This window comes from Populus alba, chromosome 6, assembly GCF_005239225.2.
Source record: "Populus alba chromosome 6, ASM523922v2, whole genome shotgun sequence".
Classification (NCBI taxonomy): Eukaryota; Viridiplantae; Streptophyta; class Magnoliopsida; order Malpighiales; family Salicaceae; genus Populus; species Populus alba.
Window position 1 is genome coordinate 14,322,510 of NC_133289.1, and position 70,902 is coordinate 14,393,411.

Genomic DNA, 70,902 nt, shown 5'->3' on the forward strand with positions numbered 1-70,902 from the left:
TTAATTAAAAATTAAAACCCCTCTTTTGCATAATTTCTAACTTTCTATTTTGAAAATACACTGCAGAAATTGGATCCAAATTAGAAATATCTATTTTTATAATTTGTTCTTTTTTCTCAATCCTGTTTGTTGAATCATCATGGCTTGTTGCTCTAACATAATTTTCCTGTCTTGTTTCTTCTGATCCTCAATTTCAATTAGAGTATCACTAAATTGTTGTGAGAGATTCGTTACAGTTACCTCCCCAACTTTATCTTTTCCTTGTCTATGTTTAAGTCATTCCTTTGCAGCCTTCTGACCAATTGGTCTATCTTGATAAATTAATGGTTTACTATCTTCTCCTAAACTAACAGAATCAGGGGTAGATGGAGTTGATGAAGTCGGACTTGTATTGACATGACTTTTTTGTTTCTTGTTTGACCTTTGATGTTGACTTGCACGCTCAAATTGCCATTTGGGTTCTTTTCTTAAGATAACCCAACAATGTTCTAGTTGAAATCGTTTTCCAACGCAAGAAGCATATATTTGCCGAGCATCTTTAATCTGGTAAAAAAATAAATTAATTAAATAATGTTAAAATATGTGTTAAACAATTTAATATAGAAATGAATATTAAAATTACCCTTGATTCTTCGGTCATTCTACTTTGCTGACGATTTTCAATTTGAGTAACAAATCCAACAAATTTACTGACTTCTCTATTTATTTCTTGTCATCTACTTGAGATGCTTATTTGGGAACAATTATTCAAGTTTCCTCCATTCTCTACAAAGTAAGCATGTACGCGAGCCCAGAACTATTTTGTTTGTTGTTCAACTCCTGTAATTGGATCCTTGCTTGTATGTAGCCATGTAGAGATAAGTAAACAATCTTCCTCTGGTGAGAAATTTTTACTTCTTTGTGTTTATTTTGCCGAATGGACATTTAAATTCGAGTATGTTAAGTCATCAATTATTTTATTAGAATCACTTGGTTGAGAGAGAATAACTTTTGACTCACTCATAAGAAAGTTGGTAAAAGAGCTTGGAAAATTTGAATCCATCTACATTAAAAAAAAAAAAAAACTCAAGTTAAAACCTTATAAGAGAGTGTAAAAAAAGCTCACATTCAATGTCTAACAATTTTGTAGTTTCCATACATGTGAATTAATAATAAGCATTGCCTCCTACATGTTCTAACATAACAATTTGACCATTTTTTGGAACTAAAAGAGAATTGATATACTGGTTTAATTGCATTTTCAACAAGACAAAATATAATTGACCTCAAATTAAAACAGACAATCAAAAATAAATTTTAAATATGTCACTCTATCTTTTTATCAATATCAACTACCATTACTAATTCCTCTCAATTTTATCAAAGATAACAACATAAATAAAAATTGTCTTCCTTAACCCATATTAAAAACATAAAATAATAAAGAAATAAAAATCATCACAAATATTAAATTAACAACAAAAGGTCTAAAACATCAAGAGATATAAAAGAGAAAATAGAAAAAAGCTTTTAAACAAACATATCTTTTTAATAATTAACACAATCGATATTATTAATTAACTGGAGAATAATTGATTCTTGTTTTTCTAAATTTGAGAGAAGGGTGAGGCATAATATAAAATTTTAAAACTACAAGTTCTTTCCTCCTGCATTTAAAGAAAAAAAAAAGAGTTGCTGGCCAAAGGCTATAAAAATAGTCGTTGGCCACCAGTTATTTGTTTTGACCATTTCTACAGGGAAATGTAGAAATGGCTGGCCAGTGAACAAATAGCTAAAATAGCTATTTGTTTGGGTGCTGCATTGGAGTGAAGAAATAAAAAAGTAAAAGCTAAAAATACATTATTTAATATTTGGATTTTTATTTAGCTCATGCGTTGGAGATGCTCGAACAAGTCACCTTATCTTTTAGATGCCTAAATAATCATTGGATAGTAAATGAAAGTTTGTTTTTATGTTTTTAATAATATTTTTAAAAAATTAATATTTTTTTATTTTTTAATATTCTTTTAAGGTTTTTTAAAAATAAAAATTATTATTTTAATACATTTTTATTAAAAATATATTAAAATAATTTATTTTTCAAAATTACTTTAATATTAGTGGTATTAATATGAATATATATATATATATATATATATATATATATAATTGTTTTTGTTTTTTAAATAATTTTGTTTTCAAAATTTTAAAGAAGGCCGTTACCGAACAACACCCCCCCCCCAATTTATGCGGGAGATACACGTTTGAAGTTTGAAACACCCATCTCTGTTCTGGCGCGTACGGCAGAGTCCACAGCCCCCACATAATTCCGGTGATGATGGCCATGATAATTCCTCTCGCCCTTCCTAACAAAATCGGATTCTCGTTACCTTTTCTCTATAAACCAATCACAACAAGAGGAGGAGGAGGAGGAGGAGGGAGGAAGCATTTGTTCTGCTTTTACTTGTCGCTCTGTATCATCACTTACCAGCTTCACTTGGGACGACGTCGTTCAAGCCTCTCAACCTGACTATGCCCCAAATGATTCTTCAGATCTCTCTGGCTTCTTCGAAAAGATCAAATACTGCAATCGCGGCTCCTCCGTATAGAGCGAGCTCTCTTTTCCTTTGTGTTTTGGTCAATCAACAATATTTTTTACTGTATAATTTTTAATATTTGCAGGAGATAAAATCTGAATTTATTCCATTGGTGATGGAGGATCAAATAGTTGGTTGCATACATAACGGGTAAGGCTATCTCTCCCTCCCTCCCTCTTTTTTGGTTTTTTTGCATTTTAAGAAAATGGGAAATTCAAATTGATGAATTAATTTTGATTTATGACAGTTTTTTTGATAATTATTTGAGGAGGTTTAAGGACGTGTTTGTTTTTGTGCCAAGTGATTCTCGTTTTGGCACCAATGTGACTTTAAATAAAACACTAAGCACGCCAGAGGAAAGAACCAGAGTTGTTGGAAATGTAATCAAATGCTTGGCAGAAGAAGAAAAGGAGCTGATTCCAGGAATACGAAATGAGGTATAAAGATCATCAACCCCGTGGAGCTTCTTTTTTTTTTTCTTGCTGTATTGGCTGTTTACTCGTTGATTTTCAATCAGTTGTACCCTGTCGCACCTTCGTTCGGATCGCCCCCCTATTTTTCCGTTGAACGTGCTGCTGCTACTTATTTTGGAATTAAGGTTTGTGCTTCTTATTTCTTTGCTTCATTTTTTTTCTTTTTGTTAGAATTAATTAATTTTTTTCTCTCTTTTCAACTCTATGAGAATAGGCATATGGAGTTCATATGAATGGTTTTGTGAAAAGAGATGGGGAGAAATTCTTATGGATAGGAAAGAGAAGTCCAATGAAACAAACTTTTCCTGGGATGCTTGATCATCTTGTTGCTGGTGGGCTGGTTTGTAACTGTCTATGATATTCATCAGTTACTTTTGTAATCCACATTCTTACTTGTATACCATTCAATGAAATTGGTATCTGGTTTGCATTGTCAGATTAAGACGAAGGGAAGATTCCGTTATTTATTTATTTATTTTTAACATTTGAATGCTCTGAATACTATGACGACCAAGTGGTAGGTGAACTCTGAACTGAACTTGGAGTGTGCAATGTCAATGTTAAATCCCGGATGATTACAATATTTGCAATCCATTTCCTTTAGTAGCGGCAACTAGCAAAAATAAGCATGCCATAGAATTGTCACTTCATTTCTGAGCCAACTCTTACATTATGGTAATGACAGCCTCATGGGATGTCTTGTGTTGCAAATCTTATAAAAGAATGTGAAGAGGAAGCAGGGATTCCTCTATCCCTTTCTAATCAGTAAGTTTTCTTCTTCTGATGAATTATGTTCAGCCTGCCTTGTATTGTCTGGGAAGCTGAATCTTGGTGCAGCAGGAACAGATCCTTTGATCAAGTTGTTTTGGTTGCAACCACTCTCGTTCTGATGATGGGTCTATGTTTCTTCTTTACAGAGCCATGTCAGTCGGTGCTGTTTCTTATGTGCATGTTGACGGGTATAGATACGAGAGGGGTGTTCTATTTTGTTATGATTTAGAACTCCCTGGTGGTTTTATTCCCAAGAATCAAGGTAAAACTGTGAAAGCTCAGGTTTTCAGCTGTAATTATATGTCAATTCTTCAAGCCTTTTAAATATGCCTAGAAATTTGAGGATTGTGTTTTTGACATTTCATGTTATCTTTACCATTATTGGCGTATCAAACTGTGACAGATGGGGAAGTGGAGAGTTTCAAGTTGATCCCAGTGGAAAATGTTGCAAATGTAATACGGAGGACCCAATTTTTCAAGCCTAATTGCTCTCTTGTTATCATGGATTTTCTGTTTCGACACGGGTATTTCTTCTCTATTGTTTCCCTTGTTTATTTTCACACTCATTTAGCGGTCACTCATTTAACTTTAAAAGATAAACTAATTTTTCTTTGCCACCTATATTATTATGACCCACCTCGTCATGGTGAGAAGATAATCACATTCATTAGTCATTTTCTGCCTGTAATTAGACAAACAATAGGGGCACCTACAAGCTTATCTCTGTCTTCCAGCTCTCATTAAGACCAGAACACCCATGACTTGCCACAAGAATCACACAAATTAATGTCTTGGAGCTTCACTCTTTATATCGCCTTTCCATCCCTTCACCTGAAACATTATTTCCTTCCCCACAATAAGAGCTTTATGCTCAAAGTTTGGGCTTCTATACAGCTTTGATATTTCCTGAAGAAGATAATGGCCTACTTAAGTCTATAGATGAGGTTCTGACTTCTGAAAGTTATAAGCAGTGTCAGAGCAAGGTATAGGTTTGTTACTGCCTCTGTGATGTAAGGCGGAGCATAAAATCTTCATAATTGTATTGTTCTGGTGTAAATTCTAGTTTCTACGTTGGATTTCCTTCAATTACTCCACTTCTGGAAACTTGTATTAGATCCTGTGAGAACTTGCTTAACATCAGTTTTTACTCAAATATCCTGGATCATTAGACCTTGTTACAGAAAGGTTGAGTAGAGTGAATTTCAGCTTGCGTTCTTTCTAGATCATTGGAACACAAGGAGCGATGAGGTAGATCATGGTGCATTCCCCTTAACCTCCACCATCACTGCTATATAATACTATCTTGATGGGTTTTCAGCCATATCATTCTTACATGCAGAGAAAATCAATTGCGGCGGAACTCGAGGACACTTCTTCTAAATCTTTCTTTTCATGATTTAGTTTTGTGGAATGGTTGTTGTAATATGCCTTTTAAACAAATAGCAAATAATGAAAACATCCACTGCGATTCTCATTCTAAAATTAATTGATATCTGTATTCATTGCAGTTATATTGGTCCTGAATGCTTGGGATACTTGGATCTATTACAAAGTTTGAGAAGTGGAGATACTTCCTAAATATGCTCTCGCTTTGTTGAATATCTAAACTTCAACAAAAAGAAGGGGAAAATATATATATAAGCTGTCCTGTGTGGTTGAATATCCTCTCTTTTGCAACAAGAAGTTTGTTTGCCGGAGACTTCTTTTATGGTGGTTGGAAGGTGCAGGCAGCTTGCTGTTTGGAGGTGAATCACGTCAATGGATCTGAAGTGCCCAAGCAAAGGTTAAGGAAAAAGAAAAGAAAAGAGAAAAAAAGGGAAAGCATGTAATATCTGGACCTCCACTTTTTCCTGCCTGCTGTGTTGAAAAAGTCCTTCGCCTTGACGGTAAATGCCAGTTTTTAGTCATTTCGAAAGATTTCACTGCTAAAAATAGATGCTGAATTTCATTAAAGATGCTGTAATTGTTCTTAATTACATTAAGACAGGCAAGAGCATGATGAGGTCCTTGGGATCACGGATGATAGTGCTGAGGACATTTGGTTTGCACCTGTCCAGGAGGCCAAATTTGAGTTTTGCTTCTCTCGTTTTATCATCAAAGAGGAATCCAAATTTATTGTAGACGCGGCGAGCATGGTGGGAACCTTTTGAATTCTATTTTTTTATTTAATTATACAATAATAATAAAATATTTTCAATAAATATTATAATAAAATTATATAGAAAACTTATTTTTTTTAATAAAAATTATCTTATTTGATTCATGTATTTTTATATAGAGTTAAAAATCTAATTTTATTTATTTATGCATTTATTTTTATTTTGATGAAAATATTTTTTTATTAAAAAAAATTGGTTTTTAAGTAATAACCTATTATGATCAAGAAAGCATGTTTTAAATATAAAATTTTTAAATTGATTATTTTTACTTTTACACATCTATATATATAAAAAAAACATGAAAATAATAAAATTTAAAAATTATGTAAAAATCCTATAATAAAAAATATCTCATTCTCATTTAATATCGATACTAATGAGCAAAATTATTTTTAAAATCTTATATGCTAATACATAAATTATTCATAAAGTGATGGACCATTTAATAATAAAAAAGCTATACTTTTCTTAACAACTAGAAAGACTTGTCTTGACATTAAGGGGCACATAAAAAAATATATATCCAAAACAAATAAAATCATGGTGAAACAAAAAGAAAAAAGTGCAAACAAAGAACTTACGATCAAGGGTGGGGCAAGTTTATGGAAAAGATGACGATAGAAAGCTAAGCATCAAGAACAAGAGTTTTATATGATGTGATGTACAAAATCCACTGAAAACATAAACATCGATCGTAGGAGTGTCGGGAAGTGATTCTAAGTTGTTTGAATCCTTTAGACATTTTTTTGAGCTTATTAATCACTTTCATTTTATAAATACATATCTTAGCTTGCATAAAATGCATAAACTTTCATAAAATGCATAAACTTTCACTCTTTTGAAAATATTTCAGGGAGATTGTAAGGAATGTTCCGGTTAGCGATTGTGTATGTTTATGCATTAAAAAACAAAATGCTTTTAAAAGCTATACTTTCTTTATTCAAAATGCAAATCAATCAATGTTTAGAATGTGTTGAGAATACATTTTAATCAAGGAGTTTATTGTAAAATCATCACAACTGCGAGTTAAATAAAATTCTAAGTTTTTTGAACAATGCTCAAATTGGATTCTTTCTAAGTGAAATGGTGTCATTTTAAAAAAATCAAAATAGTCCTTGAATTACGGCTTCCTTTCTATTGTAGCCCATGATTTATGAAAGTTATAATTAAATCTCTAATTGGCTTTATTTTTTTTGAAAATCCTTTCAATTTGGCCCTCAAGCATTTCTCATTAGACCCTTAAGTTTTACCATGCATTGCAATATGGTCCCTGACTCTTCAAATTATGTAATTTCAATCAAAATTCATTCCAAATATTAAAATTCTCTTCAATTGGATCCCTAATTAAATCAATTGCAACCTTCCAAGTTTCCTCCACTTTCATTTAGCTTATTAGCTTTCCAATTTGTGCAATCATGACCTAAGTTTCAATTTTTCATTTAGCTCCTCCACTTTCATTTAAGTCTTTGGGTTTCTCTTAATTGACTGAATTAAGCTTCCAAACCTTGCCACTTTTTTTTGGTCATTGGTCATCTAATATTTTCAATTATGACCGATTTCAACCTATTTATTCCATTTTTCTTCAATTAAAATTACATGCCCACATGACTTCCTAAGCAAAATACAAATTAAATTCTTGCCTGATTTCAACCTGAAATTAAATTTTATTTTTGAAATATTTTTTCTTTGAATATTTTTTTTTTTTAAATGATTTTGAAGACATTTTTTTTTTTCTAAAAATTCTTGAAAAATTCAAGGGGGGTAAAAATTGAGTTATTATAGTTGCCCCTACTTTACAATTCTTATGGAACAAAGTCTTATAAAAAAAAGGTTTTATGTTGCTTGTAAATAAAAGATAGTGTTTGTGAAAAAAATTTGAAAAGCTACAAAAGCAAAAAAAAAAAAAATAGAGTCTTGCTGGACTTAAAATATATTTGAGCCTTATTAGGCTTTAAAATTGCAACAAACCTTGCTAGGTTAAAATGTTTTAGAGTCTTACTAGACTCAATATGAGATTTTTATATTAAAATTTTTTTTTGTAAAACATTACACAATACTAACATTTTGGGTCAGATGAAATTCATGCTTTTTTTACTTATATGGAAATATAAGCCCTCCTCTTTTTCAATCTATCTTTCTTGTTTGTAGTAAGACTCGCTACTTTGAATTTAATCTCTTTTGATCGCTTGACCCACCGACTTACTCAAGTTTGCTTGTGTAAATCATGTCTCATTACAATCTGAACCTTATGTAACAACCATTGCCCTTTTAAGTTCACTATAAAAAATTTTGATTAGTTGACCATATCTTGAAAAGTGACAAACCATCTTTTAGCCATAATGTTTTTCCTATATGGATTGTGCCCCTAAGTGTAATATTCATTCATCTTTTCCCACCTTTTGTTTTTCTTAATGAAATAGTTATGCCTTTCACTCTTAACTTCTGAATTGGTCATCAACTTATTCTTTTAAACAAAATTGCTCCCAGTTGATCTGGATATGTTTATCTTTTTAACACTCATCAAAAAGCACATGTGCATCAATATCATCATAAGGTATTTCTTTTATCACTCATGGCTTGTGATGGAATTCTTCATGTCATCATTTAATTAGTGTCATTGCCAAGGTTTTTTTTTAATTAAATTACCCCTAGCTGATTTGACCACGTGTATTATTACCATCATGAATTACTCTAGTTAGTTTGACTGTATGTGTGAAATCCTAGAAAATTTATGATTTAATTATGCGGATGCATAACCTGCCATGTAAACGTAAGACTAAAAGTGATATATATTGGAGGGGATGACCTCCATAAAATGAATTTTATTTTAGAATTTATAAAGATAGAAAAACTGGTAACGTGTTTTGATGAATAAAATAATGAGAGAAATAACAAAATGAATATATTCCAAAATAATAAAAATGACCTTAAAGGTTTAAAAGGATAATTGATATTATTTTATGTGAAGATTGAACAAGAAAATTTGGATAGATGACAAAAAGTCATAAACTGACCAATTTTACATTAGAAAGCAGAGCTCTCAATTCAATCATCGGATTAGGTTGAAATTTTGCATGAAATCTATTAATATGTTTTCCTACATTGGTGAAAGATATCATCCCAATGAGAGTTTGGTAAAGACTAATGATTTAAGCAGAAACAGATGATTTACATGAAAAAAAAAAACAAATAATATATAAATACATAAATGAGGGACATAAATGTTATTAGGAAAAAATGGTGCCTTTAAAAACAGCAAAAGGCCACCATATTAAATAAATAAATAAATAACGGGGTAAGAGATAATAGAGAATTCGGTTACGGAGAGGTGTAGGATTTGGATGAACCAATAATGCTCCGGTGGCCATATCTCTGGAATTCACCGTTGGATCATGTTTATTTTTGGCTATATTGTTCTTCTCACACTCGTCTATTAATTGACCGGAGGTATTTGAAGGAACATAATCCATGGAACAGAAAACATCATCGGAAGTGTCCTGGAAAACAAAAGGAAATATACCTACAGGGCAGTTTTGGTCACCGGCCGATTTCTCTCTCTTTCACCGTTGGATCGTGCCTATTTTTTGATGTGTGGTGCGCCTAGATGTGGCCTTCATTCTGGACAGTGGAGATCGGAAACACACTCTCCGGCAAGGTTTGGTTGATGTTGAATAGTAGCTTGTCCATTTTCAGGTTAGTTTGGTTTTATTCAGATCTATTAAGATCCAACCGTTGGATTATTTTTATTTTGAGATATATTATACATAACACAATGATATATATTCTGACCGTTGGGTTCAAGGAAATAATCAAAGGTGGATGAGTTGTTTCTATTTGAATCTATTGTTAGTCTTAGTAAAACATTTAGGAAGCTTGATTTAATTACATGTTTTGATAAAATTAGAATTGTGTGGGTGTACGGTTTATGTAAGATGTAATGGTAAAATGTGTTCTTGTTATTAGTGTTGTTATAGATTAATTGTGTTGTAAAATGTGTTAGGGAAGTTTTGAAATTTGGATGAAGGGACATTGAGTTTGTTGATTTAATGGATATATGTTTTTAGGCGTTAAAAAGGATTAGGTCTAGTGGTAATTGAAATAAAACTTTATCCTCCATTTAATGTAAAGATTCAGCCTAGACATATAAATGAGAGGATGAGCTTAATTGTTTTAATTGCTATGGAATTTAAGTTGAATAAGGTTAGAATAGATATGAAATGAATTGGTAAAGGTTTATCTGGAATAATTAAAAAGGGAATCATCCCTCACCATGAATGAAGGCATTCGATTAAATGAAGAAAAAATAAGGAGATAAGACTTTGATTCATTTTCTATGAAAATTAGGTATGGATGCATATATTTGTATAAAGAAAATAAGGTAGAGTGTCAATTGGAAGAATTTGAAAAAGATCCAAATTTTCATCATAATATGGAATCCAATCAAAAATGGAAATCTTGAACTTGAGTTTATTCGACCTAATGTTATGGGGATTTTTATGGGATTGTGGTTTGTTGAATGCCAAATGAATTGTGTTATGTTTGAAATAATAGATTAATGTGACGAAAATTTTATTTTGTGGAATTTTAATGCTGTCCAAATGGATAATAAAATGGGAGGAAAATGTTAAATTAAGGCGTACATGGAATTATGATGAAGTAAAGTGGACTTATGAAAAAGAATTGAAAAACTTATCATGAAAATAAATAAATAAAAAATAAAGTCATTCGGCCAAGAGTTGGTTTGATAAGGAAAATGAATTAGTTTCAATGGTATGAATAAATGCAAAGATGTGATGTTACTAAGTCTGTACATGATGGATTGAGTAGACAAAAATAAAATAAAATAAAATAAGATTGTTAGGTCATGTTTAAAGATATTCAGTCTGGAAAAACAAGTCATGAAAAGAAAGGAAATAAATAAATAAATATGCGAATGCATGTGTCATGCGATTCTAAATTTAAATGAATTTTAGAATGGAATTTTCAATTATGGTGGAGCCACATTTGATATGTATCTTTAATGATACAGGAGAGATTGCAGAATCTGTTCAGTAGCATGGGACTTTTGTGCGAGTTCAAGCATTAGGTAGGTGTCTTACACGTCAAACTTTTGTTTTTAGAATACTTGTTAGAGTTAAATAAATGGTATTTTCTATAAATGTACTTGTGCTTGTGTAATTGTGAATGTTTATGTCGAGGAAAATATAGTGGGCTAGCTGGTTTGAATAGAGTTAGTAGCGCTATTGTACTGACTGTCGAGTTAGATGTATAATAACAAAAATGAAGTGTACCGACTTTAGGGTGATAAATTAATATATATTACCTGAAAATTTCCAATGTATCGCGAAAAAGGATGTGGGAAATCGAGGTTGTTATATGTATGTCCTCCAACAGACCCATATGTATTACCTTAATTCAAAGTGTGAAATATTAATAGTTTATCTACCTATGTTTATCTTCGTGTAATCATCATAGGATTCACACATAATGGACTCTAAGTTGATTAATGTAATATTAGGTTTTACAAAACACTAGTTTCTCTCTTACAATTTAGATTTTTTATAGGCCTAAATAAGGCTCGGATGTTGTTGTTCTCACCATTTTTTATTTTCCTTGTTGTTTATTGATTCATTTTCTAATTAGGTTTGCAAATTTTATTTAATTCAAGATTTATTAGCTAGGTCAGTTTCACTTCTTATTTTAACATTTATAAATACTATTTATGTAAGTCATTTTGACATTTATACTTTATCGAATAAGAATTCTCTCGTTAGAGTTTAACTTTAAATTTTAGGTTTTCAAAATTGTAGTTTCTCTTTTTCAATTGAGATCAATTTCATGTCCAAATTAAGCTTGAAAGTTGTTGTTTTACATTATTCTTTGTTTTTCTTATTTATGGATTCATTTGCTAATAAGCAGTGATAGAGAAAGCCAAGATAGTCACTTCTATAGAAAAATCCATGGTTGTCAAACTTGTGAGTTGACTTGTAAAATCATATGATTTTACGAGTCAACACATATATAATATGTGAAATTAGGTAAAAAAAACTCGAAAACTAGCAAAATCGGTCATACTCAGTAAATTCGGACCGAGTTTGAAAAAATTAAAAAAAAATTATTGGCTTTAAGATTGCATCTTCATTTGCAAAGTCTCTGACTGTAGCCCCCTCACCTTCTCCTCCAGCTGGCCTTGGGTGCGCTGCACCACAATTGGAACCTACACCTAGGGCAACCTCGCAACTTCGTGCTAAACAAACTATTTCTCATACACAATCACAACAGATTGAAGATCCTAGAAATGGGAATAGTAAGAGTTTGATGAGACACGTGAAAAGCTTCAGATGATTAGGGTGAGATTTTTACGGTTTGCACATAGACTTGGGCAGACTTCCTTGTAATGTTGTTGTCACACAGGTTTTATATAGATTGGGATTAGCTGAGCAGCTGTGAGGTAGAAATGGTGGTTGTGTTATTGGTTTTGATAGTGCCATGACAGAGCACCTTGAGACTGCTGGGCAAGAACCCTTTGATTTCTCTTTTACAACTATGGTTCTTGGAAAGACATGTGCGGGTAAAAGTGTCACTGTCAACTCTATATTTGAAAAAGTGAAGTTATAATGGTCAAATTTAAAATTATGATTTATGTAGTGATATATTATGGCTTGTTTGAATTATTTTTTTAATATTCATAAAAAAATATTAAAATGATTTTATTTTTTAAAATATATTTTTATATATTATATTAAAAATAAAAAAAGAATATTTTTAATATAAAAATATTTTTGTAAAAAACGTATTGTTAGCAACTACAAGAAAGCATCAGCCAATAGGAAAATACCAAGACCCGCTATTCCCAACTCCCTACAATATGAAACTTTTGATTTTCAAACTGGGACCTAATTCTGAAGTTTGAGCAGAGATGATGATATCTCTGCAAATTCTATCCCCTTTGCCTTCCTCCCACTTCATAAACCCTATTCCCCTTTCACTCCAATGCTCCAAAAACCCTAATTTCTACCCAAAATCTTTCTCCAAAACCCCTTATCCTGTAAAATCAACGCATACCCATTTCCTCTCTTTCCCCAAAAACTCCAACTTGAAACTTAAAACCTCACTAAGATTAAAACTTTCGGTTCAATTTCAGAGATTAATTTGTTATGGGGTTAAGGATTCTGATGAAGAGACTAAAGCAGTTGTGGATTCTGGTGGTGATGGCGGGGGAGGTGGAGGTGGAGGTGGAGGTGGGGATGATGGTGATGGTGATGGGGAGATGGAGAAAAAAGATGGGATTTTGCCAGAGTGGTTAAATTTCACTACTGATGATGCGAAGACTGTGTTTGCTGCTGTTGCTGTTTCCCTTGCATTTCGTTCTTTTGTAGCAGAGCCAAGATTCATTCCTTCTCTGTCCATGTATCCAACATTTGATGTTGGCGATCGTGTTTTTTCAGAGAAGGTAGCATGACTTCCTTTCCTTTTCTTTCTTTCCTTTTATGATGTTAATGAGGTTTTGTGGGAGTAAATTTAATGCTGAACTGAGGCACATTTCAGTCACGGAGATTGCAAGTTGATGCAAAGGTTTATTGTCTTGATGTCTCATTAGACGAAGTTTTTTTCTGAATAATGAGGGATTTTAACCATTGGGCGTTTAGCCTAGTGGTAATTAGCAAGTACGAGGGAACAACTTTAGATTCCAATTTATTGTGGAGTGCACTGAAATTTTTTGGGAGGCTATCAAAGTTTATACAAGATGTTGCATGAATGAGGAAAGTGTGTTAGTGTCAATCCTGGAAGGCTATGTAGGAACTTATTGCCTTTGTTTGTGCTACAATCAGAATGAGTTTTCTTCACGTTACATTTAGTGAATGGCACAACAATTTTTCTCCGGAAAGTGAGATTTTTCTACGTTCTAGATTTCCAGATTTAAAAAGGGTTGCCATACTGAGAATTAGTTCAGACATACCATAAAACCCAAAGAACTGACTGAATTGTATAACATTTGCCAATTATCAAATTTTATGAATGCCTAATGGTTGATCCTCTGATTTTGGAAAGAAAGGTCCGTGCTTCCTGGCCCTATGAGCCATGTTCGGGAATTTCATGTTTTTGCTTGAATCTCGATGTGAAAATGTTGAAATGACTAATTTTCTTATGAAATATCATGCATAAGATATGTTACGTGAAATTGTCAGGTTTCATACTATTTCAGAAAGCCATGTGTAAATGATATAGTGATCTTCAAAAGTCCACCAGTCCTCCAGGAAGTTGGATACACAGATGATGATGTCTTCATAAAACGAATTGTTGCAAAGGAAGGTGATACCGTGGAGGTCAGCTACCAAAGAAGGCACTTTTGCTAAGTAATCATATCATCAGTTCTGTGTTTTTATTATTCATAAGACACTTCACTCTCATTTTAGAATTTTATTTTTGAGATTTTGAGAGGGGGAAGGGTGCAAAATCAAATTTTGTTTATTTATGATGACAATGATGGGGATGATGTGCACCAAATAATGATGTTTTGCAGGATTATAGAACCTCATGTCTCAATACATTTGGATATAATGTGATTAACGTGCCTTCTAGTTCAAAAAACAGTGAGAGCATAGGGAAATGATGCTTGTCGAACATGTCTATCTTACAAAATGCCTGTCTTTCCGAGTGAACATGTCTATCTTACAAAATTTACATTTCAAATTTTCTCTTGGAATGTTTTGATTATTGCATTCAAACATGGCCCATGGTTTGATTGCAGGTTCATGAGGGGAAGCTTACAGTAAATGGAGTTGTGAGAAGTGAAAAGTTTATTCTTGAACCTCCTTCGTATGAGTTGACACCCATTGTAAGTATCAACGCTATCATCGGCATCTCATTTCTTAATTTTTGGATGTTCTTTTATCCCAACCAAGTTATAGGAGGAGGTTTGTGGTTGGTAGTTGGCCAACATGTATACAGTTTCACTAAGAACTCCTAACTGTCATCATAGTGAAATTACAGCTTAGAAGTTAAATTCTGAACTTCTTGCCTTGCAGCGTGTTTGCATGGAAATGTACCATTTTCCCCCTTGTTATAACCCATCACTTATTTCTTTGCTTTGTAACGCAGCATGTACCTGAGAACTCTGTTTTTGTGATGGGCGACAATCGCAATAACAGTTATGACTCACACGTATGGTAATGGCTCCTGAACTTACAACCGCTAGAGTATGCCTAGCTTTTTATATATTTTTTTCCCTTTTCAAATAACATTGTTGATGTCTGGAATTATGAATCTTTTAGGGGTCCCCTTCCTGCAAAGAATATAATTGGAAGATCAATCTTCCGCTATTGGCCTCCTTATAGGATTGGCCGCACAGTTCTTGAGACTGGCTGTGGTGTTGATAAGCAGGATAGCACTTCTTCATCTAAATAGTTTGGATATTCACAATCTTTGTATTCTGTCTTATTTTTTTTTAGCCTTTAATCTTGTCACCATTTTTTAACAAGATCTGTTAGAGCATTCTTCGCTTGATAGAGGCAGTTCTTACTGGGGAAAGTTTTTTTTGCCCCTTTCTAATGACCTTGATGTAATTGTAAGTCATACCTGTATTGATCTACAGAATTGAATTGTATTTTATGAAGCAAACACTCTCTCACACGCGCACATAAACCGACACACCACACTTGCGTGCGCATGCACACTCAAAAAATGGCAAATGATTTGATCTGATTCCAGCATGAGCAAGAATGCAAATAAGTTAAACTTGAGTTTATCAGAACATTCTTACCCATTTGGCTTTAAAAGTGGGTCCTATGGTGTATTTTTAATTCCGGGAAAAACCGTCTGGGCTCTTTGAGATTCCAGAAGGCAATGAGAAGTTGCATGTTGAATGCACTGTTTGAGTTGTTTCAATTTCAATTGCCATGTAGGATCATGCTTCAAGCCTAGAGTAGTGTTCCTTCATTCGGTAGTTATCATGGCGAGTCTCCCACTTTCTGTAAGTGAAGAGTACTGTTTCAGGAGTGCCTAATGATTCCTTGAACCAGCTAATCTACACATGAAGTGATTTTCTTAATTTGTAATTGTCTCTCCTCTGTACCTCACAGTCTCGCACACAGGATATCAAGGCCGACTGTATAGCTCAAGTCATCTTTAGACATAGCATAACAAGAAAACAAAAACGTCAAACACCAGAGCATGGACTTATTCTATATACAGTTGTATAGTTGACATGATTTCATGTGCCTAAAGCAACAAATTCTAGGGCTCGTATTGATTAGGCAGTGGATGGTATTCTTCTTCCATATGGGAAGATAAATCAACCACCTCGCCATTCAAAGGTACGTGCACGAATCCTCCTTAAATTTGATGGCTTTGTTGCTACGAGAATCAATTGCCAAAGAGCAAGCGACGCGCCTTCTATGCCTCGGCTTCACCAATTTTCCCACAACATTCCCTATTGACCTGACTTCAAAAACTAAGTCATTGGAGCTCCCCCGTTGTCTTCTGATGCTGCTAATCCCGCCCCTGCGCCATACAGCGGAACCTTTGTTCCTTCTAGATTCACGGACACGGTCCGGTGGCTCTTTCTTGGTTGGAAGTATCTTTTCAACTGCAAGCATAAACATGCAAGTGTTTACAGGCTTGCCCAATTTTTAAAAGGGAAAAAATGTACTTAATATCACTCATCAAAAGGGGCATCTTCAAGGTTGTCAATACCATTTTGTTTTTTATGCAATAATTGATATATCTTGTACCAGTTTAAATACCATTTTGTTTTTTATGCAATAATTGATATATCTTGTACCAGTTTAAAATAAAAAAAAACAAACAGGAAGAAATTCCATCTCGTTCAAAATCTCTTAAAATGATTTTGGTCGAAATAGAACAACCGAAATGTTCTGATTCCATTTCGGTCGTTCTATTCTAGCCAAATAGTTTTTTTTAATAAAAAAAATTTTTTTTTAATAAAAAAATTATTTTCTTTTCTAATTTAATCCTTCCAATACTTGATTTTTATAATTTATTATGGTTTGATTTGTTTTTGTTATTTCAGTCTCATGTACGTCACAGGTTTGACAGGTTAACCCAGTTAACTCGAGTTTTTTTTAAAAAAAAATTAATTGATTTTTTTTAAATTTTATTATTCAACATCTTTAACCATTTAGTTGATTATGAATTAAACTTTTTCATTTATTTTGGTTTGTTTTCTATGAAATTACCCTAGTCTCATGAATTGGGTTACAAGTTTCTCGAGTTAATCCAAGTACTTAGGCCATTTTATTGTCTTTTTTTTTAAAAAAATTTTTTTTTAATTTCATCATTCAAAAATAAATTTATTGGGAATTGAGATCTATAATTTGTTTTAAAGTACTTTATTTATGATTATCATGATTTAATAACCCGGGTCGTAGATTTAAAAGATTAACCCAGGTTGAACCTAGATCGATCTAATATATTATTCTCTTAATATTAAATTTTTTTAAATAAAAAATAATCTTAAATTTTTGTTAGTAAAATTATATTTTTATCGGTTATTTAAATTGATTTTGAATTCGTCAAGCCAATGAAATTATATTTTGACACTCATATTTTTATCTGTATTTAAAATTTCAAGTTAGTTTACCTTTAAATTTAAATTAAAATTATGTTGGTTGGGTTAATATTTTAAATTATATATATGAAAAGGCTCCGAAACTTTTTTTTTTAAAAAAAAAGAACGCTAACCGGCCAATTAGAACGGAATTGATAACCATATTGCTACAAAGTAGTTTCTACCTAATCGTTGCAAAAATCACTGTTGTGTAATCAACTCAACTTGCAGAGCCGATGCTGATGATCATAGCAAGAAAAACTTACCTCACCAGTTGCAACTGTCAGCTCTGAATACATAAGATTGACAGGAACGGAACTGACGTGAATGCCGAAAAAGGTAGCCGAGTTGTACACATTCATCTTCACTGAACAACTCACAGTCAACATCTTCGTTGGGACTCCTGTCATGTCCGAACCTTCACCAAAGTAAAAATTATGTACGGTCAAGCTCTGCAAATAAAGGAAAAATGGTCATCTTTAAGATGAAACAGGAAAAAAGATAATAACGAAACACAAGAAATTATATATTTACCAGGAGAAATCTAACATGTGCATACCTTAACAGTAATTTGGGGTTTGAAAGGCCTGCTGGCACCCCAAATGATGAAGCAAAAGACACAGAAAGCCGAAACAAAACCCGAAGCCCAAATCAAAACCTGACAGAGCCACCTCCTTGAAACCCCATTTCCATAAGGATCATAATCTCCTTCCTCTTCGATAACATCATCACACTTTGACTGAGGCCACCCCTTACTCTTGCTTCTCCCTTTCCATCCATAACCACCCCCGGAAACCCTGCTGGCGGACGATGACCGAGAGTGGCGGCCGTAAGAAAGGTGGGAAGGGGACTCCATGGGGCTGGCGTAGGCAGGAGTGGTTTGCATTGAAGAGGACTTATCGCCGTCGTGCGAGTCACGTGATGGGCTCTGCACGTAGTACAAGACGGGGCGTTTTGGAGATCGTGGCGACGATGGTGCCATGCTTGTCATGTCCGATTCCGATATGGCGCCGTGCAACATTTTTCTTTTGGAAGTTAGTTTGAATCAATGATTCAGGTTTGGAAGTGAAGAGGGAAGGAAGAAACGGCAAAGAGATGATTTTGGTTTAATTTGTATTCATTAAGTATTCCAACTGAAACAGATAAATAATTATTAAGAAGACAGCGGGCAGAGAGAGTTTGTTCTTCCACACGTCTCTCCTTCCCTACTTGAGTGACGAGGCCCGAAGAAAAGAAGCGTTACTGTTACATGCCTAGCTTCGGAACCGAACCACACGACAAAGTGCTTCGGGGACCAGGTGTTGGCCGTTCCCTTTTTATCTTTTCGCCGTTTAATGTTGACATGGCAGAGGCTATAGGCACGACACGAGGGAACACTTACTACGTTCGTTTTCACATTGATTTGACCACTTTTGATTTATTTACAGGGAGAGAAAAAAACTGAAAAATGATTAAATCAAGAAAAAAAATTTTTTTTAAAAAAAAAACTAATTGATAAAACCGAATCGAGAAGGAAATTGAGCAAACTGACCGCTTCAAAGAAAACCAAGAAAATCCGGTCAAGCTTAGTTTTAGCTTCAAAGAACCAGACCGCTTCAACCAAAAATTAAAAATACCGTTAAATTGATAGTGGTATAAATAGAAAGTTATAAGCAAACCCTAAACTGAAAACACTCTCACGCCCCCTAACCTGGTGTCTATCTTACTATCAAAAAATGAATACAAATAAAAATATCAACGGATTTTTTTATTAATATTTTATGATAATATTTATACAATTAAATCTTTTCATCGCTAATCTCATTAATAAATAACATCAAAAATATATTATTGACATATATCAAAAAAATTATAATCGGAATAAAAAAAATAAAATAACCAAATAATATGATGACATTTAAGTTTTTATATACGTAGTTACCAACTGAATTACAACGAGATTCAAATAGGTAATTTGTACAATGACGTGATATTGATACCAACAAATGACTAATGGAGTCACAGTCAAAATAATTTTATTGGTAATATTTAATATATAACCTGGCGCTCGACCTTCCTCTTTTCCCTTCCCCTCTTTCATTTCAACTTCTTCCTTGCAAAATTATCAATGCAACAGTTTTAAAGGCTATAAATTTTTATGTTATTAGGTTGTTTTGATGTATTGATATTAAAAATAATTTTTAAAAAATATTATTTTGATGCATTTTTAAATAAAAAGCACTTTAAATTACAACCGCTACTGCATCCCAAATAGACCTAAAGATGTTGCCATTTGAATTAAGTTTGTTTGTTAACTGACATTCTATTTACCAAATTGAATCCTATGTAGATAAACCATTAATCTCATCTTATATAACATTACATTAATTAAGCAATGCTTTAAAATAAAGAACATAATGAAAAATAAAAACAACTTACCTTTTTAATTATGACTAGGCTTCTTGGATCAAGTGAAAAGGAATGCTGCCCTTTTTTTTGGTGGTTCTCTCAAGATCTAGTAATTAAAACGATTATATATGCTGACTATGTTGGATTATGCTGCTATCTTTACATCATATCTTGAATTGGAGTCAGAAAACTGATGTTGTGGTGATGGGTTAAAAAAAATATATTTGGGAGTTGGTTGTAATTATTTTTTAAAGTATATTTTATTTAGAAAATATTAAAATAATATGTTTTTTAATTTTTTTATATATTAATATATTAAAATGATCTAAAAATATCAAAAAAAATATTAATTTAAAACAAAAAAAATAAAACTTTAAATTTTTTTAAAATATTTTTAAAACACAAAAATAAACATCATCTTAGTCATTTTAGCTTCCTTGCTTAAAGATAAATATTGGTTAGGAAGGAATTTTGGTTCCAAGCTTTCAATTTGTATACTTGAGGAAGTGTTATAATCATTGATTGCAGAAAAAGTAGTGATTATAAAATGTTTCAAGTTGTAATAAGTCTAGAAAATAAACATTTGAATGGTAGTTATCTTAATTATCATACAATATACTAAAAAAGAGAGTCTATTTTCACATATTCAATTTTAATATAGAAATCTATTTTTTTTTATTTTTAATTTCTTGGTTTGAGAGATAAGAAAAAAAGTTATCAGATAGAGAAGGAAAATTTTCAGTTAACACCAATTTCAATTATAAAAAAAATCATTGATCTTGGTGTTAATAGGTTCCTTCAAATAAGGATATTCTTATTTAGATGTTTTTTTAACTCTCCCATCACTTGAGATGGTATATATGAGCATGTATTTTTTTTTTTTTTTGGTTTGATTGTGTTTCTTTTACCTTTTTTTGGATTATTTAAGGTTATATATGAGTTTATCAAGATATATAGAATATTTTGATCAATATTTTGATAAAACAAATGGGTTAAAATAGGTTTTTAGATAAAAATAATAATAATAAAAAAAAAAAACTAACTACCCTTAATTTCACAACCACCATACTCGATAGAATCTAAAGAGAGGCAAGTGACCTATCACAGATTGCATAGGCATGTAGGGCTAGGCTGAAAGGCTATGTGCATTTGGCCACCATGACACACCTAGGTCTTTCTTTTTTGGTTATTTTTTTTTTCAATTTCATTCTTTAATGTTAAGTTTTTATTGAATTCTTTTTATTTTAACAAATTTTTATTATGTTTTTTTAATGTAATGCAATTGAATTTTTACTTATTTCATGGAGAAGATTTCAAAGTTCTTTTATGATATTAGAAGGCATTCCTTATGTATAGCCCTGCTTAGATTTTTTTTCCCTTTAATTTATTCAATCATTTTATTAAATAAAACACTAGTTCCAACAAATAAAGTTAATAAACACCATTGGGTACATCATCCCAAGATTAAATTTCTTGATCTACATTTATCTTTTAATTTTTATAATTTATGAGTTTTTTTCTTCATTTATTGGCATAAATAATTCTCGATTTATTCAATTAGATGTGTGGATCAAGTTTTCAATTTATGGTTATGAATTTTTATGTCAAAAAACGCAATGAAAAGCTTGCATATGTTTTTAAAAAATAAAATTTATCACCCGTGATGAAGTACTGGTCAAATAGCTAGCATAATGAATAAAAATAGATGATGTTTCACTATAAAAATTGCATTGTGGATATTGCAGATGATGATTTTGTAATTCTTTCCAAAAACATTTCTTTAGTATACTTTTCAAATTATGCACTTTAAGTCCTTCAACTTTTCACAAATCCAATTTTGGTAAAAAAAACTTTATTTTTCTTACATTTTAATTCATAGTTTGAAAAAGGAGAGAGAAAGTGGTCTGGTTTTGATGATAGAGAGAGAAAGTTTTTATTAACACCAATTTTGACCATAAAAAGATCAATTTCAGTATCATGAGTTTCATTCTACGAGGAGAGTTTAGTCTAAGCATTCTTTTCTTATAAACTTTCTTAAGTTGGTAGATCTAAGCTTGAGAAATTTTTTTTATTTTTAGTTTGGTGGATTTTAAGGTTATTTGAGGCAATATATAATTTTATCAAAAGTATTAGGATATTTAAATGCAAGATATTTTGGGTTAAAAGTTAAAATCAAGTTTTTTCTTGGCCGAAAAAAAAAAAAAAAAAAGAACTTTGTCTGAATTTTTGACAACCTTCTGACCATCTAAAACTAGCGGCAAGAGACGAATTGCGTATGTATTTTTTTTTTAAAAAAGGGAAATGACAGTTCATCTAACCTTTAATAAAAAAAAAATATAAAATCAGCCCCCTTCCAGTAACATTTCTTTTTTTAAACGGTTTGCAAGGTTAGGTTTTTTTATCGTGTTGTGGGTATATTTTCTACAGAAATGCTAAACGGTTTGCAACTAGCTGAAGTGGTCAGAGAATGCAAATGATTTAATATGTTCAATTGTGATATAAGAAAAAAAAATAATAAATCATTATTTTCAGACAAGTGTCTTTCACCCATCTCCTGCTCACTTGTCTTTTTCATTCTCAGAATAATGTCTTGAAACCATGCAGATCAGATCGTTGAACACAATAACTTGTATAGCTAATCGATGCTTTTGGATCGATAAACCTTGTGCGTTTGTGCTGAGATTTTTTGCAGTGAAATAAATATGGTCAGACTTGGTTTTTTATTTCCCAAGTAAATCACGCACAGTTCCAATCCAGCCCACAAGTCTATGAAGAATACATTCAGCACAGTTTAGCCAAGACCATTCTTACTACGATACCTGCCATTGTAAAGCAGACTATTCCAAGCAAATGCTAAATCTACATTCTTAATAACAAATGTTACACAAGCCACCAGAATCTGATACAACCATAATTTTTTTGATCTAACCTCGAATCTAGTGCTATCAGCACAAATCTGATTGAGTGGTCATTCTGATGACTCAATATGAAACCAATATAAGTAATAAATAATCTTCTACAACTATTTTCTTCAATCTCAGCTTCTTTCAGATCTACTTCTATCCACTGAAATGCGTGAATCAAGTGTTGACAGGATCTGGGGCATTGACATCCCCCCAGACACCACAATTTCTGCAATCAAAGAATAAATTAGACGAATTGGTAAGAGATCTCCTTTTGCTTCCCTCATTTTTGGGCAGGGAAAATTAAAATACATGTCAGAACACATCTTTCACCAAGGACCCAATACCTTAAGAATAAATAAACTCTTGAGCCTAAAATGTATGTTAGTATGCAATAACAAGCAATATTGCATTTCTAGTATCCTGAATAAAAACAGCTTAAGAAAGATGCCCTGTTACCCCCCACAGGGATGCTCAAAAGAAATATTTGATAAAATGAATGTAAGAATAACTGAGTCCTTACCAATTCCTTCTCGCACTGAAAGATTGGGTCTGATAACATCCTTGGTATTGACTAGGAATATATCTCCAATGTACAGATGATTCGTCGGAACATAGACACAGCATAACTCCTCATCTCCAGAGTAGTTCTGCATTAAATACTTAGAAAACATAAGAATTTGAATGTAAATGCAATTGATGCTATGATAAGCATTTATCAAGTTATCAGTATCCCAATATTAACTCTGTTTTTTAATAAGGTTAACACCCTCAATATCCCAAACCGCAATAATCTCTAGAATCTACTAATCAATTAGGATTGTTGTAGAACAGCCCCCAAAAATTGAGAAATTCAAATGTTCAGGAATCTTTTATTGAGACAGCATGTCTTCTAACATGGACAGCAAAGAAAATATATCTTCGAGAAATATCAAAATAATTTGGGTTAGACAGCAACCACTCATTAATGATGACAAAGGAAGATGTCGCTGAGAGTTTGCATACATCAGATATTGTGTTTGAGGGTGTTTTTTTTTTTTTTTTTTTTTTTTTTTGGGGGGGGGGTGGGGGGGTGTGGTTTCCAAGGTAGCATTAATTGAGACCCCAAAGTTGGCACCAAAGACATGCATGCACAAATCTTTCACAGCAAAGTTAGGGTCGTCTATTACTCTCCATGTGCAAGGAGTTTGCCTTCGCCATATCTTAATTCTTGAATTGGAGTATAGTGACCAAAATTGTATATTTTTGCATCCAAAATCAGCATCCAAGACTCCTAGTTTATAGGCCCAACCACAGACAAAAAAACATGCAATTCACACAATGCTAAAATGAATATTGTACAGCAGAAAACCACTTGCAGACCTGGAGGATGACAGATGACGTAATGAACCCAAAAGCATATTCACCGATACGTGGATGCCTTATAATGGCCACTTCCTTGAAAGCTTGAGTATTTTGGTCTAGAACACATAACAAGCATCATATGTGAATGGCAGTTGCTTAAACTCATCCAATGAAAACATGAGGATTAAGCTGAGCGCCGACCTGGTGATATGGCAGCACTAATTTGCTTGGAGGCATTATAAATATGACGAACAAATGGCATCCGTTTGATAAACCACTCCCCAAGGCTCAGGACAGAAGCTCCCAACCAAGATGACATGAATACCCCAACCAAGAAAATGAATGTTATGGAGGTTATAAATCCAAGACCTAACAAAGACCCCAAAAAAAGCAAGCTAAATGATCAGTAAGAATATGAATTGCTTGATAATATGCATTTATCCTTGGACAGGAAAAGGCTTATGATGCTAAATTTAAACATGCTTACCAAAGATATCAATTCCAAGATGGGCATAGATTGGAGAGAAGAATCCATCCACAAAGTGAACAAACCACCATGTTATGTAGAAAGTGATTGCAATGGGAAATAGTATGACACTGCAAAACAGCCAAGTGTGAGCAAAATCTGTAATAGATTGAGCACAATATGCAAGACAATAAACAAATTCAATCATCAAATTCATATCTTCATATTTGGATGAATTATTAAAAGCATGCCAAAAGAAAGACACGAAACAGACATGAAATCTTATATGTTATATAGTATTCTGAATAAATGAATTTCTAATACAAAAGAAAGACATGAGATACATGAAATCTTATATGTTATAGTATTCTGAATAAATGAAGTTCTAGGTTCACCAAGTACAACTACAGTCCATGGTATCTGTTCTAGTGTTCATCTGGCAGGAAAAGACTACGTCCATTCACATGAAAGGGGTCATTGGTTTCCATCACAACCAGCAGGAGCAGCAGCGCAAGTAACACACACCCAATCAATTTACATGGTAAAAAGAAAATTCCTCATGCACCAAGCAAAACAAGGACTACCTTGAAAAATTTCTACTTTCACACAATCTTTAATGGTAAGTGAAATCTCAAGTACTTGCCACTGCCCAAAAAACAAGATGAATTGATGTCAAAATAAAATTTTAAAAGCAAATCAGTACAAATTTTAGTTGCATCATAATGTGTTTCAAAACTCCCCCAATAATCAGAAAATAAGATAACAGAGAGACATCCTAGGCGATCTCATTGATATGACAAATCTGCAATAGTTGCAAAATTCATAGTGTAATGCCACCAAAGATCAGACAAGAAATACACAGTCAAACAGATAAAAATCTTGCTAAGGGTGCAGTCAAGAGCATGGCATTATCTTGTTCTTATAATTTTCACAAAACAATGTCAATACATGTAAAAACTGCCAAATTATTCCCTAGTATTTTTATTTTTTTGTATGTCTGTCTGTCTAAGATTGTGAAAAGATGCAGCATTTATTCATGAAATCAAGGGAATAAAGGAGATGGAAGAGAGAGTAGTGCACCATCCTGTCATGAATTTTTTTGAAGCCCAGCTCCTAACAACTTTGTAAGACGTCTACACAAACAAAAGACAGAAAATGTCAGATTAATTTTTATTTTATTTTATTTTTGTAAGGAAAAAAGAAGAAGAAGAAGCAGCAGCAGCAATTTGCCAGCGACGCACATGAAGTAATCCTCAAATATGCAAAAAATTTCACTGATAACCTTAATTTAGTATTTCGCAATGTCATAATTAAATCCATAATTATAATTTTCTCAATTAACTGTAACCCTTTGAATTGACCATTAAAACTCTGTGTGTGTGCGTGTGTGTAATATATATATATCCTAAACTTTTGAATCAAATTCAGAGCCCAAAACTGAAAAACAATTGATAACTTATTTCCTCAAAAATCAAATTAAAAAAAATCAGCAATCGAGTGAATTATTATTAAGCTCAAACTAAACTTATATTTAGCAGACTTGGAGTTTCAATTACAAGAAGAACAATAATAATGATAATAACAATTAACTCCACAAAACAAAACTAAACAGATGATTTTTTTTTTTTTTAAAAAAAAAGCCCTAAAAAGGCGAGAGGGAGAGGAATTTAATTAAACCTCGCGTCCTGAGTGATGCGATGATGAGGAAGAAGAAGAAGAGGGTTTAGAAGCGACTTCAACATCGGGGGAGTCAGCGACCGGTATGAGAAGCTCTCGATCTCTACTCGCCATCACGATCGCCGATTTCTCATCTCCCATCACTTATAATCGAAAACGACACCGGTTTCCGATTTATCGATGGATGGACGGATGGAGTAGTATGTATCTAGATTCTACTCTACTCTAATAAGGTTTGGATTTATTTTGGAAAGAGTTTCTTTTGAATTCAAAATCAATCAATCTATCTATCAAAGGCAGGGGAGTAAAGCGTTTGCTTTTTTAATTTGTTTTGTTCTTAAAAAATAATTAATTAATTTTTCTACAAAATCTAGAAATAGAAATATTCTAACTATTTAACCGTGTTCCATCAAGAAACAGAGCAAAAAAGATTTTAAATACCAGAAAAATATATTTAAATATTACTACTACATTTTTTTTAAAAAATAAATTCTAACTATGAATTTAAAATAAGTTGCATATTAATCTATATTAAAAATACATTGCATCTACTTGAATTAATTCGGATTAACTGTGAAACATGTAAAAATACTGTTAAAAAAATAAATTGAAAAGCTTAATTCCTAATTAACTTAATATTAAAGAACAAAATTGAAAAAAAAAAAAAACACACCACTAAATTAAAAATATATATTAAATAAGCTTAAGTCAATCAAGCAAACTCACAATGCAAATCATACTCATAATCGAATTTAATAAATTTTTTATACTAGAGATTATTTTTCATTTAATTATATAGCAATAAAGTGTATGATAGTTTTTTTTTTATAAAGTATTTTTTTTTTCAAAAAAACCATGATAAATGTGTGGAACTAATATAGCAAAAGTAGATCATTGATAACAAATGGTGAAATTATATCCTTTTAGTTTCTAGTTAAATAAAAAAATATATATTATTGATAACAATCAGTGAAATTAAATTTTTTTTAAAAAAACTGAAGGGTAAAAAGTGCTTTATACAAATAAAAATAAATAAATAATACCATGGATGTTGCAAATTAACTCGCCAAACATACTACTCAACTGGGTTCAATGATTTTTTATTAATTTTTTTACCCAAATATAAAATAACAAAATAAAATTAATAAAAATAAATGACAAAAAGCCTAGGCACGTGGGCCTTTTAGCCCAGCCCGCGTGCTTGGACCTATCTTTATTTTTATTTTGTATTTTTTAAAGGGGTGGATGACTTATCATTCACCTCATTTGTTTTTTTAAAAGACCTGGTGATCATTAGTTGTTTGATGAATCAAGCCACCATAAGTCGCCAAAAAAGCGAGGCGTCCTTTTTTTTTTTTCTATTAAAAAACTTGTTTCTACCCATTTTCACCCAAAAAATTTTAAACACCTTGATAAATTTATTCATGATCTAAAGCAACCCAAATAAAACAACTCGAAAACCCAAAATTAACCAGAACCCAAAAATCTTCTCTTAGTTAGATTTGCCTCATCTGGCAAGAGAAGGAAAATAAACACCTAGGTGAAACTCCCCTCAATAAATGGAACTCATTGACACCAAAATTGATTATTTTTATGGCCGGGATGGACTTCAATGGTGACTTTCTCTCTCTATATTAAAATCCAACGAGTCTCTCTCACCTCTCACAAAAATATAGACTAAAAATAAAGGAAATAAATTTTGGCACCAAAATTAAATTTCTAACAACTAAATAGACCAATCACCTGTTAACTTAAAAAAGATAAAGAGACCAAATTAAACTTTTCAAATAAAATGCGAAGATGGCCACCTATTTTCTCTATATTTTTCACTTTTGTTCTTTGTCTTTAAATTCAACCCTTTTTAAAAAATAAAATAAGCAATTGGATACTCATTTGAGCAAAAAATAATTGGTTGTTGGAGGATCAGGTAGGGAGTTCAAGAAATTTTGTCCTTATATCATTAATTAATTAAATTAGAATCATCGCTCTATATCATGTCCATATGTGACTAATGAACTGGTGATTTGTCAATCTAGTATCAAATTTGAAATCATCAAATTTGAAATATATATACTTTGGATTGAATAGTAAATCAACTCATCTAATCCATGATATAAGTGTTGGGCTAGGTTTACTATTGTGTTGAGTCCTATTACTATGATTCAAATGACAAATTAATCAATGTATTTATTTCTTAATTATTTATTTTTGGGTTAAAGACTGATTGTTTTCTCCTACTACTACTATTATTATTTAAAAGTGCTTTGGTGTGCTGTAACCTTTTCACTGTGTTACACCATATCCTCACTAGCAATAATTGTTGTTGTTGTTTTTTTTTTTTTTGTCAAGAATATTTGTAATTGTTAGATTTTTTTTTAAGTATTGGAGTTTTAGCTTAAATGCTATAGTTTGACTTCTTTTTTTCTGTATTGTTTTCATCTAGAAGGCTAAAAAATATTTTACACATGTTTGTTTAGGAGAGTTGAAAGTTCAACTTGTTAGAGTATTGACTTTGTAGCTAATCGATTCATTACACGTGTCATTGGTTTTGTTTATGTAAATATATTTAATTTATTAATAAGGGCTTATTAATCTTTAATATTCATCAAGTATTTGATTAATGAATCTAGAATAAAAATAAAGTCATTGAGACAAAAATGATTTGCAAGGAAAATTATAAAGTTATTATAATTATAGGATCTTATTCTATCAAAACATTGTTCCTAATGTTCTTAGTCGATGCTTTATTAAGACTGGACATTAATTAGAGTTGTTAAGACTCTTACATATTATATTCTTTCTTTTATGAAAGTAAATAGTTGTTCTCATAAGTTAAGGTATGAGAGATACCTAAAACTAATATGTAGGTGCTTATCGAATAATATGTATACTGAACTAATTTGCATAAGAATTTCATATAGAGAGATCATATGTGTCTATGAAAAGGCTCATATAATGGTTGTGTAAGTGATTTTTAGACTTGAGATATCTAAGTTATCTTATATAGAAAGTGTTATGTTTTGATCCTACTAGACTTTGTCCGAATTAAGGGTAACAAATAAGAAGATATTGGGTATAACACAAACTATATGAAGGTATTTAAGTAATCAAAAGATGATTCATTACGCTAGGTGAATTAAAAAAAAATATTTCATCTATTCTCAAATAGTATTGATTATAAATCCTTGCGTAGACCACATGACTTATTTGGAGTTGTATAACTCCATATATGAGTAAAACATAGAGTATGGGCCAAGAATGACTAGTATTGAATACATTTTTATTGTAATGAGTGAGTTTAGACATATAGATGGCAAAACTAGGTGTTGTGTCGATTATGAAAGTTATAGCCCTATGTATTATCTTTCTATAAAGATAAACCACACTAAGAAAAGAGTTTTGAAACTTTGATTATGATTAAAACACCAAACAATGTTTAGGGTTGAGTGGACTAAACCAGCTAGGATTAATCAATCTCTTCTCTACTTGGAATTTGTTATTGATTGAGGGTTCTAACATTTGGATTGATAAGAATAATTATGAACATGGAAAATGTGTATGTGTAAGGAATTTTAAGGATTTTCCTTGTTAATGGTTTGATTAAAAATGATGATTGAATGAGAATTGAAATAAAATGTTTATATTGGTCGCATTGTTGATGATAAATGTATCATTGGTGGTACAAGAGAGGCTGAGGGGATCAGATGGTAGCAGGGAGAAGCAACACGTGCACAAGATTGAGGTGGGTACTTAACACCTTATCTTTTTAGAATTAATACAATTTTAATTTATGAAATTCACATATTCTATGTTATGATGTAATTGTGAATTGATATTGTTCTTATGAATGGAATTGGATACGATGAAAACTTTGTGTTAATGTGATTGTGAGTTTAAATTGGATACGATGAGACAATGAATGTAGATTGTATGGGCATGGTAAATGTTTGGAATGGGATAAGATTGTGCATGAGAAATTTGATGAAATAGTTAAATTAGGTAGGTAATTTCCACCTTCATCTAATTCTATTAAATTCTCAAAGTACTCTTGTATAGTTTTGTTATCCAAATTCAATTGCTTAATTTATTCATGAATTGTAAAGAATGTTAAGTTTAGCTTTGGCTAATAGTATCCATGTTGGATAACTAGGAAAAAATAATGAGATTGGCTTTGGCTAATAGGATCCATGTTGGATAGCCAGGAATAATCATTAAAGATTAGCTTTGGCTAATATTATCCATGTTGGATAACTACTAGTAAGGGATGAGAATGAGGTTAACTCTGGTTAATGGGGTTCATACTAGGATCACCAATAATGAGTGTTGCAAACCATCTCACTTGAAAGCATTTGCTGATACGATGAAATAAAAAGTATAATGTGTTATTCACGATCAGAATTAATGTTTAAATAACCATATACAAAATTGATTATAGTCATGAATGAATAGTTATGTGTGGAAGAATTCTATATGTACAGGGATTCTAGACCACATAATACATGTCATCAGTTGTTTGTTGAACATAGCTCAAATAAAATAATGTAGCATAAGGTTGCATGAAGATGTGAAGTAAAATATTAAAGATAGACTTGGTAGAAAGTTATTAATAGCCAGATTTGTTGGCAATTAAATAGGTTGTTAGAATTATTAACGTCTGTGAGGGGGTGACTGGATAATGGCCATATTATCAGCAACTAAAGATGAGAAAGGAATGACACTTAGTGGTTGCAGTGTTGGTGACTCAGGATAAGATATGGAATGATTCTTAGTAACCATAGTATTAATGACTAAGGATAAGAAATGAATAATACTTGATGATCGTAGTATCGATGACTAAGGATATGACAACTTTTGATGTTTAGTTGACCAAAATAACGATGACCAAGGAAGTGAAGTATGATTTGGTTAATCATAGAATGATGATGTAGGTTCTCATTTCCCTATGCTTCTATTTAAGTTGATAAGTCCTTTAAATTAAATCACAAACAATAAAAGTCACTTTCTAGTTGTTCCTAATAAAAAGGAAATTCATGTGGTTCTTTTTATTTTTGAATGGAGACCATTGTGTTGTTGTTTCCAATGAGTGGAAACCTTGGTGTTACTGTTTTCAAATAATGAAAACCATTGAAACTTTCCTTGATTGTATAATGAAAACCATTGTGTAAGACGATTAATCAATACTTAAAAGTGTATATGATAGGGGGTTGATTGACAACTTAAGATTTAATATCGTTTGATGAACTACTAAGTCAAAGCAAATGCTAATAGGGTGATAATGTAATAAACAATTGTGATTCCTAGAAAATAGAAAATATGGTAATGTTACAAACAATTTATGTTAAGCGGTGATGAAATGTGTAAACGTGAGATTAATATATATGGTTACTTCAAGAATTGTACCCAGGATCAGTAACTAAAGAAATGAAATATTAATTATTGATTGGGGAATAAAAAATTAAGAAAATGAGTTGCCATGTAATGACGTATAGTTGACAATCTTAGATTTAAATATATTACGTAATTCATCGTAAAGTTAGCATTAAAAGTGACAAATATGAAATTAGACACCACGACAACTAGTGCGTAATTCAATATGTATATGATGTAATCTATGTTAAAAGAATTTTGGATAAACATACTGTTCTCTTTCCTTTATGGAAACCACATAAATATTGTTAATTTTATAATGTTATTTTAGTTGCAATGATGAGCACGAGTATTGTCATATAAGTTGAGGTATTATTGAAATTGATTTGAATGTTTTGAGCAAAAATGTTAAAAGTGTTAATAAACATAATGATTCATTTGCCTCATGAAAAATCATGAGCATAAGTTTTCTTAACGACTAATAACTCTTATAATGATATATATGTTGATAGTCTATGTTATGAAATGGGTTAACATTGATCGTGTCATTTTACTATTTATAATTTTGTTAGGTACTTATTTTATGTACTATGAATACTTAAAATTGTGTTAATAACTTCATATTGAAATGTACTAAATGATATGATTGTATTTCTAGTATTTGGTTATTGAATCTGTTTTGTTATGTGTGTGTTTGTATATCCATTTTACATATGTTTTATGTCAACATCTTATATTTTTTTTTATAAAAAAAATATCATCTTAAATTATTTTTTTAAGTCAAACCACTAGTTGCTCGGAGTAGTGGTCAAAACTTGTGTTCATTTTGGTCCCTTTCTCCTTGCTTGATTATTGTTTATCTCATATTTTTTAAAAAATTCATTAATATAAAAATGATAGAGAAATAGTTAAATTACAAAATTACTAGAACTTGTCGAATTGCATTGAAAATATTTTTTTTTAAATTATGATTGAAACGAGGAGGTCAAAATTGAGTTGCGTTATTTTTATTGATTTCTTCTTTAGATTTCATCATTTAATATTTGATTGATTTTTAATTGATCATCATGATTTATTTTGATTTGTTTATTTATGGGATTTATTGTAGTCTTAAATAAAAGTTATGATATTTGATTGATATCTAATTTTACAAGCGTCTACTTTTTACATCATATAATTAACTCAAAAATATTTTTTTAAAAAATTAATAAGCTTAATAGGATCCATAGCCCTGGTCGCAGATTTTATGGGCTAAGTCACGAGATCAAAACAATCTAATATGTTATCTTGATATTTTTTTTTTAAGTTAAACCTTGTTTTTACTAATTATTTTAATTGTTTTTTAACTCAATAAATTTATTGAATCACTTCTAAACAACTTTCACACAACTTAATTTAAAATATAGGCCACGCAAGAACTTGTGTTAAAAGAGTTTTAGATTTAACTTATTAAACTTGACAATACTAAAAAGTTTCATGGAGCTGCGAACAGTCTTTTTTATGTTCGTTTTTTTTTACTAATACCTGTAAAGTAACACATGCATTAACCTAGTCATAGCAATTCCGAGAACCTAACTAACATATTAGGCATGTGCCTGTCTACCTAAGATTGTCCACCCGGAAGAATTTCAATTTTGAAAAGAACTATATTAAAGAAGAAAAAACTGTTGCAAGCAAATGCATTAATAGCTTTGAGAATTCCAAAGGGTCATTCAAGAATTTATTAGTTACTCAATAAACCAATCAATTAATATAAATGGCTGCACTTTGATTGGTAAAATTTGAATAAGTAACCTGCCGGAGAAGAACACTTTGCCGCAATGTGGTACGGCCAGCTACATGATCCGTGCATCAAAATTATTGAAGAATATTTGAATTGTTGAAGATCAATGAGAGAGCCATTAACTTTATATCTGGAAGTCAATAACAGTGTCTCCAAGTTCCTCTGCTGTCTCAATTTCTGATAGAACAGTGCGATGATCTGGGAACCCTGATGCTGCAAGAATATTTTTGAGATTCTTGTAGTCTTGAGGTGGTTTTCGTATGTTGTCGGGGATGTTATGTTCTAAGCGATCTGGCTTTATCGCAACTCTAGTCTGCTTGGAGGACCTTGCTTGCTTATTACCATGTCCATGTCCAACAGATTGTGATCCTATTCAACACAGGGGAACCGAGGATGTTATTAATAAATATGATAATTCAATATGCACTGACTTGGCTTTGAAAAGTGATGCAAAATAAAAATAAATAAAATTAATCATAGATAATAAAACTTGTGAAAACTTTTTTATTTGGAAAAGTTCAAGACTTAAGTAGCTTTATATTTTGTTAGCGATCAGGCAGATGAGCAGTGGAAACACAAGTTAAATGAATGAAAGTGTAACAAGAATTTGGCCAGGTCAAATGCTTATAATTGGTGGGAGATTGATGTAAGAAATTTTCTCAAATATAGAATCTTATGTTAATTTGATTCTATTTCTTATTGGGTTAAAATTTTATAACAATCAAAGATGAAGAAGACCCTTATATAAAAACTAGATGATACTATTTGGGATTTGCAATATTTTCTTAGTTGATTTATGATTCTTTTTCTAGTTTTATTGAAGACTTTTTTCCTTGTATAAATAGAATTGTTTAACTTGTATTTTAAAAGATCACATGAAAAGAATATAGAGTAATAAAATTATGAATTATAGTTTGCATGTGATTTTCCATTAAAATCTTGTATCTATAAGCCTGCTGTTTTTCTTATGTTGTTTACATCTACGTTAGAAATGCTCAGCATACATAATATGTATGATTCTAAGCCTAGTTGTAAGACCAGAGCCTTGATGGCTGCGGATGTCCATCACCAATACAGGTGCCTTTCTTTACAGGCGTTCTTTCATTAAAGCTATGTGGAGGAGGAGCATTGACAAATACTTGACCATAAGTTTCCTCTGCATGCTTGCTGCTGGTATTTGGACATTTTCCATAGTGAGAAAAGCCACTCGAAATGTGCCTGGTTTTTCCCATTATCACAAGTATATATTTCCTAATCAAATGAACCTCAGGACAGCTAAGCACTTAAATGTGTGTCTAAAACTCAAAAGGAAAAAAAAAAAAAAAAAAACATTTCACCAACATAAATATTTGGATTTGAAACCATTAAATGATTGGCTTGTAAAGTTGTCATACCTCCAGGCGTGATGGTGATAGAATGTCTTGCTGTTCGCGAGTTGGCCCGTGTAATGCATAACCATTCTCTTTCTGCTTCGCCTCCGCCTTCGCCTCCGCCTCCGCCTGCACATTCTGTTTCAATTGGAATATGCCAGTGACCTTTCTCTGATTCCTGTTAAATGATTTTATACCAAGCGCACATGACATACTATTTTGTTAGCTCAATTAGTTATATATAGCATTGCTGTTATTCATATAAAACATATTTAGTAATAATAAAGACTTTCATTATCTTTAATAATAACTTATATTCAATTAATAAATTTAATATTTAATTAATAAATATAGCATACAGATAAAATTCATGAGATAAAAAATATTTTGCAAATGAAATTATAAATTATAATTATAAGATTCTTATTGCATCAAAGCATTGTTCTTAAATATTTATGGATAATATTCTATTAAAATTAAACATTAATTAGAGTTGTGCATGTTATATTCTTTTCTTGTTAGATGACATGCCTCTTAGGCAAAAGTCGTCTTAGTCAGCAAGCAATGCCCTAAAAGTACATTGAACTAACCGGCAATAAAATTTAATATGTAGAGATAATCCATGTCTATGAAAAGGTTCTCGTGAAAGTTGAGTAAGTGATTCTTAGATTTCAAATCATTATATTATCTTATATAGAAAATGTAATGATTTGATCATGACCACATATTGTTCAAATCAAGGATAACAAATGAGCAAATATTAGAAACAACATAAACTATATAAAGATATTTAAGTAATCAAGAAAAGATTCATCACCTTAGGTGAATTAGAGAAAATATTTTATTGTTCTCAAATAGTATTGATTGTGAAATCTTTAGACAATAAGGAATATGTTTTGAAAAAAATTTCTATAATGTTGAAAACTAAAATGATTTAACAAAGCAGATATATTTTATGCTATAATGTTTAAATTGAAACATTCAAGATGAAGGGGTAATAAATACACTGAGAAACTAGTCACTTAAAAGTTAAGTCAAATCAGTTATGACTTTCCTAATATTTGAGGGATAATGACAGGTTGCTAGATATTGTACTTGATCTTCAAATATAAATCAATCAATTATTAAATTGATAATAAATTAAATTGTTTAATTTATTTAATCTTATTTTATTTAGAATTATAATTTATATTTGGACCAACTTATTAGGAAACCTAATAAGAATCATTTGTCAAAAATTAAAATGAGATTAATAATCAAACGTGACTTGATTGTAAATAAATTTTAGAAATTAAAGACTAAAATATAATTAACACAGAGAATTGCAATTATAGACTTAGAAACAATCAAGTAAGGACTTGATTGAATAAATTTCTAAAACTAACCTAAAATAATATATGTGATATTTTCAGAGGCAAATTGATATTTTTTCATTTGCAGAGTTTTTAGATTTTCCTATAAATCGAATATTATACCTCTTATTTTCTAAGCATAAAGAAGAAAAGAATAAAAAGAGTACAATATGTAAACACCTAAAACACAAAAGAAAAAAACTAGCACTCTCAGGAACAACAATCTCTCCCTCCTAAAAATACTTATGAGATTTTTTCATTAGTGGTTCGTATGGATTACGGCTAGAGGTCGAATACTTGTATGACTCGTGATTTATGACAATGCAGTCTTGAAATAAAATTCAAAGCTAAAAAAAATCCGATCTTTAGATAATATTCACATAAATTCTAAATAACTCTAAATTTGTCTAAGAGGATCTTTAGAACTCCCAGAAAATTTTATATTTATTGTTTCTGCTATATACACGTGTTTCGAGAAACACAACACATTTAACTCACCAACTTTCAGCATATGACACTTACATTGCAGGATAGCATAAATAGACACTAGTTTCTGTTCTTTTATTCTTTATATTCACATTGATTGGAAAGTATTTGGCAAAGAGCTCATTAGTTCTCTCACCTGAATTACAACAGAGCAAGGCGGAGGCATGTCAAAATCTGGACCAGCATCAGTAAATCTGAAATGCACCTTAGGAAGAAAAGTTGCAATGTTATGATACATAAGAAAACGGAGCATCACCGGTGGCAAATCACAGCATGCGATATCGAGTCCTTAATACTTGCAAAAACAACATTTGAACCAGAAGGATAGATTGTGGAAGCAATCACATTTACAACACAAGGAGGGGCTGGTTAACAGCGGTGAGCTTCTGAGGAACTCTACTTACCTGATGCCTTTCTTTCCATCTAGGGAAGAAGTCGTTTCCTAGAAGATGAAATGTATGGTCTCTCATCTCGTCATTGGTCACAATTAAACACTTGAACTTTATAGCTGCATACAACCAGTACCTGAATCACAGGTTATTTACCTCCAGTACTTCATATGCTATTTGCATATTTAAGGAAATTTTCAACAGAAGATAACTTGTGTATGGTAAGATTATTTGAAAATTCCTGTACATAAAACCCTCACCAGTCATCATTTGATCCAGTGGGTGTTGCATAAAGTGCATCAGCATTTTTCCACTTTTCAAGGAAAGCTTTATTTACCGGTCCATCCATCTTGCGTCCAGTGATTCGCTTGTTATGCAAAACAATGAGTGGCCATTTTTTTGAAGGAAGCTTCTGACGTATACCATTAGCAACAGCATTGATCTGCAGCCAGCCACTAAACCAATCAACAGAAAAAATGGATTGTTGAATTCCTTGTTAGTCTGGTCCATCCAAGCCGACTGACAGTATACCTTTGATGGCATGAACCTTCCCTGGTTGTAAATACCAGCATTTGCTCCGTCTATCACTGCTTCAAAAGGTCCATAGTAATCAAGCCATTTCTGCAGAGAGCAACAATGATTACAAATGAAACTACTCCTTATCCCATTCATCTTACCGTAACAATGTTATAAGCAATACTCAGGGGTTTAGCATACCTGAAATCTTTGAAAGCTTGAATCTCTGTCACGTTTTATGGCAATAGAAGCAACTGATTCGGCAAATTTCTCTGTTTCAACAGCATCAAGGTCAATTGTGGTCAATTTCTGTCCACAGTACTTGCAAATTCCATCCAGCCCAACAGATGTATAAGAAACAGTCCACTTTCCCTTGCCCAGCCAACCTTGCCCATGCCAACCTCCACCTCCATTTTCAATTGCTTCTTTAACGTCCCATTTTGTTTTTCCCACTCTTGAAGCTGCCTTGCTGTTAAACCATCGAACAATTATGCCTGCAGTAGAGGGTGAGACCCTCCTTACAATTCTTCGTAGTTTATGCAGCAAATAATAAACCTTGTCACCTTTACCACCTTCTACACTTACTCTTAAGAGTGCCTTCAATTCAGGCTCCTCTGGATAAACACCATGTTCCAACATGTGCTTCTCTACATAAAATGCTCTGTCGATGTCTCCACTACTGCAAAACACAGATAGAGCAGGTCCATAGGACCGCAATTTAGGATTTATCCCCAATGCGTCCATCTGTTTCACCATTTCGAAGGCCAGATCACCATTACCCATTGACATCGCCATTCTTGCCACAGCTGTCAAGGCTGCTTCATTTATTGGGACCTTTTCCTTGCACATTTTCTCAAAGATCTCAAAGCCCCTTTGAAGTGCATACTTCTTGACATCTTCGCTGAACTGAATTTCATGATTGCCATGCATATTGACATCTTTATACTTTCCATGTGAAGGCCGTCCATCCAAGTGTTGAAAGTTTAGCTTGTTACACTCATTGAAAAACTGGACCAAACTTTCCTTGTCATTTAAATTACCAAACGCACTGCCTTGATTCAACTCCATTTCAGCTATACTTCCAGGTTCTCTATCAGCATCGGCTAATTTCTTGCTATTGTTGGAAACACGAATATGCAATTCAGCAGCACCAACTTTTCTATCATCCTCATCCCTTAATTCACTCAACTCCTGAAATTTTACTTTCGAAATTTCATTAGACACATCTAATGAATCGATGGCTCGCCTACCACTCTCACTCCCGCTTTTAGCTGGTTGAACACTACCAACAGCAGCAGAGGAACAAAGATACAAAAGTACAGCATAATGATACTGCCCCATCTTGATTCCTTCCCTCTGAGCTAAATCATATAATTGAATTGCAGCTATCACATCTCCTCTTTTCGAGCACATATCCAACCTAACTCGTAACTTGAGTTCTGATGGATCAACCTTGTCTTGTTTAGACCCTTTTCCAATTTTGTCCACTTTAATAACTTGAATATCACTACCGTTTCTTGTTCTACTCTCCATTTCACCACTTACTCCTAGACTGTCCATATTTGCCAAAAATCTAATGCCCTTTTTCCCATCCTTAGTACAATTCTCAGAACCCATTCCTGTACTTTCTCTAAAACCCATATTCTTTCTTGTATTTCTATCCTTCGAAAACCGCTTCTCAGTCTTCTCGTCAACTACAGAAGTAGTAAGGTTTTTGACATGTTTTCTCTCTACCCTTTTAGCTATTCTTCTTGAAGAAGGGAACCCCAATGCATTATTTTCCTTTCTGGTTCTTGAATTAATGGTTTTGGTTGGACTATCATGGCCAGTTGCAGATAACTTTGCATGTAGTGTGTTACTAGCAAGAGTTGTAGCTAGAAGAAGCGGTGTGTGCTTGGGAGGTGAGGAACCAGGAATGTGAGATAAAAAGTGAAATTTGCAAGCATGAAGAGATGGCGATGGATACTTACAGAGAGTGATTGAGAGTACATGCTTTTGCTGCAGAATGTTAGAGGTGAAGCAGGCCATGTGTGGCCGTTAGGAGAGCTTCTGTCAATTTTCACGTGGTGATGTAATAAATTGTCCTGCAACTGATACGGATAAGTCCAATTTACGCAAGCGCCATTGAAAGACGAATTGGATTTAGAAAGAGTGAATTGGCACCCGTAATTATGGTTTTTAAACCAAGTCCGGTAACCGGTTCGGTTTAAATTCCGGTTTCTAAATTTTAACTGAGTCATCAAGTTTTAACTAGGTTATTTGGATTAATTTAAAAAAAAAAAATTAAATTGACATTGTTTTAGTAAAAAAAAAAAAAACAAAGTCAATGGGTTGCAACCGGGTTTTTGATCGGGTCTTGCCGGGTCACCTTTGGTTTTTCCTTTCTCTATTTTTTCTTAAATTGGCTCGATTCTAGCCCCGGGTCCTGGGTTAATCTGTCGAGCTTTAAAAAAAAAAAAAAAAAAAAAACTAAGAAAACCCAGACAAATTTTCTAAACACGGGTTAATCCCCTAAACCCACAACTCATGAAATTCCAGACCTGAACTTGATTAAAAAGTTAGATTCTCAACTAATTTAATGTTAAAAGATTAAATAAAAAAATATTTTTATAAAAAGTGAAAAAATAACAATAAAAAAAATAAGTATTTAATTTGATAAAACAAACAATTTTACTTACTTTGATTCTTAGTTTTATTTTATATATGGTTTTCAGGTTTTGTTTTGCTACTATTATGTTGCAATTATTACTGCCTTGTTTGGAGATTAACTTGTCTAAGTTTTTCATGTTTCCTTGTCTTCCCTCTCGAGTGTTGACACAACCAAAATACTGATGTCTTATCCCAAGTGCATGAATGTCGAAGTAATAAATAACTTGGCAAGACCGGTGTCGAACCATATAGAGGTGAACTATATAAATTACAAATAATATATATATTTAATAAAATAAAGAGTTTATGAGAATTTTATGGGATATTAATGTAAGGATTAAATAATGATAAAACAATTGTCAATGTTAGAGGATCCACTAATGGTATTAGAAATAAGTATAGTATAAACTTTTTTTATTAATCAACCGAAAACCACATACAATGGAGGTTCCAATCGAATGATTTATCCTTAATAATTCATTATAAATTGTTAACATGATCATATTAATTATCTTATTTAAATAACACCAAACTTTTAAATATTGTCAGGAATTCATCATGCTAACTTATGTTAACAACAAATCAAGTTTCTTTTATAGCACAAGTGTATGTTATACCATACGGTTGGCTATGAAAGTGCAAAGCATTTATTGTACCAAGTGTTATACAACACAAATTTAGATTAACCATTTAACAAGCAAGGTATTAAGAATTAATGAAAAATAAAATAAAACATGTTAATAACAAACTTTCTTGGATATAAACATTGAAGTCTATGTTAAGTATATATTATACATATTCTAACACCATTAGTGAAACCTTTTCACCTTGACATAATAAACTTAGCTAAACATAATGAAGAAGAGAAACATAATTAAACAACATAAGAACATTAGTATAGTAAAGGAAATGAAAAGTATAGACAAGAGATTAAGGAAAATATAACATGAAATAAAACTTAAACATTACAAAAATATAAAAAAAATAAAAAGCATGATCTTGATCTAAACAATCATAATTCCTAAATGCATGGCAAATGCCTACTTTTATAGGCTAAAATTTGAAACTATTGATTTGATGACTAATTGTTGAGTGGGTAGCCACATCTTGATTTGGTGACAATCCTTATCTTCTTGTTTGAACAAAACGTCACTGATGACTTTCAAATTTGAACCACCTGTACTAATAAAAGTTCTAGGAAATTATTTTATTTTTTCAGGAAAAAAAATTAAGGTCATTTGGACTTCTAGAACTCGAGATATGAGCTGAACACTAAACGATGTATGGGCTGCAGGATAGATTCGAACGTCTCCATTGTTGCTATAATTCGGACTTGAAAACGGTCTTTTTAAATCTTGGATTCCACATGAAAGTTTTAGGCCTATGTCTTATCTTTCCATCCATATAAAGTAGACATAAATACGAGATCTACAGCTCCATATATGACTCAATTACCGAACCATATTCCAGTTTGGACTAAACAAGCATCTTTTTTCTAAGTTTGGCCCTCTCTTTGTTCTTTCAATTTCAATACTTAAACTCATCAATCAATCCTTTCATTTATGTGATAGGCCTGCATTTAAGATGAACATTTACCATAAATTAAAGGTATCTTATATTATTAGATATGTTATTATAAAACATGCTTTAGTTAAAGAGTTATTGATACTTCAAGTGCAAAATGATGATATAAAACCTTGATAAAAATACACTTTTAAGTACTACTCAGGTGTATCTTTGGTATTTAATTCTTGTTTTGTTGTTTGATTGTTGTGCTTTTATTTTTTTAGATTTTTTATTTTCTTTTCAAGGAAGTGTGATCCAGCTTAGCTAAAAAAAAAAACTTTTTTTAGTATATCGTTTTAGTTTGTATACATTGTCAAATGGGAATTTAGTTATTGTAGGTGATGTTTTATTGTGACTCTTTGCATTTGCTTAGCTAGTGATTGATCATGTGCTATTTTTAGCCTTTTTTTTTCTTGTTGATCATGGTTTATTTATAGTTTTCTTTTAAATTTATTTTTCCTGCTCTCAATAAAACACAAACCATGTTTTTGCATACTTGATAATATTACAATTGGTTTCAAGGTGATTGTCTGATTGTTTAGATCTTTCCTATTCTTTGAAACCTAGGTTCTACTTGCTTAATCAAGTTATTTAATTGTTTAAGGCTTAAATGTGAACCTCATGGATACAAAAATACAGAAACCCATAACAAAGTAAATAAATAACCTTGTATGTAAATAAACTCTACAATAGTTTAGAAATTTTATGAAAATTATGAATGAATAAATGAGAAATGATAATTATTTAAATGAATCAAAATGATTATTTATGACATAAAGTATTAAGGATCTTTGATATTGGAAATAAATTGCTATATATGAATTATTTTAATGGAGCAACTAACAATGAAAGATAAAAATGTGAAGTCAATAAATAAATATATTTTTTAAAGGGGAATGTTGTTTCAAGCAATTAGATTAAAGTTTCTACATGAAATTATACAAGAAGTTAGGATTATTACCCGAATATAAGATAAATAAATTAAGTAAAGGCAATTGGGTAATTGGAATAATAATTTTTTTCCTCTCTTCCTTCCATTTTAAGACTGATTGTTTGCAACCACCAGAAGAAGATATTTTTCATTTTTCATTTTATTTATTTCAAGAAAACTTTCTAAAAGAATTGGTGATATATGAGTGGGAGAGTGGATTGAAGTAAGGGAAACACTTACACACTAGAGATAAAAGGAGAATTTAGAGAGGGAAAGTTGACATTAGAGAGAAAGTGAAGAAATAAAAGGAGTGGGAAGAAGCTTGAGAAAATTTCATCTAAGTAGCTTTTTAAGTTCATATTATTACTAGGTAAAGTGTTTAGAACCCGTTCATGCCAATTTGAACAAAAGTTAATTGATTTTAATCAAAATCCTAGTAAAATCAAATTAGGATTCTTAGTATAAATTAGAGAAATTGTTAAAATTAAGGCAATTAGGATGGAAAATGTTGTTTGTGTTTATTGATAAAATGAAAGCATATTATTCAAAAGACCATGAAAATAAATGAGTAATGTGAGATAGTTATAAGAAAAGTTGAAGGAAAAATACATACCTACCATAAAAAAGAGTTGAATTAAACTAGTATGGATATGGACAAAATTGTTAGTCTAAAAATTTTATATGGAAATTATGTTGAGCATTACACACACACACACATACACGTGAGATTAATGATTCAATTTGAAATTAAATTTTATATAGATAGAAGAATTAAGTGAATAAATCTTTAAAGGTAACTATGGTTATGAAAAATACATGGGTGTAGGAAATTGTAAGATTTCCTTGTTATTTAAGTGAAAATTTTGGATTTAATAAGAATTGAAGTGGAATTTGAATGATGGTTGAAGTATTTATGATGATGATGTTTCTTGTTGGAACATATGAGATTGACGGTTTAGGATAACAGAAGGGTATATCATTATAAGCATAGGCTCCACGTAGGTACTTGACATATTGATGCATTTATATCGAACTAAATAACTACACTTTTAATAAATGTGGTATGTTACTTCTTTAAAAGTGATTAATATGAGTGAAACTAGTTATCTGATAATGGGGTTAGTGCCCAGTATAGGATGAAAGAACTGGTTATTTGATAATAAAGCTATTGCCCAATAAGGGGCAGTGGAATTCGTTATCCTATAATGAAGCTAGTGCCTGGAAATGGATAGTGAAACTAGTTATCCTGTAATAGAGCTAGTGTCTGGTAATAGGTAATGGAACTAGTTAACCAATGATGAGACTAGTACCTGGTAATTGGACGTTGAAATATGTTAACTAGTAACTAGGATTATGCTCAATAATGGTCTAGTGGCATCAATTTTTGAATAACTAGAACAAATGACTCAGCAAAATGATTCAATAAGACCATAAAGTAGATTGAATTTTGAAATATTAATCCTTTTGTAATGTAAATTTGGGTGTGTAAATAATGTCAAGATTTATGATATTTGTATTACTTTTGATAAGAATTCCTTATTAGGCTTTTATAATATTATGAATTCTTTTTAGTGCATTAGGATTAGGAATGCATAAATTTATTTTATAATGTTTCTGTATGAATTTGTCTAATGTATTGTATTTGTTTATTATTTGAGAAAATTCAATTATGAAATATGACATGTTTGATATTTGGATTATATATTTTTTATTTCGTTGATATTATGATGTAAGATAGAGCACAAGATAGTTAAACTATGATTGTGATGTGAATTGTGATATTAAAAAAGTTGTTGATAACTTGGTATGGTTTAAAAGTAGAGAAAACACTATTGCAGGTTTGGTAGAAATATTGCCAATTCATAAAAAATAAATGCTTCACTAAAAGTTAATAAATGAATGAAATGAAAAATAATAAAAATACATGATTCTATTTCAACTAGTTGACTGATTGGGTTTGTTAATTGATCCAATCGATTGCTTAATGGAATGAACAATTAAAATTGTTACTATCTCAATCAGTCAATAAAACTGGTCGACCATTTGATCATCTAGTAAGAGGAATCGGTCGACCAAATAGTTGGACCCAATTAATTTAGTCAACCATTAAAGTGATATTAAACTGTCATAAAAAAACTACCTTGTTTTTTAAATTGTTAAAAAGGACATCCTATGGAAATTGCATTTGAAAGTTAGGGCTATTACACTATAACTAAGAACCAAAGTAATGGAAAAGAACTTGGACCTATTTTTATAGCGAAACAAGAACCTAAAGTATGTGAAGATGTCACATGATCAGTTATATATTGATAAGTCAATTGTTGACCTATGTCCCAATAAACAAAAAGGTGTTACATCACACAAAACACAAGTTTATTCAAAACATCATGGCTACTGAATTTTGCAGCAAAGAAAACAATATATAATCCTCCTAATAATCCTAGTTTACCCTTTTTAAGTTGCAAACTAATGGGTCGTGGCTAATAATCAGCTAGCACAAGCTTAATGCCAAAAATAGTTATAAAACAATGATTTTAGACCAAAACTAACCCAAACTAAAACACAAGCTCTAAACCAAAAGTAAATATTTAACTAAATAAATAAATAAATAAAATAAAATAAAACCTTAAAATAAGTCAGATTAATACAAAGTAAACCCAAAAGTAATATGCCATTAAATACTTCATCCCTCATTTCCCTATATAACTATGATAAATAAAGAATCCTTGTAAGAAAAAGATTTTGAAACATTAAGAAATTCTTATCACACTTAAAAACTATGTTATTGCCTATTAAAGATCTCTAGAGAACCAGGAAACTCTAAAAAATAAATTACTAAATATCCATGTATTATGAGAAAAAGTTGTGCAATCCTGGCTATGACATCAAATGATATATTAGGAGTGTCCATTGGGTATATTACAAGGCCTAAAATAAAGTAGATCCAAGAGGAGTTCAATGAGTTTAGTCAAGAGGCTTGGGTTAAAAAATTTTAAATCTACTAGTCTAGACTTTTTCTACTTTTTGGATCATATCAGAAGCTACAAGAGAAGTTTGGATGCTATTCTAATTAGGTTGGCAACTAGACATTTATCCTTACCAATTATATATGGTAGACCCTCTAATTCATTTGGATGAGAGAAAACATTGTGTTTGAAGTTGGGCCTCTAATCTACTAGCAAAGTACAAAAAAAAAAAAAAAAAAGATATCTTCTGCTTAAGAGTTATCGATTCCATTCACTACAAGTTGTCTTTAATGCTATTGGAAACTTATGTGACAACCTTTGGATTACTTATTTTTTAAGGATTTCATATCAAACAAGAAAACTTAATTAGCTCGAAACTAAGTCTTATTTTACAAAGCAGCAGGCTTTTGTTCAATAAGGATTCTTTAACAATTACTTCTCTTGGGTATTTTTAACTATCATTTACGGTAAAGGGTGAAAAATAATTTTAGACTATTTTTTTATTTTTTTTAATTTTAAACCTTATTTTAATTAGTTTAAGTTTTACTTAAAGTGGATGCATGTTTGACCCATTAGTTTTAGGGTTTACATATAAATACTCTTATACAAGGATTTTTATTCAGTTGATGAATTTATATCTACAAGTTACCTCATATTGTGTTCTTTTTTCTTTTTAAGTGGTTAAGTGATTCTTATACTAAATTATTTATTGAACTTACAAACTCTTCGAAGAATTAATCAATTTCATTGTGATTTATACTTCTTCTCCTTATACGTATAAGATGGGGGTGATTAATTGCATACAATTTTAGTTATAATTTTGGTTCTTCAAGACAAGGTTCTTGTTGTGTCAAGTTGCGTACTTTATTCAATCCTTAAATTAGCAATCTAAGGGATAATTTTGCACTAAAAAGATTTATCTTCTAATAGAAAGTCCACAAGTTATAAGACAACAAATAATAAAATCCACATTGCATTTGCTGACCTATACCGTAAGACCTTCATAAACTCCAATTAACCTAAAATTATAACCTAATATAGAGTAATATGTACAATAATTTTTATTTAAGCATTATCCAACAAGCAGATTGATAGTTATACTTAATAGTGTAAGACCATTTACTAGATAAAATTACACTAGAATCTTAATTTCCTCACTCAACCTTTTCTTAGATCATACTATTCCCTCTCTCTTAAAGATGATTCATCATTGAATCTATAACATGAAAAACACCCTTTAAAGAAAACAAACCACCATCAACCTAAAACAAAGGATCACCATTAAAACCATACATAATCTTGTTAGTAAAGAAATATTCTCATTTTCAGTCACATTCTCCTTTTTAAGCTTCAATCGATGCTTATAAACCTACTTAGGTGTTAAAGAACTAAGAACTATAAACTTTCTATCTTTCACATAAAAAAAAAAATATTCTAAAACCCATCATGCATAACTTTCCGATCATATTTCCAACGCCTACCCAACAACAAATGACTAGCATGCATAGGCACAACATCACATAACACCTCATCACAATACTTTCAATAGAAAATGTAACTAAAATTTGTTTAAGCACTTTCAACTCTCCACAATCATTCAACTACTACGACTTATGTGAAATAAGGTGTTTTATAGTATGCAAGTTCAATTTATTCACCAAATCAATAATAGCCATATTAATGCAATTCTTACTATCAATAATCATATTGCATACCTTATTATGAATATGACACTTCATATGAAAGATGTCATCTCATTGCTCCTTCAAATCTCCCAACTTAGCTTACAAATTCAGTGCTTGTTTCACCACCATAAGTGTTTTATCCTCAATCGGATACTTAACACAATCATCTCTAACATTCTCAAGCAAAGGCATTTCTTACTCATCACTAATCTCCTCATCGATCACAACCTCACTACGTTCTTTCACAACCATACCTCATTTGTTTATACACTAAAAAGCAATATGAAGAATTTTAAAATAATAAAAGCATTTTATGTCATAATTATAAGATATAAGTTTTAACTTTACCTCTACTATTGGTGAAGATGTTCATTTTCTCTTTTGGAGTCTCGGATATATACTCCACATTCAGTGGAGATTGGGCAACCCCTAATATTAGCCTTGAAATTAAGTTTCCAAGGTGAAGAAGAACCTAATAGTTGGCTTGGATGTGAACCACCTTTACGCTTAAGCTGTCTTTTGATTTTTTTTTTTTTTTGCCATATGCACCATATCATCCAACTCCACATAGTGTTGCAACTCCATAATATTCACAATCTCGCGATTCATCCCATTTAAAAATCTAGCTATAGTGGCCTCCATATTCTCTACTAAATTAGTTTGAACCATCATGATCTCCATCTCTTTATGGTAGTCATCAACATTTTCTGTACCTAACTCAAATATTACAACTTTTAGTATAAATCCTTATAATAATGATTATAGATATATCATCCTTGTATAGCCTTCATCTCCTTCCAAGTTTCAACATGCCTCTCATGATTTCTTTTATGACTCAACACAAGTTGATCCCATCACACAATGACATAGTCCATGAACTCAATTACGACAAGTTTAACCTTTTTACTGTCTAAATAGTTATGACAATCAAATATGAGCTACATCTTCTTCTCCTACTCTAAATACATCTCGAGATCATTTTTACCTTGAAAAAAAAATTTTCATCTTAATGCTACCTAAATTCATATCTACCTCATCACGATACTCAAAATTATCCAAATCATCTCTTTGACCCAACTACACATCTCTATTAACTCCCCCACACCTAAGGTCTCTAGGTTGCCTAAACGGATCTTCTTGGCCTAAAGGTACACTATCATAATTCTCATCACATATCTCATAAAAATAATCATCAACAATAAGGCTAACATGCCTTTCATGTCTTCTAACATTATTTCTATCCTGATTAGCCTTATTTCACAAACCATAAATTTTATTATTACATCTCTCATTTCTCTCTATCCTATCCTTCAAATTCCTTATGATGTGGAAACCTCCTAAGATGTGCCAAAATCATATTTGAACGGTTTGGAACTTGACCCAACAAGAACCTGCTTTGAAGAACTAAAATTATATACAATGATCACTTCCACCTTACACATATAAAGAGACATAAACTAGTGGTATAAAGTCACAATGAAATTGATCAATCATTCGAATAGTTTGCAAGTTCAATCAAGAACTATGTATAGAAATCACTCAACCACATAAAAAGATGGCAAGAATGGTGATAACTTTATTAAAAATAGTCTTTTTCAAAATGTCTCTATAAAAGAGTATTTATACTAAAAATTATTTTAAGTCTAATGAGATATCCCTAATGAATATTGATAAACCTAATAATAATTATAATAATAATAATAATAATCTAAGAACTCAAATTTAAATAAAGCTCAGGAATTCTTAATAGAATACATAAAAATATTGTGTGATTTAAAATACCAAAAACAATCAACAAACAGTTTTATTGTTTTGCATGCATCACGTGTTTAATAAAAAGTTTATTAAAGCCATGGGGATTTTTCTGAAGTTTCAAAAAAACCAATGTTTATTTTTAATATCAAGGATTATAAAATTATACATAAGATGTATTCTCGAAATTAAAAAAAAAAAAGCAAAATGTAAAAGATATATTTTGGCTTTAGAATGACAAGGCTTAACCCGTAAAGCCATGGTCCACTCTACTAAGGTGGCCTACTTTAACTAATAGATAAATCAACGATTAAAAAAATATAATAGTGTTTTATTAATAGTCAGACAAATAAACAATGTACCTTATTTTAAATAGAGTGTATTAAGAGGGATATTGTCCTCCCTATACACAATCAATCTCTTTATCCAGACTCTGAAGACCAATTGGAGTTATTAATGACCAAAATATTAGGTGGTAGCTCTAAATCTTTTTAATTAATAAAGGACAAGAACTCTTTACTCTTTCCACCCACATTAAAAAATATAATCTAAGATGATGATCGTTGCAACACCATATAAATGCGATAATAAATACATGATTTTAAATTCTACACATACATATTTATGCACTAAGAATGCATAGAAGATCAAAGATTCAATGGTGGCAAGTTTGGCTGAAAATTAAAAAAAAAAAAAAAAGTGACGATGCCAAATCTGCTAGCGCATATTGTTGTGTCAAGTGTAGCACCTTGGGCACTATTGCACTGCCAACAACGATGCCAAATTTATTGACACTCGTTTCTGTCATGAGAGGCAACAACCATGGGCTGCTGCCCTATCAGGTGCAGCACTAGCAGCCTTGCGCGAGGCAACAACCTTGCACTACTATGCACAACCTATTGCAACGATAGTTGCAACAAGGCTACTGCAACAAGAAGAAGAAGGGGTAAAATTTATGATCCTACCCCTTTAGCCTTTTTAGGGTTTTTTAAGGGGTAGAATTACAATTTTACCCCTGTAACTAATATCTAATTACCTTTAGGTATTTTGGAGCTAAAATTACTATTTTAGCCCTTCATATATAAAATAATGATTTTATATTAAAATTGAAACCCTAAATTAAATTAATTATAGAATTAATTTTCCTAATTAGATCAAGATTAAATTAAAATATTTAATTTAATTTTTTGAGTATTATGATATCCTGATAGGATTAAGATTTATTGAATTAAATGGTTTCATGTGATTAGTTTTCTTATTAAATTTTGAAAAATTGTTTTTAAAAGAAAAATTTAAATTAAATGAAATTTATTATGTTTGAGAAATTATTAAATTATATTTGATTTAATATTTCTAATGTTAGAAATATTCTTTTAAAAAATTACACATAAAGTCAATTGTCATAACTCAATTTTGGCCTATTGGTTTTTAATTTAATTTTTACAGGGTTCAAAATGTAAAATTAAAAGATCAGAGACTTGTTTCGATAAAAAGTGTAATTTGTCAACTTTCATGAAAATTAAGGACTATAATGTGCTTTTGCCATTCTATCCTTATCTTTGAGACAATCATTACTTTCGAAATAATCCTTATCTTCAAGATAATCCTTACCTTCAAGATAATGATAGTTGTTTGATTTCGAATTCGATTCTAATTCGAACTTCAAAAAAAAAAAGAATGAGTTTGATTTAGATTGTACTTCTTATAAGCGATGAGACTCTTGCACTATAAATACTGATCCCAGTCTATGCAAAAGAGGAGAGGAGGAAATTAAGGAGAGAAACCTATAAAAGAGAGAGAAACCCTAAAAAAGGAGAAAACTCCAAAAGAAAGCTATTACCCCAAACCCTACGAAAAAAGACATTGACAAAAAAAAGGAGGGGGCACGGCAGAATCCTAGACTAGCCGTTGGTGCCCCCTCCCCCAGCCTTTTCCTGTGTTCTTCCCTGCTGAAACCAGCCATACCTTCCCCCTCCTCGGCCTTTTCCTTTTTCATCCTCCCCGCTCTCACTCTCCCCATTAACCATCGTCCTTCATCTCAGCCCCTCCATGCATCAGCAGCCAGCAAGGCGCGCCTCTTCCAGCCAGCAGCAGCAGAAGAGCTCCAGCTACAACACCAACACCAGTACCCTCTATCTTCACTACTGGCCCAGAAGCTGCTGCAGCCTCAGTAGCATTGAAGTTCCTTTCTTTAATCCAGTCTGCAAGAACTCACCAAGACCACCAAACCTGTGGGACCTGACATGAGGACTTGAACTCCAACGGAGGTGGTGGTGGTGGTGAGGGTCGGATGGAAGATTGAGGTCGCGAGAGAGACCAGAAGTGGAAGGTGGCGATGGGAAGTTAGTCTTCGCCTTAGCTCCACGAAGAGAACGAGCTGCACCATCATAAGCGAGAGCAGCTTCCTCAGGTGTATCAAATGTGCCTAGCCATACCCGTGTTTGCTTCCATGGGTCATGTATTTCTGCAGCATAGCGACCCCATGGTCTCTTTCGAACTCCCCTGCAATGTCCTTCCCTTGAAGAAGCCATGAAAGGAAGGGAGCAGAAAGGGATGATTAAAATGAAAAGAAAACCAGGAGAGTGAGAAGGAAAATGGATGAGCGTAGTAGAGACAAGGAGAGCACGGGAAGAAGACCAGGGGAAGAATGAAGAGAAAACAGAGGAGAAGAAAACGTTTCAGCTGGCCAGCCCTCCATCACCGTCATCTTCATCTTCAAGTGCAGCAACACAATGAAGAGAAAACAGAGGAGAAGAAAACGTTTCAGCTGGCCAGCCCTCCATCCCCGTCATCTTCATCTTCAAGTGCAGCAACAGGTAAGCTTCGGTTGTGCATTTTAATTACAATGTTTCTATAGCAGGCGTGCGTGAACAGTTCATGCACGCCTGCAGGTAAAAAAAAAAAAACAGAAAAATAAAAAAGTAAAAAGGTAAAAAAGTAAAAATAAAAAAATATATATGCGTGAATAAAGACAATATAAATTTATTGGTTTATTCATTGACGCCAGAGTCAGGAATAAAAATACCGATTTAAATTTATATTATTCTTTCATTGTATTTTATTTTATTTTACTAGAAACATAAAAAGATTGTGCATGCGTAAAAATAAATTTATTTTATTTGTTTATTCACTGACGCCAGAGTCAGGAATAAAAAAAATATTGATCTAATTTATTTTATAGCTACGTAATATTTACCAACGCCAGAGTTGGAAATATTCGTAGTTGAATATTCATTGGCGCCAGAGTCAGGAATATTATAAGCAAATTTTCATACCATAAACTAATAAACATTTAGCAATTTAAGACGAAACTAGCAATGCAGCCTATTTCAGGCAGGACGTTTAAGGGGTGATAATATCTTCCCTTTTACGTAACTAGTCCCGAACCATAGAATCTCTGTTGACCAGTTAGGGTTCCTAGTGACCATAATACTAGGTGGCGACTCCTTAAACAAAGAATATTCCTCATTAAAGAACAGGATGCCAGAAATCCGTTCTTTCCAAAGATTTAAATAATTTTTAAGGCCGCCGCGATGTCGGGTGCGACAGAATGGCAACTCCACTGGGAACTAATGGACTAAGCTTTGCCTTTTGTTTATCAATTGCTATAATGTTTGTTATTTTATGTTTATTTGTTTATTTTTTCTTGCATTTACTGATTTAGCATGCATCATTGTTTATATTGTCATGCAACACGTTAAGAGCACACACCTTAAAATCTAGGATAAGTGGGAAAGTAACGGTACCCCAATGGCTTTAGCCTGGGTAAGACTCGTGAAACCATCCAACTCTCGCTTGATTGTTTACTTGGAAGTGGTTGATATGTCAAACTGATATTACTCAGGGCCTCTATTTTCACACTACTTGTAGGCCTCATATCGACCTTTCATGGACGATCATTGAGCATGCGAGAGACCCTTTAAAACTAGATAATGACCAACCTTTTGATGCACTCAACAATTAGAATCTTCCTATTAGGTTGTCATCCGGTGAAGGGCGAGTCTGCATTTCATACGTATTTTTATTGCCTCAACATTTTTTGCATAATTGCATGATTTACATATAGCAGGTTGAAATATAAGTTCCCCATTGAAACCCATTCGAGAAAAAGACAAATTGAAGATGAAGAAAGAGTCCAGTTGGAAGCCCTACATCAAAAAGAGGTGGACAATCTTAAAGAAGAAGTCGCAAGGCTTACTAGTCTACTCGAGCAGGCCTTGAGAGATAAATCTGGAAAAGCAACACTTATAGCTCAGCCTGAACCTATGCTTGTAAATCCCTTCAATCCACAGAATCTGGGGGCAAATGGGTTGTCATCTGATTTTCAACAAGCTATGCATTTCCAACCATCATACCCTACAAGAATTTCTTCCACCATTGATTCTACAGAGAAAGGATATTAAAAAGGCAATATGATAAAAAAAAAGGATGATCTGAACAAATTCATTGCCCTAGAACAAAGGATGAGGGCATTTGAGGGAATTCACCTATATGATCCTATAAAGGTTGCTGAGATGTGTTTAGTGCCCAACGTTGTCATTCCCAAAAATTTTAGAGTGCCAGAATTTGTTAAATATACGGGAACTCAATGCCCTATAACTCATCTCAAAGCATACTGCAACAAAATGGCTGAAGTTGTTCATGATGAGAAACTGCTGATTCATTTCTTTCAAGATAGTCTGAGTAATGTTGCCCTCACTTGGTATATGCGGTTGGACAATACCAAGGTTAAAAAATGGAAGGATTTAGTTGATGCCTTCATGAGGCAATATAAGTTCAATATAGATGTGGGCCCTGATCGGTTAAGCTTGCAAGCTATGGAGAAGGACAACAAGGAGTCCATAAGAGAATACGCCCGGAGATGGAGTGAGTTAGCTGCACAATTTAACCCTCCCATATTGGAAAAAGAGATGATCAATTTATTTTCCAACACCTTTAAAGCTCCATACTTTGAATACTTGGTTAGAAGCTCTGCACAACATTTCACTGACCTGGTTGTTATAGCTTAAAGGATTGAACAAGCCATTGGGTTAGGTAAGATTGTTATCCCGATTGAGAAGAACGGTTTCACTGAAGGTGGTTGCCAAGGCACTTATCATTTCTATAGCTAATTGCTTCACATCGACTCCTAGAAATAAACTATCTTGAAGATAAAGCTATGGTGATATTAGGTCGAGAATGATCTATATTTGATTTCAATTGACTGTTGAAAAGATGCCCTTGTTGAGGAGAATGAATGACTAAAAGATTTCAGAAATTCCAATCAATGATCGCTAAATGCTTAGCCCCTTTATGTGTTATCATGCCAGTATTCATAGCCCAAGATGTTGTCATAAGTTCTTTATTGTTGAATTTATTTTCCAAAGTTTCAATGAAAATAATGAGTTTGTCATTCAATCGTGTTTACGATTAAGCTTTATTCATTTTCCTGAGAGAGCTTTCTTATAAAGACTCACAAACACATCTTTGAAGCCTTGTGCGATCTCATAGATGCAATTCATCTCTTTTACCAAAAATCAGTTTCCCTATTGGAGTTTTGAAAAATTGATCTGGCATTTTGATTTCAAAAGTAATTTGATGTTTATTCAAAAACGATATTTTTTACATTCTACTTGTAGAATGACAAGTGAATCAAACAACTCCTTCATAGAGGTGACCAAACTCTAAAAAGAAAAAGAAAAAAAATACCCTTACCCCATTACTCTTGAATCATGTGTTTTTAAATGTATGAATAATGGTATGTAGTGAACTTGTTGCTCATAACTCATGAAATGTATCTTTGCAAAGAATAAACCATCACATTATACGAGGTCAAAGTTTATTGATCATACCTGCTTGCGCTTGAAATGAGGAAAGGCCATCTTTGTTATTCCTTTCACGTTCTAAAATAAGTACATCCCTTGCAAACCCTTTTTGAGCCTGAATAAATTTTTTTTTCTTTCATAAAAAAAATCCTGACTAAGATCACACCCTACACTAGGGGCAAGTGAAATTTCAATGATCAAGAAGGATGATAAAGCCGTGAGAAAGCCAAAAGGCAAAGGAGCCTAAGAAACTCAAATGCTAGGGATCATGCCCACATCACAAAAAAAGGGGCAAGTGAAATTTCAATGATCAAGAAAGAGGATAAAGCCATGAGAAAGCCAAAAGGAAAAAGAGCCCAAGAAACTCAAATGCTAGGGGGCATGCCCAAATAACCAAGATAAAGTGAGTATGCTCTAGCAAAGCAATGAAAAAGAAAAAGGGGGGGCAAATCAAAGAAGAGCGGCAAAAAGAAAATATGAATAACGTCAAAAGTCAAACTATTGATCGTGATCTTCAGTCTTTGAAACCCTAAAACACTCTTTGAGTCTTATATCCTTTTCTTTCATAGCCGAAAACCACAGCCTACGTTACGTGCCTGTAGAAATCCTTTCAAACCAAGCAAGCAAGCAATCTATAACAATAAACAATGCTCTCAAAATGCAAAGATATTTTTTCATAAGATTCATGACATCAAGAATAAACTACTCATTATTATTCATGCTGATAAAAATAAATGTTCAAAAAGAGACAAGTTTTTCTCTTACAAAACCTCGATCTTTTTCTCGAGCCCTTCACTTCAAAATAAAGGGTCATCTCATGACATATTATCACCGAAGACCTCATTGCCAAACACAAGAGCAAATAATCTCTTTTTCAAATAAAGAAAATAACCAAGGAGTTGCAAGATTTGAAAAGCAAATTGTTATTGGACTCACATCGAAATAATTTTTGTTTTCAAAATGCAAGATCAAGATTTCAAGATTCATTCTAGACCCATATTCTTCCACCAAACTGAAAAGGAGAGAAATGAGAGAATAGCCTCTTAAAATCATTATTCATCTAAGTCAGTGACATAGCACACTTGGGGGCAATGACAAGTACAAGGGGACAACATTGTGTTTAAGGAAAATATAGCATCCCTTACAACAAGACAAGGGGGCATTTTGGTTTACAAAAGACAGCTCGATCCTTTCAGCAAGTGATACCGAATGTTTTTAGCAGTGAAACGAGGGGTAATGAATAATCCTCTCAAATTATTTGATGAGACAGGCAAGCAAGTGGGTCATGATGGGCACCGTAAAGACTGAGTTATGTATCTGGAAATAAACTTACATGGGCCAACTCGAGTGGGCTAGAAAGCCAAACGACAAAGATGACTCAAATCAGATAGCAAGATCTCACCAACCAAGCAACGACAAGACTAAGAAGAAATGGGGGGCCTATATTTCAAATCAAGTAAAGATGCATGCATATCATTTAAACTTTGAGACATTGGACAATGAGTGTTGCAAATTTTATTAGAGAAAATTCTAACAGAATCCATCTAGTGGAAGGCCAACTTGAAATGGCCAAAGATCAAAATTTCTTTTGAAAAATTTTCATTTTTTGAGAATTTTTCAACCTGGGCAGGCCGCCCATGAGAATTAGGCCACCAGAAAAATCTCTGTATTTTTGCACCACCTTTCAGTTTCCACTCCTGAGGTAGTGCATTTCATATCCTACCTCCATTCGAGCGTGCCTTCGAGCCCTCGTCTTATCTCCATTCGAGCGCGCCTTCGAGCCCTCGTCTTATTTCTTTTTTAGCGCGCCTTCGAGCCCTTGACCATCAAAGGTAGTGCATTTCCTATCCTACCTCCATTTGAGCGCGCCTTCGAGCCCTCGACCATCATAGGTAGTGCATTTTCTATCCTACCTCCATTCGAGCGCGCCTTCGAGCCCTCGTCTTATTTATTTTCGAGCGCGCCTTTGAGCCCTCGTCTTATTTATTTTCGAGCGCGCCTTCGAGCCCTCGACCATCAAAGGTAGTGTATTTTCTATCCTACCTCCATTCGAGCGCGCCTTCGAGCCCTCGACCATCAAAGGTAGTGCATTTTCTATCTTATCTCCATTCGAGCATGCCTTCGAGCCCTCGTCTTATCTCCATTCGAGCGCGCCTTCGAGCCCTCGTCTTATTAAAAAAAAATCCTTGTATTTTTCCACTGGGCAGGTAACCCATTACAATGTGACCATCTGGGCCGGTAACCCATTACAATATACCATCCTATACTGGCAGGTAACCCATTACAATGTGACCATCTGGGCTGGTAACCCATTACAATATACCAACTGGGCAGGTAACCCATTACAATGTGACCAACTGGGCTGGTAACCCATTACAATGTGACCAACTGGGCAGGTAACCCATTACAATGTGACCACCTGGGCAGGTAACCCATTACAATGTGACCATCTGGGCTGGTAACCCATTACAATTTACCATCCTATACTAGGCATGTAACCCATTACAATGTGACCATTTAGGCCGGTAACCCATTACAATATACCATCTTATATTGGGCAGGTAACTCATTACAATGTGACCATTTGGGCCGGTAACCCATTACAATATACCATCACCAAAAAAAAAAAAAAAAATGGGTCGTCTCCCAAATGACTTGTTTCTTGATTTCTACATCTCTCTGTAAAGGTCATGTGTCAATCTACTGTTTTCAAAGTTTTCAAAACTAAAAAAATAAAAAAGAAGCAAAAGTTCTTTCTGTATCTAATTTTCTTTATAAATTTATTACACAAAGCTAAAAGAAAATGAAATTTTCTAATATCGTCGCATAGTAAATATTATAAAGAGGGGGAAACTGTCATAACTCAATTTTGGCCCATTGGTTTTTAATTTAATTTTTACAGGGTTTAAAATGTAAAATTAAAAGATCAGAGACTTGTTTCGATAAAAAGTGTGATTTGTCAACTTTCGTGAAAATTAAGGACTATAATGTGCTTTCGCCATTCTATCCTTATCTTTGAGACAATCCTTACTTTCGAAATAATCCTTATCTTCAAGATAATCCTTACCTTCAAGATAATGATAGTTGTTTGATTTCGAATTCGATTCTAATTCGAACTTCAAAAAAAAGAGAATGAGTTTGATTGAGACTGTACTTCTTACAAGCGATGGGACTCTTGCACTATAAATACTGATCCCAGTCTATGCAAAAGAGGAGAGGAGGAAATTAAGGAGAGAAACCTACAAAAGAGAGAGAAACCCTAAAAAAGGAGAAAACTCCAAAAGAAAGCTATTACCCGAAACCCTACGAAAAAAGACATTGACAAAAAAAAGGAGGGGGCACGGCAGAATCCTAGACTAGCCGCTGCTGCCCCCTCCCCCAGCCTTTTCCTCTGTTCTTCCCTGCTGAAACCAGCCATACCTTCCCCCTCCTCGGCCTTTTCCTTTTTCATCCTCCCCGCTCTCACTCTCCCCATTAACCATCGTCCTTCATCTCAGCCCCTCCATGCATCAGCAGCCAGCAAGGCGCGCCTCTTCCAGCCAGCAGCAGCAGAAGAGCTCCAGCTACAACACCAACACCAGTACCCTCTATCTTCACTACTGGCCCAGAAGCTGCTGCAGCCTCAGTAGCATTGAAGTTCCTTTCTTTAATCCAGTCTGCAAGAACTCACCAAGACCACCAAACCTGTGGGACCTGACATGAGGACTTGAACTCCAATGGAGGTGGTGGTGGTGGTGAGGGTCGGATGGAAGATTGAGATCGCGAGAGAGACCAGAAGTGGAAGGTGGCGATGGGAAGTTAGTCTTCGCCTTAGCTCCACGAAGAGAACGAGCTGCACCATCATAAGCGAGAGCAGCTTCCTCAGGTGTATCAAATGTGCCTAGCCATACCCGTGTTTGCTTCCATGGGTCATGTATTTCTGCAGCATAGCGACCCCATGGTCTCTTTCGAACTCCCCTGCAATGTCCTTCCTTTGAAGAAGCCATGAAAGGAAGGGAGCAGAAAGGGATGATTAAAATGAAAAGAAAACCAGAAGAGTGAGAAGGAAAATGGATGAGCGTAGTAGAGACAAGGAGAGCACGGGAAGAAGACCAGGGGAAGAATGAAGAGAAAACAAAGGAGAAGAAAACGTTTCAGCTGGCCAGCCCTCCATCACCGTCATCTTCATCTTCAAGTGCAGCAACACAATGAAGAGAAAACAGAGGAGAAGAAAACATTTCAGCTGGCCAGCCCTCCATCCTCGTCATCTTCATCTTCAAGTGCAGCAACAGGTAAGCTTCAGTTTTGCATTTTAATTACAATGTTTCTATAACAGGCGTGCGTGAACAGTTCAGGCATGCCTGCAGGTAAAAAAAAAAACAGAAAAATAAAAAAGTAAAAAGGTAAAAAAGTAAAAATAAAAAAATATGTATGCGTGAATAAAGACAATATAAATTTATTGGTTTATTCATTGACGCCAGAGTCAGGAATAAAAATACCGATTTAAATTTATATTATTCTTTCATTGTATTTTATTTTAGTTTACTAGAAACATAAAAAGATTGTGCATGCGTAAAAATAAATTTATTTTATTTGTTTATTCACTGACGCCAGAGTCAGGAATAAAAAAAATATTGATCTAATTTATTTTATAGCTACGTAATATTTACCAACGCCAGAGTTGGAAATATTCGTAGTTGAATATTCATTGGCGCCAGAGTCAGGAATATTATAAGCAAATTTTCATACCATAAACTAATAAACATTTAGCAATTTAAGACGAAACTAGCAATGCAGCCTGTTTCAAGCAGGACGTTTAAGGGGTGATAATATCTTCCCTTTTATGTAACTAGTCCCGAACCATAGAATCTCTGTTGACCAGTTAGGGTTCCTAGTGACCATAATACTAGGTGGCGACTCCTTAAACAAATAATATTGCTCATTAAAGAACAGGATGCCAGATATCCGTTCTTTCCAAAGATTTAAATAATTTTTAAGGCCGCCGCGATGTCGGTTGTGACACCAATAATTAGAATTAAAGCATGCAATAATTTTATTATGTATATTAATATGCTATTATGCATGATGAATGATTATAGACATTAAAAACCAATGTGATTGGGCCTTTATTTAATGGTTGTAATTTTATTAAATAGGATCTGTATGTCTTGTCTTGTCTCTATTTTTTCTTCTGGGTTATATTTCTTCCTTAAATATAACTCAAATTTTCTTAATTAATTATGTAAATATTATATAACTTAAAAATATAGAAATTTAGATAGGAAATTATTGTATAATCCAAGACGAAGAAAGAAATGGCAATGAAGGCTACAACTGAAGTGCTTGCAATGGACTTATGAAGACTTGTTTCAACTACTTAAGATTTGACTATTTAATTTCCTTCAGTGGCTCGGGGAAATTAGCTTAGATATGTCAATAATCGTCTAATTAGAATGGCATACTAAGGGTATATGTTTATATATAAATTGTTATGTAAGAACATGAATAGTTGCCTTCCAATTTTATATGCATAAAACTAAAGTTCTATTCATAGATAATTTGTTGAGTCACTCAAGGTTACCATTAATCGAATATGTTTAATCGAACATGTCATGCATCAATGATACAAAGACCCCTGATGGAAACTGTTAATGACATGTAGCTCATAATTTATGAGTCTACCAATTACTTGAAAGTAATATATAATATTTATTCCAATAGATGACTTGAAGTTATGGACTTCATGTACTAACCAAGTTTAGAACTTGGTTGATCCACCTGAAGGGATAAAATCTAATAGATCTAAATGAGACTTTAAAAGAAAGACTAACATGAAAGGCAATGTACAAATATACTATGCAAGCTTTAAGGAGTATGAATATCTAATTTTGATGGTATATTCAACATATTTAATTTTTATCAAAAATATGGATAAACCTTGTGTTTACAAAAAGTTAGCAAGAATGGTGTCGTTTTCCCAGTATTATATATAGATGACATATTTAAAAATAACATATCTTTTATTTAATCAATAAGTTGGTTGTGCTAGAATTTCTCCATAAAAAAAATTAAAAGAACCAACCTATATATTGAATATAGAAATCTATAGAGATAGATCTAGAAGGTTGCATGGAATTCTTATCTAAAAACATGTGTTCCAAGACATAGATTGAGATATATGTGTGTGTGTGTGTGTGAGAGAGAGAGAGAGAGAGAGAGATGGAAATGGTATTCTATACTTAGCTATAGAATTCATCAATGGAGAAGATAAATTAGAAGTTCAAAATTGTTTGAATTAAGATTTTTTTCAATGAAATATTGGAAAAATAATAAATACCAATCAATATATATTTTACTCTAAATGGTAGTGCTCTAAGTTGAAAGAAATACAAAGAAGAGAGCACAACTGATTGTAGAACTGATAAGAGTGCACCTCCACGTTTAAGAAAACAATGAGATTGTTTGAATTAAAAAATTCATCAATGAACTAGGTTGGTTCCTAGCACTGTTGAGAGAAAAATTGATTCTACAACTGAATAAGAGTACACCTCCACATTTAAGAAAACAAAGAGCTTGTTTGAATCAAAAAAATCATCAATGAACTAGGTTGGTTCCTAGCATTGTTAAGAGAACAATTGATTCTATAACTGAATAAGAGTACACCTCCACATTTAAAGAAACAAAGAGGTTGTTTGAATCAAAAGATACATTAATGAACTAGGTTGGTTCCTAGCATTGTTGATTCAATTGCCCTATATAGTAAAAACAATGAAGTCATTGCATAAGTAAAGGAACCAATATCTCATCAATGATCCAAACAAGTACTTAAGAAATTTAATTTCATTTGATAAATTAATAAAATAAAAGATGTAAAGATAGAGTGAGTACCCATCAAAGAGAATCTAGAAAATCATCCTATTAAGTTACTATCCATGTGGAAGCATTAATGTTACATTGAATATAGAAATCTATAAAGATAGATCTAGAAGGTTGCATGGAATTCTTATCCAAAAACATGTGTTCAAAGACACGGATTGAGATATATATGTGTGTGTGTGTGATGAAAATGGTATTCTACAATATGGTATTAGATACAAGAGCGATGTACTTTAGTGCAAGTAGGAGATTGTTAGTTTAATATGTATTGTAGTCAATCGATTGATTACACGTGGCATTGTTATATTTATGTAAATACATATTTATTATTAATAAAAGCTTAATTTATCTTTAATATTCATATAATATTAGATTAATGAATCTAAAATAAAGATAAAGTCCATAAGATAAAAATATTTTACAAAAAAATTATAAAGTTGTTATAATTATGAAATTTCTATTACATCAAACCATTGTTTCTAAAATGTTCCTCGTCGATGCTCTCTTAAATACTGAATATTCATTATAGCCATAAGGACTTATATATATTATATTCTTTCTTTTTATGAAAGGAAGCGGTAGTTCTTATAAGCTGACATACCTAGAACTAATATGTAGGTGTTTGTCTTAAGACATGGACATTGAACTGACTTATATAAAAGTTTCATATGGAAAGATCACATATCTCTATAGAAAGGCTCATGTGATGGTTGTGTAAGTGATCATTTGACTTAAGATCATTAAATCATCTTATATAGAGAATGTTATAATTTGATCCTATTACATCTTATCTTAAACGAGGCAACGAAAGGGCAAACGTTGGATATAACATAAACTATATGAAAGTATTTAAGTGATCAAGAGAGAATTCTTCACTATATGTTAATTAAAGAAATTGTTCCATCTATTCTTAAATGGTATTAATTGAGAAATCTTTGACAAAAGTGAAATGAGATTTGAAATTTATTCAAACGATCAATAACTATCATAAAGAATAAATATAATTTAACATGGAAGATATACTCCTTGCTTTTATGTTAAATCAAAACATTATTGATGAAAAGATATTAACAACAATAAGAAACCAGTCATTAAAAAGTTAAGTCAAACAAACAATGACTTTTCTAATATTTAGAAATCATGAAATGTTGTTAAATAATACATCTGATCTTCAAATATAAATTAATCAATTATTAAATTAATAATAAATTAAATTATTTAACTTATTTAATTAGAATTATAATTTATATTTGGGTTAACATATTAGTTATAAATTATACTAAAATTATTTAATTAAGTATAACTTGATTTAAATATATTTTAGAAATTAAATACTTGAATATAATTAATACAAGGATTATATTTATAGACCTAAAAAAATCAAGTAAAAACTTGATTAAGTTGATTTCTAAAATTATTCTAAATTGATATATGGATATTATTTAAGAGGCAAATTAATATTTTGTCAATTATAAGGTTTTTTCAAATTTTTTTATAAATAGTAAATTATACCTCTTATTTAGTGTGGTTGTCTATTAGATAAAAAAAAAACTATATAAACACAATATGAGAACTAGCACTTTGGGTATAGCAATTCCTCTCTTCTAAATTTCTAAATAAAGGTTTAGGAGATTTCTCACAAATAGATCATATGAATTAACATTGAAAACTAGATAATTGAACAGCTTGTAATTGACGGCAATTTGACCTTTAAAATATTATTTTTTCAGATAATAAATCTCTCTACAATTTTAAATCTATCTAACAAGAACTTAAATACTCCCGAATAACTTCGTTTCATAATTTTCACGTATAATATTCACAAAACCAACTAACTTCAAAAAAAAGTGCGGGCCATCTAATTTTTATGCACCTCTGTACTCCTCACCTTCGGCCCTCTTGAAATTTTCATCTCTTTCAACCTTCTCTTTCTCCATCTACATTTTTGCAACATTCGACTTGTTTTGGTTATGCTGAGAAGGTGGGTTTAGGCCAAATGGGTCAAAATCTTTTTTTTTTTTTTTTTTCACAGTATAACTGTCTGACTTTGAAGACCACATTAAGGATCAATTCCTTGATTCCATCTCGTCTACATATCAGCTGTTGCTAAAAGTAAAATCACATACGGGAAACAACCTACTGGTAATGTAGGCATAAAAGACCACCAACTAAGGGCTGTTTATTTTTCAAACATACCAAAAGTAACCAGAAAGTTTAGTAACATTTCCCTCATCTATTTTTAAAAGTCAAATTCAAAACCAGAAACAGAAAGCTTTTTTTGTTCTTTCAAAGACGTGAAAAACCAGTCGAAATACCTCCAAACCGGTGGTTGACAAAAATAATAACAATGAATTCATAAGCTTGATTGTATTCATAACCAATCAAGTTTTCTGTTTCCAGAAACTGCGAAGGATACCAAACCCCTTAACTTTTTGACAAAGGCAACCCCATCCTATGAAAAATAACCAGTATTGAATGAAGCATTTAGACTGCAGAGACAATCAGCAAGTAGGAACAGGATCAATACACTAACAGGAAAAAATGTTTCTGCTTTTAGTTCAAGGATCAAACTTGAAATTTCATATTCCATTAAAAATCATAAATTTGCTCTTTGCTTTTAACAATGTAAATAGAACAAGAAAATCCCTAGTATCTAAAGATACAATCTATGATGGTAACTGCATGTAATCATAGAAACCATATCCTGTGCATTTGTAAGGCTCGGCAACTTATACCACTGGATTTGAATTATGGTTGAAGCAGAAACACTACTATGTAATATATTAATTACGAGGGAAATAAATCGAATCCTGGTCAGTTCCAACAACCAGGCCCAAATACTACCTAGAGACTGCATCAGCACTGAAGTCAGAATGAGCATTGTAGTAGTGTTGCAGAAATTCTGTAGCGTCGTACCTTGGGCCAGTCTTCAGAGCTAAAATGTCTTTACATTTCTTTTCAAGACTTCAGCTTGTTATCTCCATTTTGTGGGAGGCTAGGAATTTTTCTAAGATCACTGCTAGAGGTGGCAACTATAGAAGTAACCATCTGGGCTGGTTTGGCAGTTGCTGGAACTTTAACAACCCCATTGCTAAAGGGTCCCTGCTGACTCCCTGTTCCAGTTCTGGTATTTGCTAAACCTTTGCTGGATGGACCTTTTTCATTCCCCAGCTCAGTTCTGGCTGATGATGAACACTTCGTTTCTGTTGAAATTTCACAATATTTGAAGCAATTAAAGATATAATTCACTAATTATAAGAACATTGATCACAACTATGAATCTGAAATCCATGGCACCTTACAATGGAGCAGCTAAAGACAACCCTTGAAATCAGAAAGCCCAAACCATCACAATTGACTAACTGAAAAGGTAAGTTGCATAACAAGTGGCATATGTAATTACAATAGCTGATTGCAGTTAATTGCACATCCACAGGAGTACACCCTAAAGGTAAGTTACGTAACAAGTGGCATATGTAATTACAGTAGCTGATTGTAGTTAATTGCACATCCACAAGAGTACACCCTAAAGGTTTGACCTTCCAATTCCAACTATGGAGGTCCTGAGTTCAAAACTTCAAAGCCAGTGGAGAACATGTGTAGGGTTTATGGGGTGGAAGAGGGCTATTCCCATTGTAACCCTAGGGCCAATGCGCCTCCCAATGTAAGAAACAAATTCTAGTAAATGAAAATTTCTGATTGAAAAGAGGCTATTTGTCTTTTGTACACTAAGAGAAAACAACTATCTGTAACTTCCATTAAGGTGATATATTTTCAAATTTAACAAAGTAACAATAAGAATTAAAAAGCAATGTTTATTTTGGAGAAATGTTTGATAAAATAAACAACTTAGCAATATGTATGATGACATACTAGTTTCTTGTAAAACATTAGTATATCATCTAAAAATACTAGACCTGGCATTTCCCTTTTCTAGAGCCATTAGTGTATAAAACTTTGGCAAAAGGAGAGAAACTTGCCTTTTATTTCCCCGAATGTGATCAGCTTATTAAGGCAATCTCGAAACTTCGATAAAACAATTCTTTCTTGCTCTGCATAAGCCTCTGTCATGCCTTGTCCACAAGGAAGTTGTGAAGAACTGTTGCAGGCATGGCCCATCAACCCATTGGGGGAAGCAGCAGCCATAAAGATCGTATCTTGTTCATCGCACATCAATGCCAACGTCCCAGGAGACATTGGCCTTCCTTTTGGCATATCAACACCATCTAAGCTGGAATCATCAGGGCCTCCTTCATCAGCATGGTTTGTACTCGAACAATCATTAGAAACAATTTTATCAGCATCAAATTCCTTCTGGCTCTGCAACCTTTCTTGGGTAGATGAAGCAAGAAAAGTGTCTCTTTGATCTTCTACTCGCTTTTTCATTGAATTTCTTTGGTCTGGATATGCAAGAATTTCAAAGGAAAGCCCAATCATTAGATATTGGTTGCAGTACTCGCATTTCTTGTTTCATAACATGTCAACATTCTCAAGGAACACCCATTTCAAAGGAAAGCCCAATCATTAGATATTGGTTGCAGTACTCGCATTTCTTGTTTCATAACATGTCAACATTCTCAAGGAACACCCATTTGTCAGACCAGCTATAGCTCTGTACAATTCAGTGTTTATTTTTCAAGAATAGAATAAGGCTACAGAGCATTAACATATTTACAATGGACAAGTAGTTGGACTTTTTTGTATATCTAATTAGTTAGGAGTACTTGGTTTACCATAAAAAAATTGCAAATAGTAACAAATATGAAGCTGACTGCTTCTCACATGGTGGAGGAAATGTGATAAACTACATCAAGTCCCAGCCCCTCCTGTTGCAAACCAACTTTTTGAAAATCTCAGACATAGAGGTTTAAACATCACAAGCTAACCCTGGGAACATAGCTCAAAAAGATGAGCAGTAGCAAACCAAACTGGACACAGAAATCACAGATAATCTAGTCAGTTTTGAAAATACACATTCAGAAGAAAGTTGCTGGGTTGAAAAGAGCAGAATATTAAGGACAGGGAAAAGAACATACAAAAAAGTGCAGACATGCATGGCCACAAGCATCTCATACAACTTTAGGAGACCAAGAAGGGATGCAGCATGGGAACAGAACACTTGTTATATGGAGTATCGAGTGGAAAGCAGACATGGAAGATATCTTCTGTTGCAGGTGAATAATGGAGCAACCTGTCTCATTGGGGGGTGGGGGGGGGTGGTTGACAGCTTTAAAGCATGATCTGGGAAATTCTAACACTGACTTGCTAGAGAAGGCTCAGAAAGCTGAATGCATGCAGCTCAGCCAAAACTAAGGGATACACTTGTTAGAACAAGTCAGCAGTTGGAAAATATAATCAAGAGTTCTAATAAATAAAGCATGGAAAACAAATTTGAGCTATTCTGATACTCAAATCAAAGGAATATCATGCAAATGAGCAAATGCAATACAAAGCATAAAAGAACATGTTGTCCTTCTACATTCAGAACCAGTGGCTTGAATATGTTGAAGCTGTGAGTGGTAGCTTGCTTAACAGGGGATCAGCTAGTTCTAATGTGACTGCTTCTGCAATTAGGAGCTGGTGTGTTCCTGCTCAAGGTTTTTTCATTTTAAGGTGGATGCCTCTTGGAATAATCAGTCACCCAGTGGTGGTTTGGGAATGGTTTTGCATGATAGTCAAGGCTCTTTTGTAGCTGTGGAGCTATTTTCTGCAAGTGAGTTTCTAATCCAAAGATGATGGAGGCTTTAGCTATTAAGGAAGCTCTTTCCTGGTTAATAGAAAAAGGTTGGCATAATATGGTAATTGAGTGCAATTGTTTGGATCTCATAAAGGAAATTAATCACGACGGACCAGTCTTGTGGTATAGAGCTCATAGTTTTTTACATCTTACATCTCATGCAGCTGGTTGGTGTTTCTGGGTGCTACCATGATCATAGAACTGGAAATAAAGCAGCTCACATCATTGCTAGGCTAGTGATTCAAGATAGTTAGGGAAATTTTTCAATAATCCTCTTCTATGTAATTATACTGTCCTTTTGGAGGATTTGCAATGCCTTTGTATATTTGTTGTACCATTTTATTTGTCAAGAAATGAAAATTCTATCATTGTTTTTTTATAAAGAAAAAAAAAACATTCTGAACATGTAAAAACAATTTAACATGTATGAGCATTGTTACACCTGAAAGCATCTTGGCAGCTTCTCCTGACAGAACCACTAAAACTGAGCAAAGTTCTTTTAAGTCCTGTGATTGGATAATGTCTGACAAGAGAGACCTGCAATCATGACATGAAAGTTAGTTTTGTGAACACGAATATTGGTAATGTTTTCATGAAGACAAACAGCCACTATACCTGTATGTGATTTTTGAAGAGCCCAATGTTGTAGTGATACCAGCTCGAGTAACAGGATTAGAAGGCAATGGAGAGGAGGGTGCAGCAGGCCTGATGTGGCTAGCCTGTGAATGCAAAAAACACACAGCAACACTGTCATGTGCTATAGACCAGTACCCAAATATGATGATTCAGTACCAAATCAAAGGATCCAACAAATAGCAATAAGGATGTAATTTGCAAACTTGAACTGCAACTCAGAGACAGAAGAAGCTAGTTTTATGATTATGTCTATCTTCTTCTTCCCAGTTCGTCTCTACAAGCTAATAGCTTATTCTATGCATCGAATTGTAAACTGCTTAGATTAGGTAACTTTTACAAAATCATCATTACAAATAAAAAATTCTCTTCGATACAGAATTAACCAAATATGCTAAGAGGACATTTACCTGTTGAAAATGTCCAAGCCTGTGAAATGACGGATCCTTGACTGTCTGCCCAAAGAAAAGCTCCTGACCTTTTCTCTTCCTAGATACAGGCAGGGAAGCATAGCCAGAAGATCCAATAGCCCCAGTTATTGCAGCATTTGCAGCCTGTTGAATATATGCCATGTTGTTGCCATGGTCACCATGAAAGAGAGCCTGTCTCTCTTCGCTTCCTTCAAAATTCTTGCAGTCCATGCATTTACAATTTTCAGAACAAAGAATGTTTGCTTGGAAACATTCACAGTACTTTTTGAGACATCCAGATTTCTTGCAATGACATCCCTTATTGTGCTTTACAAACACCAATCCTTCCCCAGTCTCTTCCTGCAATTGTTTCCAACCATTTCATATGATGGCCAACAACACCAGAAAAAAGTAGGATCTCATAAAAAATAAATAAAAACACCTCCAATGAATTCTAACAAAGGTACTTCATTTAAATTCAATAATGACAAGCAATGAGTTTTTACCTATGCATCTATCATAATGGTGTTCTGCAATTTTCTTAATGAATAAATTCCACATAAATGAAACAAACTCCACCTTAAAAAGTTCAGCACATGAGGATTTATTTCAGTGAAAAATTCATAGGGAAAAGGTTTGATATCTACTGAATATTTTAGATGAAGTTCTATTAATAATGAAAATGAGCAGAATAACAAAATAAAGAAAAGTCATCCATCGAATGAAAGAAAGGAAAACAAAGAGAGCTGGAGTATAAGAACCCTCCGACAATGAACCCTCGAATATGATTCCACTGTCTGGGACAAAATTATTTGGCAATTTCATACTGAAAATGGCATTCATGACAAAAAGGAAATAATAAAAGGATTGTCAATTTTTTTTATTGTTGCAGATTATGTCATATCTCAAGTAGTGCAACACTTTCATGCACAAAGCAAAAGGTAAAAAGACAAACACCACTCAAAACCTTCACAATCAAAGATAAAATGTAACTATAGCTTCAGATACAAAATATCTCATTTAAATTACATCAAAAAATGGAAAAGAGATACAGAGGGGTATCCTGGCTCCTGTTCCAACAAGAAATGAGGAAAAGCAAAGACAAAGGAAAGGCTATATATGATAAAGGCTCCCATTTGAAGTAAATATTTGGTTAATAAACTTCATAAAAGCATTCAGCTGAAAAGTAGTCTATGTAGGTTTAACCAATGTACCCGACTATCCCGTGTTCCATGTGGGCTGCTTGCAATTTTTGGCCTGAATGCATTTGGATTACGCTCTAAAGTTGCTTCGACAGCTTCTCGCCTGGCAGCCTCATTTTCAACATTGTTATAACAATTAACGCAATTGCACCCATCACAATATGTTCCAGAGGCAAAGCACTCACAATAACTGCTCAGGACATGAAAAAATTATATATCAGTAAATATCTTGTGCCAGTCAGTGCAGTACAAGAATTGACATGATGTCATTACCAGAAAACCAGGAAAGTTAGCAAACCCGAAATCCATTAAACAGAAATTACTAGGGTATCATGTGACTGAAGCACAGAAAGCAGGCCCCATAATTTAAAAATGATTCAAGCGAGCTGCCTGGGTGTTGTTCTAGGCAATATTTCTACATTTATGAAAATCATTTCACGCATAAAGCATGAGATGAGTAGTACCAGACCTCCAGTGTTGCACTTAAACGTGTACTTCCTGGATATAAGAATGGAAAACGAGTTCAAAATTGTTTCTTTTTCTGTTGAAATAAGACTATAACAAGTTGACACCTGTAACTCCATTTTTCAAATTCTTAAATAGAAAAGCAAGCCAGCAGTAAATCCCACGACCAAATTAAGTAGTACCGAGATATATTTGATTTAAATTTCATCGGAAAAGAAAACAGCAATTCATTGACTCTAAAGCAGAACAGAATATCATCCCATGGAAGAAACATTACTAAGATGACGATGTACTTACAGCTTTAAGCACCGAGAGTGTTTACAGTTGCACTGTTTTTGCTTCTTCGGAGTGCCATCTTTCAATTCAGCATTCAGTCTTGGTCTTGATTTTGGTGATTCTGGTTTCCTGGATATAAGGAGAAAAAAGGAAAGAAAAGAGCAGTCTTAGACTCTTAGGAGAGAAATAAATGGATGAAAGAATGAAAGAAAGTCATAATGGACAACGAATTGTGTGTCTTGATCAATGGTAGCAAAGTAACTGTGTGTCTGTCTCTACCAAAACTTCTCTCAACTTCATTTTCAGAGCATTTATTCACTAAAGGCATCTAATTTGAAAAGGTATGGACCTGTATACACAGAAATATCTTCAACGATAGAAA

The 70,902-nt window shown here is 32.7% G+C and overlaps 6 protein-coding genes and 2 pseudogenes across 16 annotated transcripts in view; 2 read left to right on the forward strand and 6 right to left on the reverse strand.

Moving 5' to 3' along the window:
- The first annotated feature begins 2,229 nt into the window (after positions 1–2,229).
- LOC118047931 (nudix hydrolase 20, chloroplastic-like) lies at positions 2,230–5,940 on the forward strand. Of its 5 annotated transcripts, XR_012170234.1 has the most exons (10): positions 2,230–2,582; positions 2,662–2,726; positions 2,824–3,013; positions 3,094–3,174; positions 3,264–3,389; positions 3,735–3,814; positions 3,967–4,082; positions 4,224–4,344; positions 5,329–5,706; positions 5,808–5,940. XR_012170234.1 is itself a non-coding variant. In XM_035057380.2 (9 exons), the coding sequence occupies exons 2-9, from the start codon at positions 2,692–2,694 to the stop codon at positions 5,396–5,398; spliced, it is 819 nt and encodes a 272-aa protein (XP_034913271.2). In that variant the 5' UTR covers positions 2,230–2,582; positions 2,662–2,691; the 3' UTR covers positions 5,399–5,940. The 5 variants fall into 5 exon arrangements, 4 of the variants coding, with proteins under 4 accessions (XP_034913271.2, XP_073266348.1, XP_073266349.1 ...); XM_035057380.2 differs by having other exon boundaries at positions 5,329–5,940; XM_073410247.1 differs by lacking the exons at positions 5,329–5,706; positions 5,808–5,940 and having other exon boundaries at positions 4,224–5,322.
- A 6,874-nt stretch (positions 5,941–12,814) lies between these two features.
- LOC118048041 (chloroplast processing peptidase) lies at positions 12,815–15,600 on the forward strand. 2 transcript variants are annotated; one of them, XM_035057554.2, is made up of 5 exons: positions 12,815–13,432; positions 14,169–14,306; positions 14,732–14,818; positions 15,082–15,149; positions 15,255–15,600. In XM_035057554.2, the coding sequence occupies exons 1-5, from the start codon at positions 12,899–12,901 to the stop codon at positions 15,385–15,387; spliced, it is 960 nt and encodes a 319-aa protein (XP_034913445.1). In that variant the 5' UTR covers positions 12,815–12,898; the 3' UTR covers positions 15,388–15,600. The 2 variants fall into 2 exon arrangements, with proteins under 2 accessions (XP_034913445.1, XP_073266351.1); XM_073410250.1 differs by lacking the exon at positions 14,169–14,306.
- Positions 15,601–16,007: 407 nt separating this feature from the next.
- LOC118048044 (uncharacterized) lies at positions 16,008–18,762 on the reverse strand. The gene is made up of 3 exons (XM_035057560.2): positions 18,108–18,762; positions 17,815–18,000; positions 16,008–16,567 (listed from the first exon to the last, which is right to left on the reverse strand). Exons 1-3 carry the CDS (start codon positions 18,567–18,569, stop codon positions 16,433–16,435), a joined length of 783 nt encoding a protein of 260 aa, XP_034913451.1. The 5' UTR covers positions 18,570–18,762; the 3' UTR covers positions 16,008–16,432.
- Positions 18,763–22,776: 4,014 nt separating this feature from the next.
- Positions 22,777–26,672, reverse strand: LOC118048010 (protein CONTINUOUS VASCULAR RING 1). Its single transcript, XM_035057510.2, has 7 exons — positions 26,327–26,672; positions 25,730–25,782; positions 24,671–24,780; positions 24,385–24,552; positions 24,202–24,299; positions 23,363–23,489; positions 22,777–23,068 (listed from the first exon to the last, which is right to left on the reverse strand). The coding sequence occupies exons 1-7, from the start codon at positions 26,465–26,467 to the stop codon at positions 22,974–22,976; spliced, it is 792 nt and encodes a 263-aa protein (XP_034913401.1). The 5' UTR covers positions 26,468–26,672; the 3' UTR covers positions 22,777–22,973.
- Positions 26,673–33,347: 6,675 nt separating this feature from the next.
- On the reverse strand, positions 33,348–39,704 carry LOC118047989 (proteinaceous RNase P 1, chloroplastic/mitochondrial). 2 transcript variants are annotated; one of them, XM_035057484.2, is made up of 7 exons: positions 37,791–39,697; positions 37,605–37,694; positions 37,334–37,515; positions 37,089–37,209; positions 36,821–36,889; positions 34,871–35,024; positions 33,348–33,845 (listed from the first exon to the last, which is right to left on the reverse strand). In XM_035057484.2, exons 1-7 carry the CDS (start codon positions 39,615–39,617, stop codon positions 33,601–33,603), a joined length of 2,688 nt encoding a protein of 895 aa, XP_034913375.1. In that variant the 5' UTR covers positions 39,618–39,697; the 3' UTR covers positions 33,348–33,600. The 2 variants fall into 2 exon arrangements, with proteins under 2 accessions (XP_034913375.1, XP_073266361.1); XM_073410260.1 differs by lacking the exon at positions 33,348–33,845 and adding an exon at positions 33,890–34,694 and having other exon boundaries at positions 37,791–39,704.
- An 11,453-nt stretch (positions 39,705–51,157) lies between these two features.
- On the reverse strand, positions 51,158–51,920 carry LOC118047998 (uncharacterized; annotated as a pseudogene).
- A 6,496-nt stretch (positions 51,921–58,416) lies between these two features.
- On the reverse strand, positions 58,417–58,928 carry LOC118047997 (ethylene-responsive transcription factor ERF114-like; annotated as a pseudogene).
- A 5,436-nt stretch (positions 58,929–64,364) lies between these two features.
- Positions 64,365–70,902, reverse strand: part of LOC118047984 (protein tesmin/TSO1-like CXC 5) — a 7,665-nt gene continuing 1,127 nt past the window's right edge. For 4 of the 5 annotated variants that reach the window (XM_035057475.2, XM_035057474.2, XM_035057477.2 and 1 more), the window contains exons 3-9: positions 70,542–70,649; positions 69,792–69,969; positions 68,578–68,937; positions 68,150–68,253; positions 67,977–68,071; positions 65,778–66,197; positions 64,365–65,000 (exon numbers count right to left, since the gene is read on the reverse strand). In XM_035057475.2, coding sequence (XP_034913366.1) covers positions 64,756–65,000; positions 65,778–66,197; positions 67,977–68,071; positions 68,150–68,253; positions 68,578–68,937; positions 69,792–69,969; positions 70,542–70,649 — 1,510 coding nt within the window. In that variant the 3' untranslated portion in view covers positions 64,365–64,755. Of the gene's footprint in view, positions 65,001–65,094; positions 65,160–65,777; positions 66,198–67,976; positions 68,072–68,149; positions 68,254–68,577; positions 68,938–69,791; positions 69,970–70,541; positions 70,650–70,902 lie in introns of all 5 variants that reach the window. The other variant, XR_012170186.1, reaches the window with a different exon arrangement.

Bases quoted from the DNA above. Each gene is read 5' to 3' on its own strand.
- LOC118047931 (XM_073410248.1), top strand. From the start codon at position 2,692: ATGGAGGATCAAATAGTTGGTTGCATACATAACGG. The intron at 3,175-3,263 runs GTTTGTGCTTCT...CTATGAGAATAG, and splicing joins CTACTTATTTTGGAATTAAG to GCATATGGAGTTCATATGAA. The intron at 3,815-3,966 runs GTAAGTTTTCTT...TCTTCTTTACAG, and splicing joins CCTCTATCCCTTTCTAATCA to AGCCATGTCAGTCGGTGCTG.
- LOC118047989 (XM_035057484.2), bottom strand. From the start codon at position 39,617: ATGGCCTGCTTCACCTCTAACATTCTGCAGCAAAAGCATGTACTCTCA. The intron at 37,695-37,790 runs GTATGCTAAACC...TGCTCTCTGCAG, and splicing joins CAAGCTTTCAAAGATTTCAG to AAATGGCTTGATTACTATGG. The intron at 35,025-36,820 runs GTGAGAGAACTA...ATCATTTAACAG, and splicing joins CTTGCTCTGTTGTAATTCAG to GAATCAGAGAAAGGTCACTG.
- LOC118048010 (XM_035057510.2), bottom strand. From the start codon at position 26,467: ATGGGAGATGAGAAATCGGCGATCGTGATGGCGAGTAGAGATCGAGAG. The intron at 25,783-26,326 runs GTTTAATTAAAT...TTGTTTGTGTAG, and splicing joins CGCATCACTCAGGACGCGAG to ACGTCTTACAAAGTTGTTAG. The intron at 24,781-25,729 runs GTGCACTACTCT...GCTGTTTTGCAG, and splicing joins AAAAAATTCATGACAGGATG to TGTCATACTATTTCCCATTG.
- LOC118048044 (XM_035057560.2), bottom strand. From the start codon at position 18,569: ATGTTGCACGGCGCCATATCGGAATCGGACATGACAAGCATGGCACCA. The intron at 18,001-18,107 runs GTATGCACATGT...CTTTATTTGCAG, and splicing joins AACCCCAAATTACTGTTAAG to AGCTTGACCGTACATAATTT. The intron at 16,568-17,814 runs GTAAGTTTTTCT...TTATGCTTGCAG, and splicing joins TGACAGTTGCAACTGGTGAG to TTGAAAAGATACTTCCAACC.
- LOC118048041 (XM_035057554.2), top strand. From the start codon at position 12,899: ATGATGATATCTCTGCAAATTCTATCCCCTTTGCCTTCCTCCCACTTC. The intron at 14,307-14,731 runs GTCAGCTACCAA...GTTTGATTGCAG, and splicing joins AGGAAGGTGATACCGTGGAG to GTTCATGAGGGGAAGCTTAC. The intron at 14,819-15,081 runs GTAAGTATCAAC...TTTGTAACGCAG, and splicing joins CGTATGAGTTGACACCCATT to CATGTACCTGAGAACTCTGT.